General features: G+C 42.8%; 1 protein-coding gene across 10 annotated transcripts; it reads left to right on the top strand.

Moving 5' to 3' along the window:
- The first annotated feature begins 1,485 nt into the window (after positions 1–1,485).
- On the top strand, positions 1,486–24,865 carry ZNF605 (zinc finger protein 605). 10 transcript variants are annotated; one of them, XM_069557355.1, is made up of 7 exons: positions 1,487–1,563; positions 4,632–4,650; positions 6,402–6,523; positions 7,553–7,715; positions 16,033–16,153; positions 16,391–16,483; positions 19,821–24,865. In XM_069557355.1, exons 4-7 carry the CDS (start codon positions 7,701–7,703, stop codon positions 21,614–21,616), a joined length of 2,025 nt encoding a protein of 674 aa, XP_069413456.1. In that variant the 5' UTR covers positions 1,487–1,563; positions 4,632–4,650; positions 6,402–6,523; positions 7,553–7,700; the 3' UTR covers positions 21,617–24,865. The 10 variants fall into 10 exon arrangements, with proteins under 10 accessions (XP_069413453.1, XP_069413456.1, XP_069413449.1 ...); XM_069557356.1 differs by lacking the exon at positions 1,487–1,563 and adding an exon at positions 1,721–1,775; XM_069557352.1 differs by lacking the exon at positions 4,632–4,650 and having other exon boundaries at positions 1,486–1,563.
- The last annotated feature ends 36,378 nt before the right edge of the window (positions 24,866–61,243 follow it).

Below are 61,243 nucleotides of genomic sequence, written 5' to 3'. Positions count from 1 at the left end.
GGTTTTGAAATGGAACAGGACCCTATGGTCCTTACCCACCATGTCCTCTGCCTGCCTTTTGTCTGCAGAAAACTTTAGTCAAAGAATAAGTTTAATTGGAGAAATGAGAAATGCAGAAACAAAGGAAAACAGTCAAAGGAGATCAAATAATATAGTCATTAAGCATAGTCAGGGACCTTCAGTTCTTTCTCAAGGGCTATAGATAATATTCTGAGTCACATCTTGAGAGCAGTCTTATAGATACCAAAAACACTAGGGTGAAGAAGTTAACTAAGTTATGACCAGACTGTACCCATAACATAATGGATCCTGTTGCCACAGTGCTGAGAACTGGCCTCAAAGAAATGGGAACAAATGTACCCTGGAACTGAAGATTCAGTTCAGTTCAGTTCAGTTCAGTCACTCAGTCGTGTCCAACTCTTTGCGACCCCATGAATTGCAGCACGCCAGGCCTCCCTGTCCAACACCAACTCCCAGAGTTCACTCAGACTCGCGTCCATCGAGTCCGTGATGCCATCCAGCCATCTCATCCTCTGTCGTCCCCTTCTCCTGCCCCCAATCCCTCCCAGCATCAGAGTCTTTTCCAATGAGTCAACTCTTTGCATGAGGTGGCCAAAGTACTGGAGCTTCAGCTTTAGCATCATTCCTTCCAAAGAAATCCCAGGGCTGATCTCCTTCAGAATGGACTGGTTGGATCTCCTTGCAGTCCAAGGGACTCTCAAGAGTCTTCTCCAACACCACACTTCAAAAGCATCAATTCTTCGGCGCTCAGCCTTCTTCACAGTCCAACTCTCACATCCATACATGACCACTGGAAAAACCATAGTTTTGACTAGGCGGACCTTAGTCGGCAAAGTAATGTTTCTGCTTTTGAATATGCTATCTAGGTTGGTCATAACTTTTTTTCCAAGGAGTAAGCATCTTTTAATTTCATGGCTGCAGTCACCATCTGCAGTGATTTTTCGAGCCCCCCAAAATAAAGTCTGACACTGTTTCTAGTGTTTCCCCATCTATTTCCCATGAAGTGATGAACTGTACCTACCTACAACAACCAATGGAGAATACAATGGCAACCCACTCCAGTACTCTTGCCTGGAAAATCCCATGGACAGAGGAGCCTGGTAGGCTGCGGTCCATGGGGTCGCTAAGAGTCGGACACGACTGAGCGACTTCACTTTCCCTTTTCACTTTCATGCATTGGCGAAAGAAATGGCAACCAACTCCAGTGTTCTTGGCTGGAGAATTCCATGGACGGAGGAGCCTGGTAGGCTAAAGACCATGGGGTCACAAAGAGGCAGACATGACTGAAGCGTCTTAACACTCACGCTTGATCATAAATGAAAAGGATGGTTCGCAGTTTACGAACAAAGTGGCCCCCGTATCCTAGAGCGCAGCCACAAAGCGTTTTGCAACAGGAAACGGCACACCTGTTCCTCAGGGAGGCGCGCCGCAAGCCCCTCTGGGAAATGTAGTTCTAAAGCGAGTGGGACTCTGGGAAATGTAGTTCGGTATGGACACTTCCGAGGCCCAGCCGCCTCCGCCTCGGCGCCGAGGACTGGAGGGGTAAGGCTGTGGGGGGCGGGGGCGGGGGCGGGGGCAGGAGTGCGGGGTGGTGGTGGCCTCTGCGTCCAACTGGGGCCGTGTGGTGACCCTGGCGCGGACCTGGCTTGGGGCGACGCTGGCGTGTGTACGAACCAGCTCCGGAGCCGGGTACGGGGGGAGGTTCGGAAGGACTTTCCTGCTGCGGTGGCGTCGATTCCGGTCCAAGTGTGGGGGTACGTTGGGGGTGAGGCTGTGGGGGAGGGGCATAGGGCGGCACGGCGGGGTGGGGCGGCGCGGGGTAAGGGCTAGAGGCGGCAGAGCAGCGCGGAGGCGGGAGGGAGCGGGACGGGGGCCAGTGTTTGGAGGACTGGGGTTTGTAGGGTTGGATGTAGGTGGCGGTGGTGTGGGAGTCTGGAGGGAGATTTGGGGGTCCGGGCGAGGCCTCCGGTGGTGGTGGGCGATGAAGGGACTGTGAAGTATACCGTGAAGCTGATTAATTTGGGAGTCACTTGAGGGTTGAGATATTGGAATGTCTGTGGAAGTCAATAATTTGGGGTTAGGGAGGGATGAATTGTTGTGAAACCAATGGAGGGAAGGATTTTTTTGGGGGGCGGGGGAGTGTTTAGCCTTGGGAGGTGGCGACAGCAGGCGCTGGGAGAGAGGGACCCCAGAGGTCACCCTCCAGAGTGAATGAAGGGCTGCATGGGGTCATTGTGCACTGGGGAAGTGGATTGAGGGTTTGTAGGACTAGTTAAGGCTCTAGTGATCCATGATTTGGGTGCCTTGGACTGGGGACTGGACCCAAAGGGATGAATGATAAGGCCCTTGAGGGGAGTCTGTTTGGGCAGTGTTTAGCGGGCTCCGAGTGGTTGAACTGAGGATTTGGTTGACAGGCCTGTTGGTTGCTGCAGTGTTAGACTTTGTTCCCTGTGCTCCTGGAAAACAGGAAGGTTAAGAGGTGTCCCCTTCTCCAGGGTTCAAGGAAACACCTTCTTGCAAAGAACCCTGTTACCCCCATAGGACTCCCTTGTTTACCTGTGACAAGGCCATAGATAAATATGACACCATATTTATATCCTCTCATCTCAACTCCTCTCATCCTTTACCTCATCAATGATTCGCTGAACTGTTAGTCCTCACACATCAAAGCACTTATTAACCAAACTTCTTTGGTTCAGCTTCTCTTCTTCTTGCAGTTTCCTGAACTTTGGTGCACTGCAGCTTGAGCAGCCTTACAGCCCTGACCACCAACCACCTCCCCCCACCCCCTCATCGAGAAATGGCCAGCCTCTGGTGAAATGTCCTGTCATCTGCCATCTGGTCATCCTGCCCTTTGATCCAGCATCCTAACACCTTGCCGAGATGCTTCTACCTCTTAGGGCCACAGCGTTCTCCCTACTTCAGCACCCCGCACCACCCACAATAATAAATTCTTGGAGTGAAATATTTCTTTGCCAAGTCTGCATTTTTTAGAAGATTCACTTATTTTATTTTGGCTGTGCTGGGTCTTCTTTGCTGCATGCAGGCTTTCTCTAGTTGTGGTGAGATTCATTTATTTATTTTGGCTGTGCTGGGTCTTCGTTGCTGCATGCAGGCTTTCTCTAGTTGTGAGATTCATTTATTTTGGCTGTGCTGGGTCTTTGTTGCTGCTGCATGCAGGCTTTCTCTAGTTGTGGCAAATGGGAGCTGCTCTTCAGTTGTGCTCAGGCTTTTCCTTGTGGTGGCTTGTCCTGTTGTGGAGCCTGGGCTCTAGAGCACATGCTTCATTAGTTACAGTGTGTGGGCTTAGTTGCCCTGGGGCATGTGGGATTTTCCCCGACCAGGGATTGAGCTGGTGTCCCCTAAATTGCAAGGCAGACTCTTAACGACTGGATCCCCAGGGAAGCCGTGCATTTGTTTTGGCCTGACAGTTTAGTGGTAGCTTTTTCAGTGGAGGAGAGTGACTAGGGTGGCCCGGGCTAGTGAGTGATCTGGGTCCGTGTTTGGGGATCTGGTGACCGAGATGTCAGGTTGGAGGCTGTGTATCAGTGTTGGGGGTCTGTGCTTAAGTTGATGGGTGGCCTGCTGGGGGTTATGAGTGAGTGGAAAGCGGGGGTGGTATTTCAGATTGTTGGAGGGGCTGGGGGTGTTGGTGTTTATGTGGCGCTGGAGGCCCTTGCAGAGTGATGCGCTGTCGGGGTGTCAGCAAGTGGTGGGTGGGCACAGGGTGAACTAAAGAGTGGATATCAAGGAGGTGAGTGGCTGGCAGCCTTATGTGATGAGGGGCTGGGGACCACTGGGGGATTAGTGATGGGGGCTAGTTTAGGTGGTAGGTGGTGATGGGAGATAGCAAGCCTGCAGGGGACTCTGTGCAAGCACTAATGGGGCACCTGTGAACGTGAGTGGGTGGGTACCCATAGAAGGGAGTGATGGGAGGTCTGCAGGTGTCCTTTGGGACTCAGCATGTGAGATTCCAGTGACAGTTTCTAGTCAGCGAGTAGACTGGAGATTGTTGAGTGTGGTTTGGAGGAGCCAGTGATGGGGTTTCTTGGTGGCATTGAGAAACCTGTGGGAACCGGAGGTAAGGGGCTCTGGGGTTGTAGTCAGCTAATGGGTCTGTTGGGATTCCTGTGGCTATGCGCAGGGCTGAGTGAGGGAGAGCCTGCTGTGACCAGGAGCAAAGGGTTCTGTGTTGTCTGATTGGGGATCGAGCTGTGGTGAGAGACTTTGGGATTCATTGATTCACACACTTCTGTGGATTGGTTTTGTCACTGGTGCTTGGTGATTGGGAGCTTTGCTAGAAGAGTGTTGGGGACCCACAGTGTGTGTAACTGATGGCCCAGACACCCTGGAGGGATGGTGGACACGTGGGGGTCAGTGGTTGTGTGTTCAGTTATTGGGGCTGGGGAATTCTCAGGTGGTCAGTTAGTGTGATTGAGGTGGTCTTTGGAACCTGTGTTTGAGGGGCTGTGGATGTTGGTGATTGCAGGGCCTGTGAGCATGGTGTTTTGGGGTTTGGATGGATCATGTGTAGGCTCAGGGAAGACTCTCAGGTTGTGACTTCTATTCGATAACTATGTTGTTTTTGTTCTTTAACCCCTCTCATCCAGCACCTGTGTGGCCTTGTTGGTGAGTGATGGCTCCTTTTACCTGAATGTTTCCTTGTTTAAGAATTCTCAGTGACTACATTGACTCTGAATCCTCCCACTTGTGTCTGATGCACCTTCAAGGCTGTGGTTGGCCTATGGCCTTCCAAAGGGGGCTCTACCTCCTCAGGGCTCAGCTGAGAGTCATCTCCAAGGAGTATCCTTCATCTACCCATTTGTCTGTCACATTTGAAGTTTCTTCTGAGCACTCTGACCGTCAGAAATTTTTTTGATGTTTGTTTCCCACCTGAGAGAGCAGGGATCATCTGTCTTATTTTGTGGTCTCTCCCATGTGTCCAGAGCAGGGCCCAGTAGTAAGAGACCTTTAACAAATTATTGCTTTCCTGGGCCATAAATGAGACTGTGAGTGTGTGTGTGTGTGTGTGTGTGAGAGAGAGAGAGAGCATGAGTGTGTGTGAGAGAGAGATCTGATGTGGATGTGAGAGCAGAGTGCAAGAGTATGTTGGATCCTGGGGGAGAAACAGAGTGACTGCTTTGGGTATTAGTACAGTCAGCACGTCCCCTTTTCCAGAGAAGCTGCATGAGGGCTCCTGTGCTTCAATCCAAAAGGGGTCCAGATGAGATAGATGCTTCCAGGGCAGGTGGGCCTGCATCTCAAGGACCCCAGGTTTGGAAAGCATTGACTCTGGAGTCTCTTCCCTCAGCCTCCTAGACCACTGGGACCTGCCCTTGCCCAGGAGCCCCAAAGAGCTCCCTGCATGTCCCAGGAGGAGGTGCTTTTCCCTTGGGTGTCACTCTCTGCTCTCCCAGGATGTTTTTCTTGAGAGACCTGTTCTCAAGCACGACGCTTTTCACACTGGACTGAAGAGAGTCCAGTCTCATTGGGGGACGTTGATCTTTGTGTCCGCTGCACCCACACATGGGCAGAACCCATGGCATTACTCTCCCTTCCCACCAGTAGGAGTTCTTCCTGACCTGGATGCCCTTGCTCTGCCCTCTACCACTGTTTCAATCAAAATCCCAAATCCAGTCTGTCTTCCCAGCCTGCCTGGTTCTTGATTCACTGCAGGTCCTCTCTGCACCTGGTCCACACTGGGACTTTCCCTCCTTCCCTGGCCTGTGTCTTCTCTCGATTCTCTCAAGGCCCTCGATCGATGATGCTGGAAGCTGGTCTGTGGTCTGGCCGGCATTAAGCAGTGTTCCTGGGTTTCCTTTCTCTTTCCCCTGCCCACTGAGCAATCTGGGGCTCCTAAGCAGGTGGTGATGAAAGCAGACTTCCTCTGTCTGATTCCAGCCCTCAGCCCAACCCTGAGGGTGGCAGGAAGGGCCTCGAAGGGGTCAGTGTTCTCTCCACTCTTGTTAGTGGCCCTGGAGTAAAACCTGGCAGTGTGCTGACACCCAGGCATAACTTTCTGCCCTCACTTGTGGAGGACGAGTCCATACATCTCTCTCTGTTCAACTGGGACACTCAAGATGCCTCCTTCCCCTTCCAGGCTCCTGCTCTGGATCTCCTATAGGAATTACATTCTCTTCTTTCTCAGTTTACTTTCTGGAAAAGTGTCCATTGATTGTCCATCACGTCTGGTCTTCCTTGTAGCCTGTCAGCCTGTGGGGACCAAGCCAGGAGCACAAACAGCTAAGGGGGCGCCCAGCAGTCACTCCCAGACCACAGGTTTGGACCACAGCACTGGACAGATCTCAGTTAGGAGGTGGAGTTTGTCCCTCGTGTCCCCAGGTTTACCAGGAACTGTGTTTTTGGACACTTCCTTTCAGGGGTACCCTCATGAAGGAAGTCACATCCCTGTGTGACACTGCCCCCGTGGCATCCTTGGCTCTGATCCGGTGTCTGGCTGATGTCAGTGACCTGGCTCATGAGTGGTGGAGAAATTGAAAGTGTAAGTATTTGTGTGCATGAAGATGTAGTATTTTATTTGTGATCATGCTGATCTTATCTGTTGGTCCATCTGTTCCGATAATTCTGCCTAAGGTGATCTCTGTTTTACAGTTTGTGATCTTTTAAAAAGTTTTTAAAGTAGTGGTTGTATTAATTTATGTGGTTATTTGACTCTTAGTGGATATAGTTTAACAAACCAATCCAGAAAACTTCTCCATAAAAATAGAAGAGAAGGAATAGTTTTATTATTGAATAAAAATTAAACCAGAATGTGATGCCCACTTTAGACAATCTGCTAAAAATATTGCAAGAGACAGGAAGAGATGGTGTTCTTTTCTATAGCCACGCAGGTACAACCTACTAGACAGACCTGCAACACAGTCTCAAGGGATCATTTGTCACGCAGAGTTCATCCTAAACTTACTTGGTAGTTGGAATGGCTACTATATTAGCTACTTGCTTTCACCCAAAGGAAAAACACACTTCTTATGGCTTTATGATGGGAGGTAATTTTCCAGCTTGGACCTGGGTGCTGCAGTCAGGCCAGTCAGGCTGCTATCCTCCCAGAGACCAGGAGATAGGGATGTGTCTTCCTGGATGATTTCAGAGACACCTCCCAGGTCCATAAGAAAGACATTGATGAGTTGTTAAACTTAGTTTTAGAAAAGATTTACATACATCCCAAAGGGGCAGAGAAAGATTTTGTAATTATACATTTTCTACAGTAAATGCTCTTGAAATAGTGATCTGAGGGGTCTTTTCCTTTTTGTTCTCCCTTGTTGGTTGAACCACCAAGGCAGGTGGCTCCCATCAGGCATTCCCAGGTGGGAGCTGGGCTGCAGAGCACAACGTGTGCTGCAGGCCTGGCCTGGCTGTGGTTGGCTCGATTGACATGTGCCAGAAGCTCACTCTCCATCTTGTTCCTTAGGGCTAGCAAACAGCCCATCTGAGTTCCCAGTTATAGAGAACGAAGATTGAGGTCCCCAAATGGATGACATCATCTCAAATAAGATTCCCATTGCATCTCTAGGCCATGGGTCTCAGGAACAAGACTTGTGTGAGGTAAGAAAGAAGAGGCCTTAGGACTTGGGGTGCATTCCCATCTTTGAACCAGAGGTTCAGAGCATCAGGACAGAGAGAAGTCACAGAGAGAGCAGATTTCCCAGGACTGGGGGAAGATGATCAAGTCACAGGTAAGTTGTTTGTCTTCCAGTCGTTTTTATCTGTGGGGAGATGAGGCTTCCAGGCATTTCTACAACCAACAGGAAAGGTTTAAATACACTCAAATTACAGCCAGAGAAAACGTAAACCTGGAAAGAAAGGTGGTCAAAAGAAACACAAGGTGGTCCCTAGAATCATACAAAAATCTTGAAGCTGGGACGCAGACCTGTGAGAAGTAAGGGCCTGCACTGTTGGAATTGAGCTGCAAGCTTCCTTAGGTGTCCCCAGAAGCTGCCATAGAAAGAGAAACAGGAATAGCTGTGTGGTTTCCTCTGTCAGAAAGCAGACCATTACTGATTTAGCAGAAGCAAATATTTCCTGATGATTACATGTAAAGAAAATGCTTGGAGAACTGTTTATGTAGATGGCGTGGTGAATGACGTCCCGGAATGGGTGAACATATTTCCGAGGGCTATTCCTTGCAGGGATCCTCAGTGTAGGTGGAGGACGTGGGAGCGGGCAGCGGGCCTGGGCACACACCCTACTTTTGTTCTGCCTTTAGGGAAGAAAACCTGAAGCATCTTGCAGAATTGGTTGTTACAAAACCTTCAAACGGCCTCCATAAATAGTCTCTCAGTTGGAATTTCAGTACATTAAAAAAAATTATTTATTAATTTATTTTTGGCTGTGCTGGGTCTTCATTGCTGCACAGGCTTTTCTCTGGTTGTGGAGAGTGGGGGCTACTCTCCAGTTGTAATGCACAGGTCTCTCACTGCAGTAGCTTCTCTTGTTGAGGAGAAGTGGAGTGGCTACTGTATTAGCTTTTTGCCTTCACCTAAAGGAAAAATACACTTCTCATATCTTTATGATGGAAGGTAATTTTCCAGCTTGGAACCGGATGCCCCAGTCAGGCCAGTCAGGCTGCTGTTCTCCCAGAAAACAGGAGACAGGGATGTGTCTTCCTGGATTATTTCAGAGACACCTCCCAGGTCTATAAGAAAGACATTCTTGAGTTGTTAAACTTTGTTTTAGAAAAGATTTGGTTGTTAACAAAAAAAAAGATTTGGGGCATCCGGGCTTCAGTAGTTGCAGCACATGGACTCAGTAGTTGTGGCTCCCAGGCTCTAGAGCACAGGCTCAGTAGTTGGGGCATATGGGCTTAGCTGCTCCGCAGCATGTGGGATTTTCCCGGATCAGGGATCAAACCAATGTCTCTTGCATTGGCAGGTGGATTCTTTACCACTGGGCCACCAGGGAATCCCTCAATACATTTTAGCTAGGTGTTTTTTGGCTTCTGTTGGCAAAAGCTGGACCGGAAGATGTCTGTTTTTAGCTCCTTTTCCTGACTTTTTTTTGATCTATGTATAGGTGATTTACAGTGTTGTGTTAGTTTTTTCTGTACACCAAAGTGAGTCAGTTGCACTTTTATATATACGCGCGCGTGCGCGCGCGTGTGTGTGTGTGTGTGTATGTATGTATGTGTGCTAAGTCGCTTCAATTGTATCTGACTCTTGGTGACCCTGTGGACTATTGCTTGCAGTCTCTTTTGTCCATGGGATTCTCCAGGCAAGAATACTGGAGTAGGTTGCCATGCCCTCCTCCAGGGGATCTTCCTGATGCAGGGATAGAAACTGTGTCTCTTACATCTCCTACACTGGCAGGTGGATACTTTACCACCATTGCCACCTGGGAAGTGCATGCACACATGCACACACACACATATTTTTCATATTCTTTTCCATTATAGTTTATTACAGGATATTGAATATAGTTTCCTGTGCTATTCAGTAGGGCCTTGTGGTTTATCTATCCTATACATACATACATACATACATATATATATATATATATGTGTGTGTGTGTGTGTGTGTGTGTAATAGCTTGCATCTGCTAACCCCAAACTCTCAATTCATCCCTCCCTACCCCCTCTTCCTGACTTTGTTGACTCAAGAAACAGGACTGCAGTGTCCCTTCAAAGTGATTCCTATCCAGCTAGCTAACCTCCATGCTCTTTTCCTCCCTCCCTTTCTTTCTTTCTTTTAAAAATTCTGTTGTTTAAACCACTGTAGGCTTTTCCCTGTTCCTGCTGTGTTCTGAGTCAGGAGTTCAACAGAGCTGAGAGGGCTGAGCTGCTGATAACCGCAGCACCAGGGTGATTGTACCAAAGCCTCTAATTACTGTGATGGCACAGGTGAGAACCAGATGCCGACGAAGGTGCCAACTTCCCATTACCTTTTCCTGAGAAGTGAATGGTGCCTTGGCCATGCGTGGGTAGCTTAGCATGGTTGTGGAGGTGTCTTGCCCTCACTGCCTGGGGAGCCATGAACAAAACCTTCTGGCAGGTTTATGGACTTGGGGGTTAGAAGGAGGGGAAGAGGAGTTGGGAGTGGAAAGTACAAGATACTGGGTCAGAATAGGGACAGTGTCTTCAGGTTCCCTGACCCCATCCTACTCTGCCCTACCACCACAAGGGGATTTTAGAGAGGTACCCAAGAAAGGCTTGTGCCAAAGGCTCCAGGTAGACATAGTACACCCCTCACCCCTCGAGTCTGTGGGGAGAATACATGTTGTGCTTCAGGTCTGGGGGTGGAGGTGGGGGCAGCATCACCCAGGAGGCCTGGAGATAAACCCTTGTGACTTGTGGTGAGACCTGAAGATTCAGATGTAGGTTTTTAACCAGGATCCAGACTCTTCCATTCCACCGCTTGATTTTTTCAGGACCTGAGTGAGAAATAGGCTCCTCCATCGTGGACCTGAGCAGGTCAGACTTGGAGGGACTGAGACAGGAACCAGGGGATTAACCTGGGGCAGCAGCAGACAGCTGAGGAAGACCCTGGAGTGGGGTGATCAGGACTGCCTCCCCAGTGGTCTCAGCTGTTTCTGAATCAGGAAGGCTTGTCTCAGTCCATCAGGAGGCTTCTCAAGTTGCTTTGTGAGTCTTTTGTGATCTGGCACAGGACAGCGGTTCACTTAGCATAGCCCTGCAAGCAGGTGGAAGCTGGCTGGAATGCCTGTCTGCCGGGGCTGAGACAGTGGGGTTCCCATGGCTGGGGGTACACACCAGGAGTGCAATCCCAGAGTCCCCAAGCAGGATACATTTTCATCAGGCAGTGAGGTTAAACAGGGCCTTTCTGTGGGCCTCCCAGGACATCAGCCTGGTCTGAATAATTTAGTTCAGTCCTTGGTTTGTGAGGAACTGCCTGGGGTGCTTAGTTCTAAACCGTTTGTCCAGGACCTCCCACCTCATGGGGTGCCAACAGTGCCCAGGCTGTGGTGTCTGGGAAGTGTGGGGGCCAAGGCCACCCTGTGCTGCTGGCCAGCAGCCCCATCAGGACAGGAAGGCCAGAAAGTCTGCATCCAGACAGAGCAACACAGGAGTCATTTCTTTTGTTTCTTGTCTGCACCCCCCCCCCCCACCCCCACCAAGGAGGAAGGGAAAGCTCTAGGAGTAAGTCTGAAAAACAAAGATCATTAATATCCTTCTCCCTCCCCTGTGCCTCTCCTGGTGCTGGGCTTTATTTTCTTTCTTCTGTTATCATCAGTGTGTCCCATTTGATAATCAAAACTTTAAATCATCTTCTGTTTTTATCCAGACTCTGTCTGGAAAGACCCTTTGTCCCTACACAGAGGGGCAGATATTTTTACGTAATTTAACTGGAGCAATCATGTTTAAGAATTGATTAGCAGAAACTCCTGAGATTTTAAAAGATTTAAAAATGGTTTTACATGGGCGCTTCCCTGGCAATCCAGGGGTTAAGACTTCATGCTCCCAATGTAGGGGGCACAGGTTTGATGCCTGGTCAGGGAACTACTAAGATCCCACATACTGCACAGCATGGCATAATTTTTTAAAATAATGTAAAAATTTTTAAAAAATAAATGGTTTTACATGATCTCCCACTTGTTGAGTCTTCAGGACGGCGTGGTAGGGAGTGGAAGTCTCTCCCAGTGGCTCCCACAGAGTCTGAGGTATCAGTGACTGTGAAAGGAGGACTGTGATCGCAGACAGCCTTTCCAGGCATCCGGCACAGTGAGACGGGCCCTCATGGGAGCTGCTGCACTGGGTCCCAAGCTGCCTTTCTGAGCTCTGTGCTCCAAACTGGGGTTACCTTGACCTCTCTCATCAGCCCCTTAAGTCTCTCCTTAAACTGTTAATTAAGACACTCACTGAACCCCGCAGCAAATCTGGGGCTGCGATTAGATGCAGTGAATTCAATACCCAAAAAGGAAGTAAATGTGGTCAGGTGGAGCCTGAGAGTGTGACTCGCATTGGGGGAACCCACGAGGTTGGCCAGACCAGACCCCGAGAAAGTGTCAGAGTCCAGTGAATCCCTTTGGATGGGATGAGAAGCCCAGCAAGGTCCACCTGTTGAGTACATCCTGGCACAGGAGGCTGTCTTGGGGCAGTGTTTTCTACCTTGTCCAGCATCTGGAAGGTGGGACAGCTTTCCTGAATGTTTTGGCCCCTTCTGACAACGTGGCAGCACATGCATGAGGGCCCAGCCTGGGACAGTGTCGGTCTCCACAGCATCCTGTCCTGGATCCAGAAGGGGTTGAGCCATCTCTTGCTTCGGATGGGGGCAGTTCCAGACTCCCTTTGGTGAGCATCCACACAGCTGACATCAGTCTTGTTAGGAATAGAACTTGGTTTCGTCCAAATGTGTCACCCCCATGGGGGGTTTGTTTTATCTGGGTTTGAGGCTTGCTGTGGGGTCAACTGTAGCTCATGAGGCGAGAGACTCAGCGTCCCCAACATGCCTCTGTGTTGCAACCCTGACTGTGGCAGTCTCCACAGTCTTCATCACGGCTGTGGGTGGAGGCCAGCAGGGGCACACAGACACTATATCAGTGCCAGTTGCACACTCAGTAATGGGGCCCAGGATAGTTGTCTTTGGAGCTGGTGGCACCCTTAAGGCTGGGTGTCGGGTTTGGGGTGGGAGGGCAACTTCCCACCCTAAGGCCTGTCAGGTAGAGCCTTTGTAATTGCTTGTGGTTAATCCTGAAAAATTCTGAGCCAGAATTCTCATACGAGTTTTAAAACATGTATAAATTCATGTAATTAACTTCACAGTCAGGACAGAATAGTTCTCTCTCTCCCAAAAGACTCCTGGGTGTCACGTTCCTGCATCCCTAACCTCTGGCAATAACTGATCTGTTCTCTGTCTCCATAGTCTTGCCTTTGCCAGAATTTTAGATAAGGTAACCATGAGTGAATAACCTTTCATACTGACTTTTTGGCTCGTTCTTCAAAGTATTTGTCCTTTTTTCAAAAGGTGCAGACTCCCTGATGGATTTCAGGGAAGAGTTCTTTTTTCTTCTAGCTGTGCTGGGTCTTCATTGCTGCAAGGCTTTTCTATAGTCGTGGAAAGTGGGGGCTGCTCTCTAGTTGCAGTGCAAAGACTTCCCGTGGTGGTGGCTTCTCTTGTTGCAGAGCACAGGCACTAGGCGTGCAGGTTTCAGCAGTTGCAGCTTCCAGGCTCTAGAGCACAGGCTCTGTAGTTGTGGTGCATGGACTTAATTGCTCCTTGGCATATAGGATCTTCCTGGATAAGGGATCGAACCTGTGTCTCCTGCATTAGCAGGCGGATTCCTTATTACTGATCCACCAGGGAAGCCCCTGTTTGTCCCCTTTCATTACTGAATGGCTTCATACAGTAGTTCCCGTGTGTGGAGACACTGGTTTGCTTCTCTGTTCGCTGGTGCAGGATGTCCTGGTTGCCTCCAGTTCTTAATAGGCTGTGTTCATCTGCATATAGGTTTGAACATAAGCTTTTGGGTGAGCATAAGTTTTCAGTTTATTTGGGTAAATACCTACAAATGGTCTTTCTGGGTAGGTCTGTGTTCAACTTAATGAGAAGCTATGAAAGTGTCCAGAGTCCCTGCCCTGTGTTCCCGCAGCATGAACGGGAGTTGTTGTAGCTCTGCGTCCTCACTGTCATTTGTCAGTTCTGTTCTGTTACTTTTTCATTTTAGCCATTCTGATAGGGATGTAGTAGCAACTCAGTATTGTTTTAATTTGCATTTCCCCTATTGACAGATGATATTGAACATTTTTTCATATATTTTCCATCTTACATCTTTTTTGGTGAAGCATGTGGTAAGATCTTTTGCCCATTTTTTAAACGATGTTATAGTTTTAGTGTTGTTAAGTCCCATTAACATGCTTTCTCAGATTTGCAACTATTTTCACCTAGTATGTGCCTTGTCTTTTCTTTCTGTTAATGGTGCCTTTCATAGAGAAAAAAAATACTAATTTTGGACCAGTTCAGTTTTATTAATTATTTCTTAAATGGACCGTGTGTATTCAGTGTTGTATCTAAAAACTCATTGCCAAATCCAGTCACCCAGGTTGTCTCTTGTTTTCTTCTAGAAATTTCATTGTTTTGTGTTTCACATTTAGGTCTGTGTTCCTTTTTTAAAAAGATTGTTTATTTGTTTTGGGCTATGCTGGGTCTTTGTTGCCATGCGGGCTTTTTTCTAAATGTGGTAAGTCGGGGCTACTCTGTAGTTGTGGCGCATGTGCCTCTCATTGCGGTGGCTTCTCTTATTACTAAGCACAAGCCCTAGGGCTTGTAGGCTTCAGTAGTCTCAGTACGTGGGCTCAGTAGTTTCGGCTCCTGGGATCTAGAGTACAGGCTTTATATTTGTGGCACACAGGCTTAGCTGCCCCATGGCATGTGGAATCTTCCTGGATCAGGGATTAAACCTGTGTCTCCTGCATTGGCAGGCAGATTCTTTATCACTGAGCCACCAGGGAAGCCCTGTGATTCTTTTTGAGTTGATTTTTTGGTAAGGTGTAGTGTGTATCAAGGTTTGCTCTTTTGCTGTGGGTATCCAGTTGCTTTAGCTCATGTGCTGAAAACTCCCTGCTCTGAGGAATTGTATGGGCACCTCTCAAAAGCCAGGGAACTTGCCTGTGGGGGTCCACTTCTGGGCTTTCCATTCTTTTCTGGTTACCTACATCTGTAACCTCTCACTGATACCACCTTGTTATCGTGTGCATTTATAGGAAGTCCTGAAACAGGTAACATAAGTCCTGCAATGTTGCTGTTCTGTTTCCAAATTGTTTTGGATATTCTGGTTCCTTTGTCTTTTATCCCCATACCCTGAATATACTTGTATCATGGCCTCTGTAATGCCTTATTGCCTCTGGCCAGAAAAGACTGAAAAGTATATGAGAATATGATGTTTTTCTACTCATCTTTATATTTCTAGCACCTGGCATAGTTCCAGGCCCCTTAATTGCTGGAAAAAACATGTGTTCTAAAGGATAGCTAGTTCTAATTTAGACCAGAACTGCTCAAAGGGAGGAAGAGTGTTCTAGAAAGGTAGATGTGGTTTTAGTTCTGACAGTGACTGAGACCCATTCCTGTCACTTAGGCCTTGCACTGCATGGGGCACTTGTGCTCAGCTAAGTGGTTTAGTCGCTCAGTCTTCTCCAACTCTTTGTGACCCCATGGACTGTAGTCCACCAGGCTCCTCTGTCCACTGGAGTGGGTTGCCATTTCCTTCTCCAGGTAATCTTCTCGACCCAGGGATTGAACCCACATCTCGTGTCTTCTGCATTGCTGGTGGATTCTTTACCCACTGAGCTCCCAGGGAAGCCCTTGCTCAGCTAAGAATTGTTCCCAAATCCCAGTGGCACCTTGTTTGAGAAACACTGCTTGTTTAAAGACAGCCTATTCCAACTTCTTATCCTGTGGGTAGATGGGTGGATAAGTTTATGAATTCATAATGATGAATATTTTAATAACTCTTGTTTTTCTCTCAAAGTATAATAATGCAAGATTAGGATATCATTTTACAGTATAGAGAAAATTATCCCAAACCTCGGTGGCTGAAGTTTAAACATTTATCTCAGTTTCTGTGAGTTAGGAATCTGCCAGTGGCTCACCCATTTGGTTCTAGTGGAGAATCTCACATGACCCTGTCTTCAAAATGTTGAGAAGGGCTGTGATATGAAGGTCACACCCTTCAAGCTTACTCACATGGGTGTTGGCAGACCCCTGGTCCTTGCCATGTAGGCTTGTCCACAGAGCTGCCTCACCATGTGGCCCTTGGACTTCCCCAAAGAGAGCAGGAGAGGGTTCCCAAGGCAGAAGTCACGTTCTCTTATAACCTGGTCTTGGAAGGGAGATCCCTTACTTCTCCCCTATTCCATTCAGTGGAAGTGACTTGATAAATCCAGCCCATATTCAGGACATGGGGCAGTGAGGGTTAAACAAAAGAACATTTCCAGGAGCTGGAGATCATAGGTCCAGCTTTCTGGCCACCTGTTGCTGTAGAAAAGAAAGCCTACATTCAGCAAAGATAATGACTTCAGATTTAACAGGGATTATACTTTTTTAGATATCGTTTGAAGATGTGGCTGTGAATTTCACATTGGAGGAGTGGCAGCTGCTTAATCCTACTCAGAAGACCTTGTACAGAGACGTGATGTTGGAGAACTATAGCAATCTAGTTTTATTGGGTAAGAACATTCTCATGTAGTACAGTGTATACCTGGTAACTGGATATGCGCATACCTCTAAGATGTTACTGACTTTGGATTTAAATTTCAGATGTCAAAGAGTCTTTGATTTTGACACCGAAGTGAAAGGTTTTTATTTGCTTTCTTTGTTTTATAGCCTCTGAGGTGAAATAGTCTTCTTATTTAAGAGTCCCCTCAACCCAAGCGATTGGGACTCTCTGTGTTTCCAATTGACAGGTTATCAAGTTATCAAACCTGAGACCATCTTCAGGCTGGAGCAAGAAAAGCCATGGTTATTAGATGAAGAAATCCTAAGTCAAAACTTCTCAGGTGAGAAATAATCAGCTTAGTGGCAGACAGTGAAAATTAAATCTCAGGTTTTTGATGATAGATTGGTACTTTTGAAATGTTACTTGTGAAACTCCGGTTAAAGCTTCTCCATCTTTGGAGTTGACTCAGGACTCTGTGTCCTGGTCTCCACATCAGGATGTGTCCCCTTTGGTGGAGCAGGTGATGAAATGTGCCTCTAGTGGCACAGTCATGCAGGACCTTTCAATCTTAATCAGACCCTTCTTTGAGTTTCCCCAGTTGACTTTTTCTTCTCTCCTGCCCCAGTCCCACCTTCAGAAGTAGGCTTCTTTTCTCCTCTTTAAGAATTCATAATTTTTTCCTGTTTTAGGTGATGCTATTACCTTTGAATATCCTTTATTATTTTTCTTTTCTCTCCCTAATTTATCAAATTTCTGTTTCAAACCCACATAGAGTAGACTGTGCGTCCAGAGGATAGAAGTCTAATGCCTAAAAGCATTCTTCCTGCCTCCTTGCAGATAAGAACTTCAGGGTCAGCATCCAGGGCATCTTTCTGGTGCCTTTGATGTTTAGCTTCTAAAGCTTCTTGTTTATCCCTTCAAATAGTCTGTGGGGGTTTAAGACTTGCTGTGTGATATTTTACCTCCATTTGAGTTGAGGACCCTCACAGTATGGCAGCATCTTATCTGTGAGTTTTTTCCTGTGCCCAGAGGTCACTGTTGACTCCAGTTGAAGTAATTCCTTCCTTGTGTCTTTCACATATGTTTCTCTGCATGTGGGCTTTTGTGCACACTTTTTCAATTAGATATCCTCCCCCTCTTTAAGCTCTATTTTTTCACTTCCACAGTGTTTCCTGACTCCCAGCTTTTTCTGAAATCTCTACCTATTGAACAGTATTGTAGGAACCTGGGCCTGATCACATGTTATCTATAATTTCTTAACTAATTAGGTCTTGAGGTTTTTTTCCTACATAGAAAGATGGTAACTAACTTATTATTCTCTGTTCTCTATGACATTTATGCTGTATAATTACTAAATATTTCATTAATTGGTGATTGTGAGGCCAGGTAAAGCAGGATCTGTCTTATTTATCAAATAATTTCTTTAGTACAAAGGTTTTCCTCTAAGTAAATGTTTCAGCTTATTTGGGAAAATACTTCAAATTACAGATGTCTGGGCACCATTCACATGGATGATTAGGACTGGGTATGCGTAGTTTGAAAAGCTGTCAAGATAGACTTTATGTTCCTCTGTTAATGTAGAACCACCGCTGTTTTGTGAAATGAGAGGAGTTGAGATAAAGTATGAGTCATGAGATAACATTACAGGACCAGGGAATTTTAATTTAGAAGGTAATATGAAATAATTCATTGTTTGAACATAATACATTTGTGTCAAAATACAAAGTTAATTATCAGGATTAACTATATAGAAAGGAATTGCTTTAGAAGTTTAATGATAAGTGAATAGGGTTGTATTGAGGGCTTATTATGTACTATGTAGTGGGAGTACATCAGTGAAAAACTCAAACCTGTTCCCTACCTTCAGTACATTCCAGTGGGAGAGACAGAAGTAAGGTGATTACCTATCTGATAAGTGCTATGAAGAGAATAAATGGGGTGTTTGTTAGTGTGCCCTTAAAATGATATGAAATGGGCATACTGGAAGCTGGGCAGGGAGAGGCTTTTGGGGTCAGTGGGGGCAGGGAGGAGCCCCGTGTTGTGAGAGGAAATTGAGGGCTGGAAGGAGCCAGGCATGCAGGGGTGTGTATGCTGTTTTAAAAGCCCAGATTTATCAAAGGTTTTTAAGCAAGAGGTTTAAGCAAAAGGTCAGAGTACATTTTCTAAAGATTGCTGTGTGGAGACTAGAATTGGGAGGGCGTGAGCCTGGAAGTGAGAATATCAACTGAAAAATAGGATGAAATGAAGGCTGAATGGATCAGAGTGTAATGGAAACAGAGACGTGGGGAAACAGACCAGTACCCCTACCAAGGATGATACTAGTAAAACATGGTCTGTGTGTTTGCCAAAGTGCCAAGATTTTAAAAAAATTTCTTTAATATGTTATTGGTGTAGTTTAACCTCAGTATGGTTTTATATCATTTAACTTATTAATTTGGATATATATCTTAATCTTATTCCTTGATTTGAATTAAAATTTATTTTTCTTTACTCTTATATTTCATGAAACAATTTTTTATAAACTCTTAAAGAGTATAGAAATGGTATCTAACTTCCCTCTCTAGTCTTTAAAATGCCCATGATCAGTGTTATCTTGTACTCATTGAAGCTCAAAATGTTGAATCTTTTTTTCCCTCCTCCATATCTACAGCTCTAGGTAGCTCTTCCTCTGAAATTCTGATATATCTGAGAGTTGTTAGATGAGGCTTTTTCTCTTCCCAGATAAATTATCCTACAAAAAAGGAGTGATTGCTTTATATTTGAGATCTTGCCATATTTTTTTCATCTTGGGAGTATTATCTCACAATTCCTAGTAAAGAATATCATAAAGTAAACAAACTTAAAAGATCATTAATGGAGATCACAGATAACTGTACTTACAGGGTAAAAAAGAAAACTGTCCTAATGTTATGCAAAGCATAATTATGGTTTTGAGTAATTTGCATCATATACAGATGCAGTATATAGATGATGATTCAATTAAAGTATCAGAAACCTTAATAAAGGTGTTGATGCTGAGCTCTGGAGAACTCTTAGATAATTCCAAAAAAGTAGTTCTCATGATGGTGAAGTTACAGATATCAGTGATTTGGGTGATGATTTTGAATGAGGATGCCTTTTGAATGTACTAATAGTACAGAAAACTAACATATCTCACCTTTCAGACATGAAAGTTGATATCCTGCATTTGCTGCCATTATATTCAGTGTTTCTTCCTGTGTGACATTCAGCACTGTGTATTAATCTTGCTCTTCTCTATACTGTGATACTCAGTACTTCTGATACTGTAATACTCAGAAGTACTCAGTCTTCTCTCATGGGAGTACCTACTTGCCCTTTTCTGATTTCTGTTAATAATGTCTGGGCATATAGAAGATAATCAGTAGGTTATTGTGAAATGAGCACAGTGTTTGATTAGAAATTGCTTGTCTTTTTTATCTCATCATGATCACTTGACTATATTTCATCTTGCTTATTTTAAAGTTTGTGTTTATAAACATTTGTAATTTCAAAATCTGTTTTCACTTCTATTAAAAAGTTCAAAGCCTAATAAGTAGATATTGTATGTGGGAAAATTTTTTTTTTTATGGGCTGGGCTCATGCTCCATTTCCGATTTGTTCAATAAGCTTAATGATTAGGGAAATTTACACAGTATGGTTCATTTTTTCCTTTTTAGAAAAAGTCTGGCTAGATAATAATCTCAAAATGTGGCATCAGGATAATCAAGACAAGCTTAAAAGTTTGGAGAGAGGCCATGAATATGACATCTTTGAGAGAATGTTTCATTTAGGCATTAACTTTGATCATTTAGAAATGAGATCCCATAAATGTGGCACAGGTGAAAAAAGTCTGAAGCATCCTTTTGATTTTCTTATTCCAAAAAGTAACTGTGAAAGAAAGAAACTTGATGAGCTTAATAGGAAATTATTATTTTGTATTAAACCTGCCAGAACTTATGGTGGAATAAAATACTCTGATGGCAATACATGTAGAAAAGTCAGCAGTAAAGAGCCAGGACTCATTATGAGCCATATAGCACACACAGGAGTCTGTTTGTGCATGGAATGTGGCAAGGTTTTTAACAAAAAGTCACAGCTCATTATACATCAAAGAACTCATACAGGAGAGAAGCCCTATGGATGCCGGGACTGTGGGAAAGCTTTCTCCCAGAAGTCATTGCTCACTATTCATCAAAGGACTCATTCAGGAGAAAAACCATATGGGTGTGGGGAATGTCAGAAAGCTTTCAGTAGGAAGTCACTGCTCATTTTACATCAGAGAACTCACACAGGAGAGAAGCCCTATGGCTGCAGTGACTGCGGGAAAGCCTTCAGCAGGAAGTCACAGCTTAAAAGACATCAGATAACCCATACGAAAGAGAAGCCCTATGGCTGCAGTGACTGTGGGAAAGTCTTCTCCCAGAAATTAAAGCTCATTACACATCAGAGGACACACACAGGCGAGAAGCCCTACAGATGTAGTGATTGTGGAAAAGCCTTCTTTTGGAAGTCACAGCTTATTACTCATCAGAGGGTTCATACGGGGAAGAAGCCATATGCTTGTAGTGAGTGTAAAAAAGCCTTCAGCAGGAACTCACTCCTCATCAGGCATCAGAGGATCCATACAGGAGAGAAACCCTATGAATGCAGTGAATGTGGTGAAGCCTTCATCAGAAAACCACAACTTGTTAAACATCAAATGACTCATACAGGAGAGAAGAACTATCAGTGCAGTAATTGTGAGGAAGCCTTCTTTAAGAAGTCAGAACTAATTAAACATCAAAAGGTTCATTTAGGACAAAAACCCTATGGATGTGTTGAATGTGGAAAAACCTTCTTTGGAAAGTCACAGCTCCTGACACATCAAAGAACTCACACTGGAGAGAAACCTTATGAATGTAGTGCCTGTGGGAAAGCCTTCACTCAGAAGTCCAGCCTGGTGTCCCATCAGAGGACACATACAGGGGAGAAACCTTATGAATGCAGTGAATGTGGGAAAACCTTCAGTGAGAAGTCAAGTCTCATTCACCATCAGAGAACCCATACTGGAGAAAAACCCTTCGAATGTGGTGAGTGTAGGAAAGCTTTTGCCTGGAAGCCACAGCTTCTTAGGCATCAGAGAATTCATACAGGGGAGAAACCCTATGGATGCAGTGAATGTGGAAAGGCATTTGTTCAGAAAGTACAGCTCATTAAACATCAGAGAAATCATACAGGAGAGAAGACCTATGGATGCAATGACTGTGCAAAAGCTTTCTTTGAGAAGGCACAGCTCATTATACATCAGAGAATTCATACAGGAGAGAGACCCTATAAATGTGAGGAATGTGGGAAGTCTTTCACTAGGAAGTCGCACCTTATGAGGCATCAGAGGATCCATACAGGGGATAAGTACTGTGGATGCAGTGAATGTGGGACTGTCTTCCACAGGAAGGCGCAGCTCCTGGTTCATCAGAGAAGTCATATGCTGTAGACATGGGGTGAATGTGGTGAGTGTGGGGAGTCTGCCATCAGACGTCAGGCCCCTGACACTCCAAGGACATGTATGGGAGAGAAACTCTGTCACTGCAGTGACTGTCTCACCACATAGAATTTAGAAAGAGAACCTTTTTTTTTTTTTTTTTTTGTTAAGTAGATGATATAGGAAAGTCTTCTCCCAGGAAACACAACTTGTGACATATTGATGGCTCCTCAGTGTGGAAGTCTTATCAGTATTGTGATAAGTATAGACCTTTCAGTCAAAAGTGCCAGGCTATTAAATTTTAGAAGACCTAAACAGGGGAAAAACTCAATTGTTGTAACGAGTGAGTGAAAATTTCACTGGGAAATGGTAGCTCAGAGTACACTAGATAATACATTCCCAAAGGAAGTAACTTATATATTAGAGGTCTCATGCAGAGGAGTAGCCCTAGTACACTGAAGAATTTGATAAACATGATCCCTGTTGAAGTAATTCTTTAAGGAGGTTATGTTTACTGTATATAAATTATTGTGAGGAAATAGGCATTTAAAAGTGGTAGCTGTGTTTGAAGTGTGAAGACTTCTTTCTGCTTTCTGCTAGGGTGGTATAATAAGAACCACATAAACTCTCCTGCTTTAAACAGCTAGGAACTACCATTCATGAAATAGTGGTTTTTAGACATATGTCAAGTGCAGGTTTATGATCCCTGGCAGGAGGTGGACAAAGTGAGTACAGCCCCACAACTGCCCAGCCTACTCCCTGGGGGCATTGTCAAGGCTGCAGGTCAGGGAGTTGAATGAACATGGTCTTGCTGAACTGAAGAGGGTTTCTGAGTTGGCATTTGAGGAGCCTCTGTAGCTAGAATTTTCAGGTGAAGGGTGCTGGGTAAGAAGGAGCTTCCCAAAGAGAAAGCTGCATAAATCCTCAGTGAGTCCCTTTTGAGTATTTGGCTTTAGTCCTTATTTGCATGTGTGTTGAAGAAAACTGAGACTCTGAGAGCAGCTGGGCAGCAGGGAGCTGAACAAGCCCTGGAGCTTAGCACAGGCTGAGACAGTTTGTGTTCCCACCAGCCACTTGGAGGGGCATCAAGGGGAGTTCCCAGAACAGTGTTGTCTTGGGGAGGGTGGAGAGTCACTTAACCTAGATTCAAAGCTACTCTGGACCCACACTGTCTGACATCCAGAAACTTACCTGGCACATCAAGAGGCAGAAACATATGACTTGTAACTTCAAGAAAAATCAGTCAATAGAATGAGGAAAGACTGAATTGATGGGAATTAGTAGACAAGTATATTCAAATAGCTATTGTAAGTATAAAGTAGAAGAAAACATGAATTTGATGAAACCCGAAGTGTAAGATACACTTTTAAAAGCTCAAATGAAACTTCTCAGGTTGAGAACAACTCTGAAAAATAAAAAATAAAAAAACCCAACTGGAATTAAGAACATATTAGACATAGAAGAAGGAAAGAAATCAATGAATTTGAAGAATAAGAATGAAAATTATCAAATGATATACACAGAGAAGAACACTGTGGGTGGGGGGAAAGGAGGACAGGAAATTAGTTAAAAGTGGTGTAATATACATGTAATGGAAGGTCTAGAGGAGAGAAGTGAGAGGGGGCAGAAAAGGATTTGAATAAATGATGGCTGAAAAATACCCACATATGATGAAAAGTGTAAACACACATATTCAAGAAGTTCAAAGAACCCAACTCAGAAGAAACATAAAGATATGCCAATGGACATCACAGTCAGTTGATGAAAACTGGAGTTAAAGAGAACAATTGTTGGGAATTCCCTGGTGGCCCAGTGGCTGGGAGTCTGTCTTCCAGTTCAGGGAGTGAAGGTTCAATCCCTTGTTGGGAAACTGAGATCCCCCATGACGTGTGGCCCGGTCAAAAAAAATTTTTTTTTTAAATTGAGCAATTGTAAAATGCCTGGAGAAAAAAGGACAAGAGACACCCACAGAGCAAAGAATTACAATATACTTCTGGTCAGAAACTATACAAACTATAGGACACCAGAGTGACACTGTTAAATTACAAAAGAAAATAAAGAACCTCCCCTTTTGACAGTTCAATTGCCTGTCAAAAACATCTTTCAAAAATGAAAGCAAAAAGGACTTCAAAAAAGCAAAATCAGAGAGAGTTCCTGCCTTCAGGAACCATTGAAGGAAGTTTGGGGACAGCAGGAGAACACCACTCTGGAAATGAAAGGTTCTGGAAATGGTGAATGCATGGGTGAATATGAAAGATTTTTTTCTTTATTTTAAAATCCTTTAGAAAGGTAATGAACTGCTTTAAACCAAAGTAATGACAGCATACTTTGGGTTAAGATCTACTTAGAAGTAAAGTGCTACAGTAGTACTTAAGTATGAATCTATAAAGATAGTTGAAGAGACTTGTGTTGTCTGAGTCAGAGATGTGGGATGACTTGTATCTATAGCAGCTACATGATGAAAAGTGTCTGTGTTATAGATCTGTACATGTGCTCATGTTCTGAGTGTTCTCCATGTCCACACCATTTTCCTCCTTTCTCTGTATGCCCAGAGGGAGTGCACTGCTTCCTGGGATTCCTGCTTAGGTTTGGACAGGTGAGGTGTGTGTCACCCCTGCTTCTCTCCTGCTGGCACACATCTGGGGGTGTCTATCCATGTGGCTGAAGCTCCCATGTTCACCACAGACCCTCCCCCTGCTCATCAGACATAAGGGTGTTAACTGCTTCTGGGGACTTCACCATCCCTGGTTGATTTTCTTAATTCTGGACACACTTCTGTAAATAGTTTGTTTATTAAATATTCTTGAGTTAATGATTTTGAGTATAACGTTTGTTACAAATGATGAACGTTTGACCAAATTTTGAGTATCAGTTACTGGCCCATGGGGCATAGGCTGACATCTGTTGAGATTTCTCACACTCAAGATTGGTATTTTCTCTTTGTGTTTTAATAATTCAGTAAAAATTATACATTCTTTGTGTGTTTTGTTTTGCTGCGAACATAAATGACTCTGGAGATTGTTACCATCTGCTCCATATGCTGGTGGTCTTGCAGCAATAGACTGAAACATCATGAGGTCTTTGTGCTACCTCTGGGTTGGTTGACCTTACAAGAAAGCATTATTATTTTTGTTAAATATGTATGGACAAGAAAAAGGTAACTCACTACTGAGTGAAGAAAGAAAGGAATGATGTACTGTACTTCCCTGTATTCTTATTTTAAAAACTTGTTCTGTGCAATTAAAATACTCTTGTTCCATATTTGGCTTTTTTTTTTTTTTATTATGTATAATTCACACAGTCTGTCATCCATACACACAATTTCCCATTTCAGGATTCAGAATCACCCCCAGAGAACCTCTTCAAAGGCTCCCTACTAGGTTCCATCACAGACACCATGCCAAATTGAAAATCAACTTTTCTAAGATTAAAACAGAGGTTCTTCAGGTATAGATTCATGTGTGTGTGTGTGTCTGACTCTTTGTGGCCCCATGGACTGTAGCCTCCCCAGGCTCCTCTGTTTATGGGATTTCCCAGGCAAGAAAACTGGAGTGGGTTGCCATTTTTTTTTCCAGAGGATCTTACCAACCCAGGGATTGAACCAGCATCTCCTGCATAGGCAGATGGATTCTTTATCACTGAGCCACTTGGTAAACCCTACATGAAGCATAATAAGTTAGGCTGAAGTAGACTGTTAAAGAGGCCAACATAGGTCCAGTGTAGCACCCTCCCTGTCGTTTATCAGATATCCTTTTGCACCCAGTCATTCTCTGCTACTGCACACAAATGGCCTGTCTGTAATAGTGCTCTGTGATCTGTTTATGATAGTGAAATGGTTTCCCCCATTGAGATTCTCCCCTGACCCTTATTGGCCACATAGTGAAGGGAAAAGCCCTTCTCACTCTGGTTATCTTAGAAAATTCTGATAGTCTCCTGATGTCTGTCTGTAACTTAGAAGCCAGCAGTGTGACCTTGATATGTCGTGATTAGCTCAAAAGAATGAAATGTAAGTTAAAGGATGCTTTTCTTCCACATGGGATAGATTCCTCTCAACACTGCAAGCTAAATCTCCATATCAAGTCACCTTGGTAAGTAGTGGATTTGTTCCAGGGCCAAGTCTGCAGATTTGGTGATGCTATATGATTATTTATTTTCTCTGTGGGCTCTTTGTAGCTTTTTGTCACAATTACTACACAATTCATCCAGACAGTCTTGACATCTTGTTATCAAGACTCTTTTAAAATGCTAAGATGAAATATACTAGGAACAAATTTATTTAATGCCTGAATACCTACATCATTATATTTAAATATTTGTGTATGTGTGCTCAGTTGCTCCTTTGTGTCCGACTCTTTGTGACCTCATGGACTGTAGCCCTCCAGGCTCTTCTGTTCATGGGATTATCCAGGCAAGAACACTGGAGTATGTTTCCATTTCCTCCTCCAGGGCATCTTCCCCACACAGGGATAAAACCCATGTCTCCTGCATTGGCAGGTGGATTTTTTACCCGTGAGCCACCTGGGAAGCCCCCAAATCATTAAAGATGCCCAGCAAAGATAATGTAGCTGTGAAGCAGTCACTGGTGAGATGAAAAGGAGAGAGACACAATGAGGTGATGTTTGTAAACTGAGGGTCTCAATTAAAGCACTGCTGCTGCTGCTGCTAACTCGCTTCAGTCGTGTCCGACTCTGTATGACCCCATAGACAGTGGCCCACCAGGCTCCCCCGTCCCTGGGATTCTCCAGGCAAGAACACTGGAGTGGGTTGCCATTTCCTTCTCCAATGCATGAGAGTGAAAAGTGAAAGTGAAGTCGCTCAGTTGTGTCTGACTCAGTTGTGTCTGACTCTTTGCGACCGCATGGACTACAGCTCACCAGGCTCCTCCATCCATGGTATTTTCCAGGCAAGAGTACTGGAGTGGGGTGTCATCGCCTTCTCCGCAATTAAAGCACTACTCTCATTTAAATTGTTCATTAAAAAACACATGAAGCTCAGACTCACAAAAAGATGTGCAAAGTGGATTAACTTTCACGTGCTTGTTAGAGACTATGTGAAGGAAACAATGAAACCAGAGATGCCATCACTGCAGCCATCCAAAGTGGTATGGATATGTCCCCAAACCATGACGTCACCAGACAGCTCTGAGTGCAAAAGCAAATCGTATATTTTGTCCTCCTGGGTATAACAGATTAATAGAAAGCAGAGTGTATCCAGTGATGGCGATGTCTACAGTCAGGACCATGTGCTCTGGTGTGAGGGTGGGGTCAGTGGTTGAGGATGAAGCCAGGCTGCTGCCCCTTGTTGAGGAGCAGGCTCTGCCCTGACTTGGGGCATCCAAAGATCAGAACATGGCTGTGTCAAATCACGCCTGCTGCTGATACTTCCTCAGTGCTGCATTTGAAAGGAAAACATCTGTACCCATATATATATATACTGAGTAAACAGTTTGATGAATTAATATGTGTGAGTGTGATTATTAGGAACTGTAAACTCTAGTTTCCTTGCCAACGAGGTATTTTCCAAACAGTCTGAACTCACACCACTTTCCAACCTGTCATGATGCAGATACACTTGTCACAGAGAAAAAGCAGTTGGTAGTGATGGTACGAGTTCATACTCTGCCCAGAACTTAACTCACCTGCGTGGGACCTGGGGTCTGTACAGAGGAAAATAGTCTGTTTCTTTTACAAACTAATCTGGGGACTCCCCTAATCCTCTGAGTTTTAAAAGAGAAGGATAGGGCTTTCCTGGTTTCTTACGGTGAAGAATCTGTCTGCCAATGCAGGAAACAAGTGTTTGATCCCTGATCCTGGAAGATTCCACCTGCCATGGAGCAAAACCTGTGTGTCACAACTACTGAGCCTGTGTTAAAGACCTTGGGAACCATAACAAGAGAAGCAACTGAAAATGAGAAGCCCACACATCGCAACTAGAGAGTAGCCCCCACTTGCTGCAACTAGAGAAAAATTCAAGCAGCAGCAAAGATGCAGCCCAGCCAGAAATAAATAGTTTTTTAAACAAGCATAGGATACTTAGAGATTAGTCATGCCAAGAGCATAACTTTCAAGAAAAAAGAGATGAGACATATATAAGAAGGTTCACCCACACCTACCCTCCACCTTCTGAAGAGGAGGGTCTGGGTAGGGCCATAGACAATTCAAGGTGGGAACCCATCAGATGCTGAATCCACATCCCCACTGAATATAAGGTAGTATTACCAGAGATGTCACAGCTAGGCCCCCAGATCCCACATCCCACGTCTGGTGCTGTCCTGTCTTAATTTCCTTGCTAAATACAAAAAGGCAAAATGGTTGTCTGAGGAGACCTTACAAATAGCTGAGAAAAGAGAAGTGAAGGGCAAAGGAGAAAAGGAAAGATGTGTCCATCTGAATGCAGAGTTCCAAAAAATAGCAAGAAGAGATGAGAAGCCTTCCTAAGTGATCAATGCAAAGAAATAGAGGGAAACAATAGAATGGGAATGACTAGAGATCTTTTCAAGAAAATCAGAGATACCAAGGGAACATTTCATGCAAAGATGGGCTCGATAAAGGACAGAAATGTTATGGACCTAACAGAAGCAGAAGATATTAAGAAGAGGTGGCAAGAATACACAGAAGAACCGTACAAAAAAGATCTTCAGGACCCGGATAATCATGATGGTGTGATCACTCACCTAGAGCCAGACATCCTGGAATGTGAAGTCAAATGTGCCTTAGAAAGCATCACTCCAAACAAAGCTAGTGGAGGTGATGGAATCCCAGTAGAGCTATTTCAAATCCTAAAAGATGATGCTGTGAAAGTGCTGGACTCAATACGGCAGCAAATTTGGAAAACTCAGCAGTGGCCACAGGACTGGAAAGGGTCAGTTTTCATTCTAATCCCAAGGGAGGGCAATGCCAAAGAATGTTCAAACGACCACACAATTGCACTCATCTCACATGCTAGCAAAGTAATACTAAAAATTCTCCAAGACAGGCTTCAGCAGTATGTGAACCGTGAACTTCCAGGTGTTCAAACTGGATTTAGAAAAGGCAGAAGAACCAGAGATCAAATTGCTAACATAGAAAAAACAAGAGAATTTCAGAAAAACATCTGCTTCATTGACTACGCTAAAGCCTTTGACTGTATGGATCACAACAAACTGTGGAAAATTTTAAAGAGATGAGAATACCAGACCACTTTATCTGCCTCCTGTGAAACCTGTATGCAAGTCAAGAAGCACTTTTAGAATTGGACATGGAACAGCAGACTGGTTCCACATTGGGAAAGGAGTACGTCAAGGGTGTATATTGTCACCCTGCTTATTTAACTTACATGGTGAGTACATCATGCGAAATGCCAGGCTAGATGAAGCACAAGCTGGAATCAAGATTCCTGGGGTAAATGTCAATAAACTCAAATATGCAGATAACACCATCCTCATGGCATAAAGTGTAGAGGAACTAAAGAGCCTGTTGATGAAAGTGAAAGAGGAGAGTGAAAAAGCTGGCTTAAAACTCAACATTCAAAAAACTAATATCATGGCATCTGATCTCATCACTTCATGGCAAATAGATGGGGAAACAGTAGGAATAGTGACAGACTTTATTTTCTTGGGCTCCAAAATCACTGCAGTTGGTGACTGCAGCCATGAAATTAAAACGTTTCTTCCCTGGAGGAAAAGCTATGACCAACCTAGACAGCAGAGACATTAAAAAAGCATCAGAGACATTACTTTGCCAACAATGGTCCGTACAGTCAAAGCTATGGTTTTTCTAGTAGTCTTGTATGGATGTGAGAATTGGGCCATAAAGAGAGCTGAGCACCAAAGAATTGATGCTTTTGAACTATAGTGTTGGAGAAGATTCTTGAGAGTCCCTTGGACTGCAAGAAGATCAAAGCAGTCCATCCTAAAGGAAATCAGTCCTGAATATTCATTCGAAGGACTGAAGCTGAAGCTCCAATTCTTTGGCCACCTGATGTGAAGAATTGACTCATTGAAAAAGGGACTGATACTGGGAAAGACTGAAGACAGGAGAAAAAAGGGATGGTAGAGGATGAGATGGTTAGATGACATCACCGACTCGATGGACATGAGTTTGAGCAAGCTCCTGGAGTTGGTGATGGACAGGGAAGCCTGGTGTGCTGCAGTCCATGGGGTCACAAAGGCTAGAACACAACTGAGAGACTGAACTGAACTGAACATCAGGTCCCATCTTTGACTCATGGCTGAGTGTGGGTGTTATATGTCACTCTTTTGCCTTGTTGAGAGCTTTCCTGATGGAAGCAATGAGAAACCACCTGCTCTGGCTCAGTCAGTGCTGTGCTGGTGACAGGTGATTGTGTCTCCTACATCTATCTATTTAGCGCTCTAAGCTATTTTGAGACCACAGTCCCACCAGGTGGCAGGATTGGGCGTAAACTCCTCCATCTCCCTAGACATGAAGTGCTCTCTGTTATACTACTGTTAATTATGCTGTTTTCATCCCTGTATAAGTCAGCTAATTTATTCGGATACCTCAAAGTCCTGGGATTTGTCACAAACTAAAGCTGGAAAGATTGAGGGTCTGAAAAGATCACAAAAAGTGTATCTCATTTGGATTATTAGTCATTTTACTATTGCATAGTTTTTGACAAATAAAACTTTTTTGAGCTCTAGTTTCCTATCTGTAAATTAAAATGGGGTTGTGGAGTCTTGCAGTGTGTGTCCAGTCCATTCATCCTGTTCTGGGGCCTGGAATACTGGCACACTCTACTTAACCTTTGGGCAGCACTCTGGCCTGCCTAGCTGCAGCTGTATTCTATCCCAGTGGCGAGTGACTGCCCAGGTTTTGGGCAGGTGACTCAAGAAGTGTATTTACCAAAACCATATAAACAGGTGCTGAGAAGTGACCTCACTCAGGACAGAGCTGCTCTTATCCATCTCCCCTCCTTGCAGGGATAACCCAGCCATCAGCCAGGTTGGAGAGTTCTAAAACTTAAAATGAAGCAGAGGGCTTCCCTGGTGTCTTAGTGCTAAAGAATCTGCCTGCCAATGCAGGAAACACGGGTTAGATCCCTCATCCTGGAAGATCCCACAAGTCATGGAGCAGCTAAGCCCATGTGGCACAACTATTGAGCCTGTGCTCTAGAGCTAGTAAGCCACAACAAGAGAAGCTACTGCAGTAAGAAGCCCACACACTGAAACTAGAGAGTAGCCCCCACTCACTGCAGCTAGAGAAAAACCCACGCAGGAATGATGACCCAGCAAAGCCAAATAAATAAGTAAAATCATTAACAAGAATGAAGCAGAGATGTGACTCTAAGGAAAGTCCCTAGTGTCATTTGAAGTCTGGACCCACTTTTCCCTAAGGTAGCTACACTCAAATTCTGTTTCCTAAGTTTCTTTTCTGCTGTAGTTGCATTTTGTCTCTTGCAATCAAGAGAATTTTGACTAAAATAGGTATTACACCTGCTGGGCTTCCCTGGTGGCTCAGAGGTTAAAGCGCCTGCCTCCAATGCGGGAGACCCGGGTTTGATCCCTGGGTCGGGAAGATCCCCTGGAGAAGGAAATGGTAACCCACTCCAGTATTCTTGCCTGGAAAATCTCATGGACAGAGAAGCCTGGTAGGCTACAGTCCATGGGGTTGCAAAGAGTCGGATACGACTGAGCGACTTCACTTTCACTGTTTCTAAGATTCTTCATAAGACTGAAGTAAAAAATAAATAGTGTATAGGCCTCTTACTTTTTTATGTGTAAAAACTGTGCTAACATACATATAATATAAAATGTACCTCCCTAACTATTTTAAGTCTGAGTGTGGAAGAGCTGATGCTTTCAAATTGTGATGCTGGTGAAGACTCTTGAGAGTCTTTTGGATTGCAAGGAGATCACACCAATCAATCCTAAAGGAAATCAATTCTGAATATTCATTGGAAAGACTGATGCTGAAACTGAAGCTCCAATACTATGGTCACCTGATGCGAAGAGCCGACTCACTGGAAAAGACCCTGATGCTGGTAAAGACTGAGGGCAAGAAGAAAAGGAGGCGACAGAGGATGAGATGGTTAGATAGCATCACTGACTGAATGGACATGAATTTTAGCAAATTCCAGGAGATAGTGGAGGACAGGGAAGCTTTGCATGCTGCAGTCCATGGGATTGCAAAGAGTTGGACATGACTTAGTGATGGAACAACAACAATTCCAGTGTGTTAAGTATATTCATAACAGTATGAATATATTACCACCATACATCTCAATAGCTCTTATCGTCTTGCAAAACTAAACTTCTGTACCCATTAAATGCCCCAAGGCCCCTTCCACCAGCCTCTGGTTACCACCTCTCTACTTTCCACATTAGGTAACATGCAAGTGAAATGGTACAGTATTTGTCCTTATGTGACTGCCTTATTTCACTGAACACAGTGATAAACCTCAAGGTTTATCCATGTTATAGCAAATGTCAGAATTTCCTTTGTTTTAAGGTTGGATCATATTCAATTGTATATATACATCCCATATTGCTTATCCATTCATCCATTGATGGACACTTGGGCTGTTTACCCATTTTAGCTGTTGTGAATGATGTCAGTGTTAACATGGGTGTACAGATGTTGCTTTCAGGCCCTGCTTTTACTTATTAATTTTTTGGCTGTGCGGGGTCTTTGTTGCTGCGTGGGCTTTTCTTTAGTTGAGGCAAATGAGGACTACTTTCTAGTTGTGGTGCATGGGCTTCTCATTATGGTGGCTTTTCTTGTGGAACACAGACTCTAGGGCACATGGGCTTCAGTGGTTGAAGCTCCTGGGCTCTAGAACACAGGCTTAGTAGTTGCGGTGCATGGGCTTAGCTTCTCTGAGGCACGTGGTACCCTCCTGGATGAAGGATTGAACCAGTGTCTCCTGCATTGGCAGGTGGATTCTTTATCACTGAGCCACCAGGGAAGCCTCCTGAATGTTGAGTTTTAAGCCAGCTTTTTCACCCTTGTCTTTCACCCTCATCAAGAGATTCTTTAGTTCCTCTTCACCTTTTGCCATTAGAGTGATATCATCTGCATATCTGAGGTTGTTGATATTTCTCCAGGCAATCTTGGTTCCACCTTTTAATTCATCCAGCCCAGGATTTCAAATGGTATACTCTATGTAGTAAATAATCAGGGTGACAATATACATCATTGTCATGCTTCCTTCCCAATTTTGAACCAGTCTGTTGTTCCATGTCCAGTTCTAACTGTTGCTTCTTGACCTGTGTACAGGTTTCTCAGGAGACAGGTAAGGTGGTCTGGTATTCCTATCTCTAAGAATTTTCCACAGTGTGTTGTGATCCACACAGTCAAAGGCTTTCATGTAGTCAGTGAAGCAGAAGTAGATGGTTTTCTAAAACTTCCTTGGTTTATCCGTGATCCACTATATGTTGACAATTTGATCTCTGGTTCCTCTGTGTTTTCTGAACCCAGCTTGTACATCTGGAAATTCTTAGTTCATTTACTGCTGAAGCCTTGCTTGGAGAATTTTGAGCATAGTCTTGCTAATATGTGAAATGTGTGCAATTATATGGTAGTTTGAACAATCTTTGGCATTGCCCTACTTTGGGATTGGAATGAAAACTGACCTTTTCCAGTCCTGTGGCCACTGCTAAGTTTTCCAAACTTGCTGGCATATTGAGTGCAGCACTTTCACAGCATCATCTGTTAGGATTTGAAATAGCTCAACTGGAATTCCATCACCTCCACTAGCTTTGTTCATAGTAATGCTTCCTAAGGCCCACTTAACTTTACACTCCAGGATGTCTGGCTCTAGGTGATGATCACACTATCATGGTTATCTGGGTCATTCAGACTTTTTTGTATAGTTCTGTGTATTCTTGCCACCTCTTCTTAATATCTTCCGCTTCTGTTTCTGTTAGGTCCTTACTGTTTCTTCCCTTTATCATTCCCATCCTTACATGAAATGTTTCCTTGATAGCTCTAATTTTCTTGAAGAGATTTTTAGTCTTTCCCATTCTGTTTTTTCTTCTCTATTTCTTTGCATTGTTCACTTAAGAAGGCTGTCTTATCGCTCCTTGCTATTGTCTGGAACTCTGTATTCAGTTGGGTATATCTTTCCCTTTCTCCCTTGCTTTTTGCTTCTCTTTTTTTCTCAGCTATTTGTAAAGCCTCTTCAGATAACCACTTTGCCTTCTTGCATTTTTTTCCCCTTTGGGATAGTTTTGGTCACCACCTCCTGTGCAGTGTTATGAACCTCTGTCCATAGGTTCTGTGTCTACCAGATTTAATCCATTGAATCTATTTGTCACCTCCACTGCATAATTATAAGGGATTTGATTTAGGACATACCTCAATGGCCTACTGGTTTTCCCTCCTTTCTTCAACTTAAGCCTGCAAAAGAAAAAGAGTTAAGTCTGAATTTTGCAATAGGGAACTGTGGGCTTTAATAATAGTAATAATAATAAATATATCAATGTTAGTGCATCAAAGGTAACAAATATACCACAGTAATTGTTGACTGTTGTTGTGAGTTGTTTAGCCACTAAGGCGTGTCTGATTCTAAACGACCACATGGACTGTAATCCGCCAGACTGTTCTGTCCATGGGATTTCCCAGGCAAGAATATTGGAGTGGGGTGCCTTTCCTTCTCCAGGGGATCTTCTCTACCCAGGGATTGAACCCGCATCTCTTACATCTCTTGCATTGGCAGGCAGACTCTTACCCCTGAGCCACCAGGGAAGCCCTATATTTCAATAATTTAGAAGTGTAAATATAGGGGACACTGTCTGAAGATGGAGGGTGGAGGATATAAAGGAACTCTTTGTACTTTACAATCAATTTCTATGTAAAACTGACACTGCTATAAAAAATGGTCTAGTGATAAAAAAATACTACACATGGGCCTTAAAAAAAGAATTTTACAAGTTTGTTTTTGTCATAGATACAGATTTTTAAATGCTCAAATGTGAACAGAAATTGATCAGGCAATGCACATGTGATTTTATGTGTACACAATAGACATTTTTATGTACTTGCATAAATATATATTAAATAAATAACATATAAAGACTTTCTGAAAACCTATAAGCAAAAGTTCTTCACAGAATGTGTGAACATTGGACTAATGGGAGCTCTTATCCATTGTTGTGAATATACATCTTTATTTAATGTATTTAATATTAATATCCCTGGATACTAATTCTGTGTAATTATTGTAAATTCCTTCTGATTTGTTGCTAGTCTTTCCATTTTGCTTATGGTGATTTTTTGCTGGTGAATACACATTTATGGACTTCCCTGGTGGCTCAGATGGTTAAGGAACCTTCCTGCAATGCAGGAGACCAGGGTTCAATCCCTGGAGCAGGAAGATCTGCTGGAGAAGGGAATGGCTACCCACTCCAATATTCTTGCCTGGAGAATCCCAAGGACACAGTAGTCTGGAGGGCTACAGTCTATGGGGTTGCAAAGAATCAGACACGACTGAGTGACTAACTCAGACACACAGACACACACCCATCTACAGGAGGACAAGGAAATGTGTAAGATTGTTCCTGGAAACAGTGTTGAATCAGTTGCAAAAGTAAAATTTAGAACAAGGTGGCAGAGGAGTAGGTGGATGTGGAATACATCTCTCTCCATGGATACATCAGGAATACACCTTCAGACACAGAAGTGCATGCAGAACACCAGCTGAGAGTGAACAGGAGTACCTGACCAGTGGAAAAGAACATATAGAACCACGCTAAACTCGGTAGAACGAAGGAACTAGGGGGAAAAACAGGAGTGTTAGTAGGACTGGACCTACCTTTGGCAGGTGAGGGAACTGAAACAGGGGTCCAATCCCCACAGCAGGGCAGTTGTCTGAGTCAGAGGAGAAGTGTTTAAGGCTGAGAGTGAAACAGCTGATCTGTGGCAGCTAAATGGAATGGGAATCAGATAGTCCTTGCTAAAGCCATACAGATGCCGGGCAGGAACATGGGTCTCCTGGAAGGGGCAGTGGCTGGGAGCTGGAGTTTGGGATTGTGGTGCAATCCCAGGGCGAGGGCTGCTGTTGTCTCCAGAAAGACAGATTGAGGGGATGTGAGGGAAGAGATTGTGGTGGGAAATGCCTGTGGAGGAAAGCCAGGCAGCCATGGAAGCAAGGTGATACTCCTGAGTCACACATAGAGGATGGAGCCATCACCATGGCCTCTCTCCACATGCCAGCATCGGCAGCTGAACAGTAGAGAGGCTGGCCCATCAAATGCCTGATGCACTGAAATACAGAGTAGGACCCATCAGGGGGTCCTCTCTATGTGCTTGATGTGCCGAACAACAGAGAAGGACCCCAGAAAAGGGATCCCTCTAAGTGCCTGAACAGGCAGAGCTATGGAGAAAGACTGGCCAGAGAGGCCTGATGGCCAGCTACGAGAGGCTCGAAAAAAGACTGGTAGGGCCATAACTCCTGACATGGAGGCAGTCTGTGTCCCTGCACACTTGGCGCTACCAGGGTCCCTGCAAGCCAAGCAGCTGCTCCACCTTCATGCTCAACCCTCACTGGGGCAGAGCTGCCACAGGCCAAAAAAAAAAAAGTCTGGTATTTAGGCATGCAGTGTCACTTCCGTCCTGTCTGACTGTTTGCAACCCTGTAGACTGTGGCCTGCCAAGATTCTCTGTCAGAGATGGGGTTCTCCAGGCAAGAATACTGGAGTGTATTGGCCAATACTGGTTGTCATGCCCTTCTAGAACACTATATTTCCTACTACCCTAGCCACCAATCCTCCTGAGTACCTGGTGCTGCCAGCACCCCTGCAACCCAAGCAGTTGCACCACTTCCACACCTGGCCCTCACAGTGACAAACCCAAGCCCTCCAGGGAAGCTTCAGGAGCTAAACCCCAGTGGACGACCAACATGTAGAGGTGGAAATAAAACCACAATTGAATCCCAGGGGCAGTGTGGCTAAGGAAGAAGACTCAAAACCTTCCTACCAGCTGACAAGCTGCAGATTAAATCTACGTGATCTACTAAGCAGACTCTGTGTCTATAGAATATATAAAGGGCCATTGAGGGCTCCCACAAAAGAAAACACACTAGCTCTGATAGCTGTGGACATTGGAGGCAATAACACACAGGAATAGAACCAGATTAGAATCTGAGCAGCCCCTGCAGCAGGTCCAGAGATCAGTACAGTGTTGGAGGGCATCCTAGGGAGGTAAGGTGGACTGTGAATCCCAGCATGGGAAAGGACTCTGACAGCAGTGACTCAAGAAAAACATTTATTATTCTTATTTTTTGACTTGTTCTGCAGATTCTTTTTCTCCCCCCTCCTCCCCCCGCGCCCCCCCCCCCACCTCTGTTGTAGTTGTTGATTTTTTGGCACTAAGAAATCCAATTAAGCTTTTGAGCTTTTTTTTTTTTTTCTTTCTTCCTCAGTCACATATTTTATTGTTGTCATAAACCTCTGCCTCAACGTTGGGCCTTTGCAGTTCTGTGGAGTTTTCCTCTTCTTTTCTCTTTTTATAATTTTGATTTTTTAAACCTATTATTTTTTTCTACATCTATTCCTTTGTTTGCTTTTCCTAGTGTTCTTTCCCCCTTGCAGTTAATCTTTAATGTATATAAATCTTCTTTATCTACCTCTGTTTAACTTTGCATATCTATTCTTTCTTTTCTTTATCTCCTTTCCTCTCAACATATTTGTTAGTTTTATTTTCATTGCTTTATTCCCCAGTTGGCACCTTGTATTAGTTTTGTATTCCAGTTTGTGTTTTAATTAGTTTTGTTCTGGTAGATATAATTTTTGGTTTCCTTTGTTTGCTGGGTCAGTCTATTATACTTAATTTTTGTTGGACTGTTCTGATTTTGCTTATGGGTGTATATGTATATGTGTATATCCAGTCAGTTTCTATTGTTATAAACCTTTGCCTCTACATTGGGCTTTTGCAGGTCTGTGGAGTTTTACTTTTTTCTTTCTTTTTCTGTTTTTTTCCTCTTTTCTCTTTTTTATTATTTTAATTTTTTAAAACCTATTATTTTTTTCTACCTTCATTCCTTTGTTTGCCTTTCCTACTGTTCTTTTTCCCTTGCAGTTAACCTTTAATGTATATAAATCTTCATCTACCTCTATTTAACATTGCCTATCTATTCTTTCTTTCCTTTCCTCTCAACATGTTTGTTAGTTTTGTTTTCATTGCTTTATTCTCCACTTGGCACCTTGCTTTAGTTTTGTTTTCCAGTTTGTGATTAGGTTAGTTTTGTTCTTAACTGGTAAATATAATTTTTTATTTCCTTTGTTTACCAGATCAATCTACTGTACTTTATTTTTGTTGGACTGTTTTCACTTTGCTCATGGGTGCTTATGTATATGTGTATATTCCATTATTTTAATTATTATTTGCTTGATTCTGTAACTGCCATTTTTCTGGGGTTCATCTTTGGTTTCTTGTTTTTGGATATTTGTTTTACTCTTCCTTAATGTCATAGCAAACCACTTGTAGAATCTTCATTCCTGCCCAGAGATCAAACCCTGAGCCTTTGGAGTGGGAGCACCAATTCCAAGACCCTAGACTACCAGAGAACTAACCCTAGGAGATATCAAATAGTGAGAACTCACACAAAGGAAGCCCCTTGAATACAAGACCTGGCATTGCCCAACCACCAGTAGCACCCTGTGCAGGACACCTCATCTGAACAATAAACAAAACAAAAATACAAACCTAATCATCAGCAGACAGGAGTACCACTTCACTCAGCACTGCCCATCAGAGGGAAAACAAACAAAAACTCGGTACAAATCTTACCCTATATGAAGCTCATTAAAACCACTGGATCAACCTTAGGAGGGCAGAAATCAAAATGAAGAAAGAATTCAACATTCTTCAAGGAAAGGATTCAACTTTCCTTGAAGCCTTGGAAAAGGTGACCTCAAACACAGTAACATTAAAAAAAAAAAAAAGGGCAGAGAATTATTGGACAAATGAAGGAACAAAGTAGAAACACAGAAGTCCAAATAGATGAAGAGGAAATAGGAAAATTACCTTAAAAGAATTCAGCATAATGATAATAAAGATGATCAAAAACCTTGAAAACAAAATGGAGAAAATGCAAGAATCAATTAACAAAGACCTGAAAGAATTAAAGAATAAGCATACAGAGATAAACAACACAATTACTGAAATTAAAAATACTCAGTTCAGTTCAGTCACTCAGTCGTGTCTGACTCTTTGCAACCCCATGAATCGCAGCACACCAGGCCTCCCTGTCCATCACCAACTCCCGGAGTTCACTCAGACTCATGTCCATTGAATCAGTGATGCCATCCAGCCATCTCATCCTCTGTCGTCCCCTTCTCCTCCTGCCCCCAATCCCTCCCAGCATCAGAGTCTTTTCCAATGAGTCAGCTCTTCGCATGAGGTGGCCAAAGTACTGGCGTTTCAGCTTTAGCATCATTCCTTCCAAAGAAATCCCAGGGTTGATCTCCTTTAGAATGGACTGGTTGGATCTCCTTGCAGTCCAAGGGACTCTGAAGAGTCAAGAGAAGAAATCAGTGAGCTGGAAGATAAAATGGTGGAAATAACTTCTGAAGAGCAGAATAAAGTAAAAAGAATGAAAAGAGCTGATAATAGTCTCAGAGATCTCTGGGACTATATCAAATGCACCAACATTCAAATTACATGGCTCCCAGAAGAAGAAGAGAAAAAGAAAGGGTAAGAGAAATTTTTGAAGAGATTATAGTTAAAAATTTCCCCAACGTGAAAAAGGAAATAGCCAATCAAGTCCAAGAGGTGCAAAGAGTCCCTTACAGGATAAATCCAAGGAGAAACATGCCAAGACACACGCTAATCAAACTAACAAAGATTAAACACAAAGAAAGACTATTAAAAGCATCAAGGGAGAAGCAACAAGTAACATAGAAGGGAAACCACATACGCTTAACAGCTGATCTTTCAGCAGAAACTCTGCCAGCCAGAAGGGAATGGCAGGATATATTTGAAGTAATGAAAGGGGAAAATCTACAACGAAGATTACTGTATCCAGCAAGGATCTCATTCAAAATTGATGGAGAAATCAAAAGTTTTTCAGACAAGCAAAAGTTAATAGAATTCAGTACCACCAAACCAGCTTTACAACAAATGTTAAATGGACTTATATAGTCGAGAAATACAACAGAAGAAAAAAGATCTACAAAATCAACCCCAAACAGTTAGAAAATGGCAGTAGAAACATACATATCAATAATTACTTTAAATGTAAGTGGATTAAATGCTCCAAACAAAAGAGACTGGCTGAATGGATGCAAAAAGAAGACCCATTTATATGCTGTCTACAAGAAACCCACTTCAGACCTCAAGACACATATAGACTGAAAGTGAGAGGATGAAAAAATATATTCCATGCAATGGGAAGTGAAAGAAAGCTGGAGTAGCAATCCTCATATCAGGCAAAATAGACCTTAAAATAAGATTACAAGAGATAAGGAAGGACACTATGTAATGATCAAGGGGTCAATCCAAGAGGAAGCCATAACAATTGTAAATATCTTTGCACCCAACATAGGAGCACCTTAATATATAAGATGAACACTAACAGACATAAAAGGAGAAATTGACAGTAACACAATAATAGTAGGAGACTTTAACACCCCACTCACACCAATGGACAGATCATCAAAACAGAAAATAAGGAAACACAAGTCTTAAAATGATACATTAGATGAGATGGTTCTCATTGATATCTTCAGGACGTTCCATCCAAAAGCAGAAGAATACACCTTCTTTTCAAGTGCACATGGAACATTCTCCAGGATAGACCACATCTTGGGTCACAAATCAAACCTCAGTAAATTTAAGAAAATTGAAATCATATCAAGCATCTTTTCTGGCCACAATGCCATGAGAACAGATATCAATTACAAGAAAAAAACTGTAAAAAACACAGGCACATGGTGATTAAACAATATGTTTCTAAATAACGAACAGGTTACTGCAGAAATCAAAGGGGAAATTAAAAAATTTCTAGAAATGACAATGAAAACACGAGAACTGAAAACCTATGGGATGCAGCAAAAGCAGTTCTAAGAGGGAAGTTTATAGCAATACAATCTGACTTCAAAAAACAGAAAAACATCGAATAGACAACCTAACTATAATACCTAAAACAACTGGAAAAAGAAGAAAAACAAAAAAACCTCCAAAATTAGCACAAGGAAAGAAATAAAGGGCAGAGCAGAAACAATTGAAAAAGAAATGAAAGAAACAATAGTAAAGATTAATAAAACTAAAAGCTGGTTCTTTGAGAAGGCAAGCAAGATAGACAAACCTTTAGCCAGACTCATTAAGAAAAAAGAGATAAATCAACAAAATTAGAAGTGAAAAAGGAGAGGTTACAGTAGACAATGCAGAAATACAAATGATTATAAGAGACTATTATGAACAACTGTATGGCAATAAAATAGATAACCTGGAAGAAATGGGCATATTCTTAGAAAAGTTCAATCTTCTAACACTAAACCAGGTAGAAATAGAAATTAACAACAACCCAATTACAGGCACTGAAATTGAAGCTGTGACCAAAAATCTCGCAAAAAGCAAAAGCCCAGGACCAGATGGCTTCACAGGAGAATTCTGTTATTTAGAGAAGAGCTAATGCCCATCCTTCTAAAACTCTTTCAAAAAATTGCAGAGGAAGGAACACTTCCAAATTCATTCTACGAGGCCACCATCACCCTGATACCAAAACCGGACAAAGACAACACACAAAAAAGAAAACTTCAAGCCAATATCACTGGTGAACATAGATGCAAAAATCCTCAACAAAATTTTAGCAGACAGAATTCAGCAACATATCAAAAAGCTCATACACCATGATCAAGTTGGGTTTATTCTAGGGATGCAAGGATTCTTCAGTATACAGAAATCAACACGATACACCATATTAACAAATTGAAAGGTAAAAACCATATCGTCTCAATAGATGCAGAAAAAGCCTTTGACAAAATTCACCTATTTATGATTAAAACTTCAAAAAATGGGCATGGAAGGAACCTATCTCAACATAGTAAAGGTCACATATGATAAGCTCACAGCAAACATTATTCTCAATGGTGCAAAACTGAAAGCATTCCCTCTAAGATCAGGAACAAGACAAAGGTGTCCACTTTCACCACTGTTATTCAACATAGTTCTGGAAGTCCTAGCTACAGCAATCAGAGAAGAAAGAGAAAAGGAATCCAGAGCGGAAAAGAAGTTAAGCTCTCACTGTTTGGAGATGACATGATACTGTACATAGAAAACCCTAAAGATAGTATCAGAAAATTACTAGAGCTAATCAGTGAATTTAGCAAAGTTTCAGGATACAAAATCAATACACAGAAATCACTTGCATTCCTATATATTAACAATGAAAAGTCAGAAAGAAATTAAGGAATCAATCCCATTCACCGTTGCAACAAAAAGAATTAAATATCTAGTAATAAACTTACATAAGGAGATGAAAGAACTGTACACAGAAAATTATAAGACAGTAATGAAGGAAATCAAAGATGACATAAACAATTGGAGAGATATTCCATGTTCCAGGGTAGGAAGAATCAATATTGTGAAAATGACTATACTACCAAATGCAATCTACACATTTGATGCAATCCCTATCAAATTACCAATGGCATTTTCCACAGAACTAGAAGGAAAATTTCACAATTCATATGGAAATACAAAAGACCCCAAACAGCCAAAGCAGTCTTGAGAAAGAAGAAGGGAGCTGGAGGAATCAATCTTCCTGAATTCACATTATACTACTGTCATCAAGACAGTATGGTACTGGCACAAAAACAGAAATACAGACCAATGGAACAAGATAGAAAGCCCAGAAATAAACCCATGCACCTATGGGTACCTTTTTTTTTGACAAAGGAGGCAAGAATATACAATGGGGCAAAGACAGCTTCTTCAATAAATGGTGGTGGGAAAACTGGACAGCTACATGTAAAAAAATGAAATTAGGACACTTCCTAACACCATACACAAAGATAAACTCAAAGTGGATTAAAGACCTAAATGTAAGACCAGAAACTATAAAACTCTTAGAGGAGAACATAGGCAGAACACTCGATGACATAAATGAAAGCAAGACCCTCTATGACCCACCTCCTAGAGTAATGGAAATAAAAACAAAGGTAAACAAGTGGGACCTGATTAAACTTAAAAGCTTTTGCACAGCAAAGGAAACTATAAGCAAGGTGAAAAGACACCCCTCAGAGAGGGATAAAATAATAGCAAATGAAACAACTGACAAAGGATTAATTTCCAAAATATACAAGCAGTTCATACAACTGAATGCCAGAAAAACAAACAACCCAATCAAAAAGTGGGAAAAAGACCTAAACAGACATTTCTCCAAAGAAGACATACAGATGGCTAACAAACACATGAAAAGATGCTCAACATTACTCATTATTAAAAATCAAAACTACAATGAGCTATCACCTCACACTGGTCAGAATGTCCCTTATCAAAAAGTCTACAAACAATAAATGCTGGAGAGGGTGTGGAGAAAAGGGAACACTCTTGCACTGTTGGTGGGAATGTAAATTGATACAGCCACTATGGAAGACGGTATGGAGATTCCTTAAAAAACTAGGAATAAAATCACTGTTCAGTTTTAGTTCAGTTCAGTCGCTCAGTCATGTTCGACTCTTTGCGACCCCATGAATTGCAGCACTCCAAGCCTCCCTGTCCATCACCATCTCCTGGAGTTCACTCAGACTCACGTCCATCGAGTCAGTAATGCCATCCAGCCATCTCATCCTCTGTCATCACCTCCTCCTGCCCCCAATCCCTCCCAGCATCAGAATCTTTTCCAATGAGTCAACTCTTCGCATGAGGTGGCCAAAGTACTGGAGTTTTAGCTTTAGCATCATTCCTTCCAAAGAAATCCCAGGGTTGTTCTCCTTCAGAATGGACTGGTTGGATCTCCTTGCAGTCCAAGGGACTCTCAAGAGTCTTCTCCAACACCACACTTCAAAAGCATCAATTCCTCGGCACTCAGCCTTCTTCACAGTCCAACTCTCACATCCATACATGACCACAGGAAAAACCATAGCCTTGACTAGATGGACCTTAGTCGGCAAAGTAATGTCTCTGCTTTTGAATATGCTATCTAGGTTGGTCATAACTTTCCTTCCAAGTAGTAAGCGTCTTTTAATTTCATGGCTGCAGTCAGCATCTGCAGTGATTTTGGAGCCCCCCAAAATAAAGTCTGACACTGTTTGCACTGTTTCCCCATCTATTTCCCATGAAGTGATGGGACCGGATGCCATGATCTTCATTTTCTGAATGTTGAGCTTTAAGCCAATTTTTTCACTCTCCTCTTTCACTTTCATCAAGAGGCTTTTTAGGTCCTCTTCACTTTCTGCCATAAGGGTGGTGTCATCTGCATATCTAAGGTTATTGATATTTCTCCCAGCAATCTTGATTCCAGCTTGTCTTTCTTCCAGTCCAGCATTTCTCATGATATACTCTGCATAGAAGTTAAATAAGCAGGGTGACAATATACAGCCTTGACGCACTCCTTTTCCTATTTGGAACCAGTCTGTTGTTCCACGTCCAGTTCTAACTGTTGCTTCCTGACCTGCATACAGATTTCTCAAGAGGCAGGTCAGGTGGTCTGGTATTCCCATCTCTTTCAGAATTTTCCACAGTTTGTTGTGATCCACACAGTCAAAGGCTTTGGCATAGTCAATAAAGCAGACATAGATGTGTTTCTGGAACTCTCTTGCTTTTTCCATGATCCAGCGGATGTTGGCAATTTGATCTCTGGTTCCTCTGCCCCTTCTAAAACCAGCCTGAACATCAGGAAGTTCACGGTTCACCTATTGTTGAAGCCTGGCTTGGAGAATTTTGAGCATTATTTTACTAGGGTGTGAGATGAGTGCAATTGTGCAGTAGTTTGAGCATTCTTTGGCATTGCCTTTGTTTGGGATTGGAATGAAAACTGACCTTTTCCAGTCCTGTGGCTTGTATGACCCAGCAATCCCAATCCTAGGTATATACCCTGAGGAAACCAAAATTGAAAGAGACACATGTATCCTATTGTTCATTGCAGTGCTATTTACAATAGCTAGAACATGGACGCAACCTAGATGTCCATTGATAGATGAATGGTAACGAAGTTGTGGTACATATACACAATGGAATATTACTCAGCCATAAAAAATGCATTTGAGTCAGTTCTAATGAGGTGGATGAACCTAGAACCTATTATACAGAGTGAAGTGAGCAAGAAAGAGAAAGATAAATACCAGATTCTAACACATACATATGGAATCTAGAAAAATGGTACTGAAGAATTTATTTACAGGGCAAATTTATTTATTTCTATTTACAATGGAGAAACAGACATAGAGAACAGACTTATGGACATGGGGAGAGTGTAGGAGAGGGTGAGATGTATGGACAGTAACATGGAAACTGACATTACCATATGTAAAGTAGATAGCCAACGGGAACTTGCTGTATGGCTCAGCAAACTCAAACAGGGGTTCGGTATCAACCTAGAGGGGTGGGATGAGGGAGGGAGTTTCACAAGGGAAGGGATATATGTATACCGTGGCTCAGAGATTAAAGCATCTGCCTCCAATGCGGGAGACCTGGGTTCAGTCCCTGGGTTGGGAAGATCCCCTGGAGAAGGAAGTGGCAACCCACTCCAGCACTCTTGCCTGGAGAATCCCATAGATGAAGGAGCCTGGTAGGCTACAGTCCACGGGGTCGCAAATAGTCTGATTGACTTCACTTTCACTTTCATGGCTGATTCATGTTGAGATTTGACAGAAAACAGCAAAATTCTATAAAGCAATTATCCTTCAATAAAAAGTAAATTAATTTAAAAAACTAAAAAAAGAGTAAAAATTACTTTGAGACTTTTATGGTGTCTCAATGGAAAAGAATTTGTCTGCCAGTGCAAGAGATGGGTTTGATCCCTGATCCAGGAAGACCCCACATGCTGTGGAGCAACAAAAAGCCCATGAGTCACAACTATTGAGCCTGTGCTCTAGAGCCCTCAAGCTGCATTTGCTGAACCTAGGAGTTCACATTAATCGTTTTTACAGTGCTGGTTTATCTTGCTAGTTATAGGATTTTATTAAATCCCAGAATGGCTGGCCAGACCTCCTCCAGGGGCTCAGGAATCCCAAGACCCATTCCCTATTTTATCTATTTTGACTCTTGGCTTGCACTCACTAGCTTATGTAGTCAGGGCAGTGTCCAGGCAGGTGAGAAGCAAGAGTAGAGGCCTTCTCTGCTTTCCTGTCTCTGTAGACTGAACAAGATTGCTTCTACTTAATTTCCCTTACAGTGGCCCTCAACCTGTATGCATGCTGGCCCTCTTCTGCCCAGATGACTGCTCAAAGTACTGATAGGATTGAAATAACCTCAGCCTGTGTGTCATCCCCAGCTGTCATGGTTGGAGGGTCCCTCAGATTGAGAGCTCTTGGACCTAATGCAGGTTCAGCAGCAAGTATGTGTGGGAGTATCCATCTGCTAGAGCCATGTGACAGTGAGACCTGGTGTTGTGCCCTGGTATCTGACTTGGATCCATGTTTTGTTGACAATCCCACACCCCTTGTAGCAGCATTCAGTCCGTTTCCCCTACTGCTTTTCCAGTGCCTATCCTCTTTCCCAGCCTTATCACCTCTCTCCATCAGGTCTGCTAACTTCAGTGCCATGACCTTCAGTGCCTTGTTTCCTGGGCCCACCAAGACCTTGCTCCATGTCCATTGCTGCCTCCAGACTGCTGGAAGCATTGTGTGGGAGATGGACTGCCCACCCTTGACTTGCCTGGCTCTGGTGAGCTCTCCTGTGTGTGAGTTCAAGATGGGTTCCAGATAGTTTGTGATTGGTCACACTGCCCACTGTCCACCCAAGAGCAGTTGATATGCTGGCTAGACTTGAGCAAATGGCCTGGTGCCCCAGTCCCACTCCCATGCCATAAAGAGGCTGAGCCTGGGGATGGCACTACGGGATTCTTTTTTTCTTCTGAGTAGTTAGCCATTCTTGCCCTGGGCAGGGTATTTATTTGGTTGGGCCACAATGTTTCCCTTCCCGTTCTCTCACCTTGAGGTGAGTGCTGCCACCCACTGCTGCATTCCCAATGGCCTGTGTTCCATATACCTGGGATGTTTTTGAGCTGATTCTCTGGGTCCTTGCAATGCACACGACCTGGTTGTTTCTGCTGCTAGTGTATACTGGTCTCAAAGATTAAAGCATGTATAAGTATGCATGGGACTGAAACAGTATATGGCTCACTAAATCAGTTATGATTCTTTTGGTCACTCACTTGTCTCCTACTTGGATAATAGGCAATGCTAGAGTTGACTACACACCAGAGTAATGCATGCGTTTATCAGATCCAACAACACTCTCCCCATAGCTATGACTGGGGGATGTGTACCATTGGCTGTGGTGATTCATTCAAGTGTTTGCCTAATCAGCCTTTGATGGTAGTTCTCATACCTACTTATGAGTGATGGGGAATCAGGGTTTGAGTCAGGAGAGGGAGCCTGATTAATGGCTCCCACATTCAAGGAAGGCAGCAGGTATGCAAGTGACAGATGCCTGGCCCAGAAAAGTAGTGATGAAAGGACCCTCTTTGATTTTCCAAGTCCTATAAATGACTGCTTTAAATCATTCCATAAAAAAAGAGAGATAAATTATTCCACAAGAATCGACTGAAGGGCAGTCAGGAATTCCATCTACAATAGGGCATATTAGAGATGTTGCAGTTAAAACACATCTGGTATGATTTTGGGAATGGGCGGCCAGTCCATCATGAAAGAGAGTCATTGCCCATGCCTGCCTCTTGGTACTTCTCAAACTGTTAGCCAAATGTCTGTGGGCCCAGAAGCATTTGCATTGAAAAAGCTAGGATGTTCAAAGCAGGTCTGAGCCACTGGGATATCACAGCTAGGAATAATGGAATGCAAGTGTGGTCCTATTTTGTTCATTTTCAAAACAGGCCACAGTTAAGAGATACTGGAGTATTCTTATTACACACTGTAGGTGAAATTCTTGAACTGGTGCGAGATGGACCAGAGAGCTGTGCCAAGAATGTTTTTATTAATCATGAATGAAAGTTGGAGGTTCAAAGAAGATCAGACACTATCATGATTCTGACCATAGCTGATGGTGACTGACAATGTGGCTGTGTTGTTCTTCCCATATCCTGCTGGACAGCTGAAGGGAAATGAAAGTTTTTGGTTTCTTGGGGGGTATGGTTGCAAAGCTGAAACTTAAAAGAATTGGTGAAAGGGCATCACTAGGAGTGGAGTGGAGGTGGAGTTAATGTCTTAACTTGACTTAGCAGAGGAAATCTGACATGGACAGGATTGTCAGATAGCTCTTTAGCGATTTTGTGGGTGGTGCTGCATGGCCACTGGTTGAGTGATTTCTCTGATTAATTCCAATAATGAAAGATACTCTGGTATGCCAATTCGTTATATGATCCCTGAGCAGTGTCTTCTAAAGTTTTTAGGGATACAGGTGGCATTCAGCCACCCCAATTTGAAGAAAAACAGGTCTGTGATGGTTTCAGATCGCTAGGGCTATACACATGATACACTGAATGGCTGAACATGTGCCTACACTCCTATCAGCAGGTGGAGGTAACCCAATGAACCCTTTTTGTGATGGAGATTGCAGTTATTCATGATTGAGGAGTTCCCAGGCCCACGCTGCTGAGTTCTCTAAGTGCAGGTTTTAAGCTTGTGTTGAGTCCCTGTTTTCTGGTTCTTACCACCCATCACTACTACTGATAAGAATGTTTTGGTGAGGCCCTCCAAATGGCCCCTCTGGGGTTGGCCAATGGCCCTGATGTAGTGCCAGGTGGTGAAGGTTGAACTTTAGAGGAAGTAAAAATAACAAGGTTTCCATATTTCCATAGCTTGTTTCCACAGGTCAACCTGTGAAAGGATCATTAGCAAGAGCATAGCAGTATCAGTGCTATCTTGGGCCACTGTGGAGCTCCACCAGTGTTGCATAGAAAGGAGGGAATAATGTGTGGAGACTGTCCTTCCACCTTTGTGGTGTTGTTGTTAAGGGCAGGAAGAGATGGGGTGGTGGGGAAGGGACTGGTGGGGAGAGGCTTCCTGCCGTCTCCCTGCTGGTTTCCTCAATGTTCCTCCTCGATTCCCATCTTAGATGTTCAGGGCAACCATGTCCACGAGGCCTTTGGTATGTCTTCTGCCAGGTCACCCCACCTACTGGGAGGTGGGTTGAGGGTTTGGGGACTGTGTCTCTTGTAACTTTGTTTCTGGCCTGGTCACCCCTGATTTTTGACTGCCCACATGTTGAGTTTGGGCTTCCTAGGTGATGCTAGTGGTAAAGAACCCACTTGCCAATGCAGGAGACCTAAGAGACCTAGGTTTGATACCGGGGTCGAGAAGATCCCCTGGAGGAGGAAATGGCAACCTACTCCATTATCCTTGCCTGTAGAATCCCATGGACAGAGGAACCTGGTGGGCTGTAGTCCATGGGGTCGCAAAGAGTCAGATACAACTGAAGTGACTTAGAGCCAGCAGCACCAGCAATTTGACTTCAGTACTTCTTGGGATGTGTGGTGCAATCACTGAGGGCTTTGACATCCATGTGGCTACTACTGCCTGCTGCTGTCTACCTTATACTGGTTCATCAGCTCTAATCCTGCCATCCTTACGTTTCTCCTCACCCTCTAAACTTCAAGACTGACCCTGTCTGACTGTATTTCCCATTGTGCTCTGCTGACTTGTGACCCACTTCCTGTTTCAGTCCCCACTCTCTGTTATAAGACTTGGGGGTAGGTACAGGGAGGGCTGAGAGTTAAGTGTGAAAGAGCATAGGAGCACTTGCATTTTGGGGTAGGACTGGACAGCAGCAGGACTGAGAATGTAGTGTGATGGTGCCTCTTGGGCCCCAGTCAGAGGCCCAGAGTGCTGAGGTCTGCTTCCTTTGGGTGGCCACAGAAGCAGTGTGGTTGTCAGTGGTGAGACAGAGGTTGTGGGGTGTTCCATACCTGCCTTGCCTGACTTACTCTAATTACCTGGCACTACACAGGTGTGGAGGTTTAAAGTCTCAAAAGAGTTACCCTTCTTGGGTGTCAGGGAAGTTTCACCAAAGGGCAGTGGGGAGGCCTTTTCCTTTTCCCACAGCCCATGTGCCCAGGCTGGGGCACCACACTGTACCATGGTGTGCACACATGCTCTCTATCTGGGGAGATGGGCCCCTGTGGAGTTTGTGGGGCATCTGAGGTTTACCTGTGTGAGCAATCCTTGTTCAATTATCACTTACGTTGTGTGCCTTCATGGGGTTGTGGATTTGGTGGTGACTTTGCAGGGCCCATGGGCCCTCAGTCTGCATAAGTGCAGACATGGTGCCCCAAATCACAGCACACCAAATTTTCCTTTGACTGACTACTGCTTGCTTGAGGTACTTTTGACAGGGAAAGCAGTGGTGCTGCTTTCAATAAGAGAACAGTCATACACATTGTCAGCCATGATCAGGGCTTTTTGCGCATCTAGGGTCCCTACCTTGACCTCACCTGGGTGAGTAATGTTTGGGCAGGAGGTTTGCTGCTATGTGAATGGCTGTGCCCCAGGGCTCTGTGCCTAGCAGTGAGATGTGAGATAAACCTGTTTTTCACCTTACCATACTTTTTGCATGCCAGTTTGGGGCTGGGAGTAACTGGTGTCCATCGCTCGGTGGGACTTTTCTGAGATCCTAAAAGATGATGCTGTTAATGTGCTGCACTCAATATGCCAGCAAGTTTGGAAAACTCAACAGTGGCCGCAGGACTGGAAAGGGTCAGTTTTCATTCCAATCCCAAAGAAACACAATGCCAAAGAATGTTCAAACTACCGCACAATTGCACTCATCTCACATGCTAGCAAAGTAATGCTCAAAATTCTCCAAGCCAGGCTTCAACAGTATGTGAACCCAGAACTTACAGATCTTCAAGCTGGATTTAGAAAAGGCAGAGGAACTGGAGATCAAATTACCAACATCCATTGGATCATAGACAAATCAAGAGAGTTCCAGAAAAACATTTATTTCTGCTTTATTGATTATGCCAAAGCCTTTGACTGTGTGGATCACAACCAACTATGGAAAATTTTAAAGAGATGGGACTACTAGATCACCTTACCTGCCTCCTGAGAAACTGTATGCAGGTCAAGAAGCAACTGTTAGAACCGGACATGGAACAGTAGTTCCATGGTTCCAAATTGGGAAAGGAGTACATCAGGGCTATATATCATCATCCTGCTTCTTTAACTTATATGCGGAGGAAATCATGAGAAATGCCAGGCTAGATGAAACACAAGCTGGAATCAAGATTGCCAGGAGAAATATCAATAACCTGAGATATGCAGATAACACTACCCTTGTGGCAGAAAGCGAAGAACTGAAGAGCCTCTAGATGAAAGTGAAAGGAGAGAGTGAAAGGGTGGCTTAAAACTCAACATTCAAAAAACTAAGATCATGGCATCCGGTCCCATCAGTTCAGTTCAGTTGCTCAGTTGTGTCCGACTCTTTGCAACTCCATGAACCACAGCACGCCAGGCCTCCTTGTCCATCACCAACTCCTGGAGTCCACCCAAACCCATGTCCATTGAGTCGGTGATGCCATCCAACCATCTCATCCTCTGTCGTCCCCTTCTCCTCCTGCCCTCAATCTTTCCCAGCATCAGGGTCTTTTCAAATGAGTCAGCTCTTTGCATCAGGTGGCCAAAGGAGTTTCAGCTTCAGCATCAGTCCTTCCAATGAATATTCAGAACTGCCTTTAGAATGGACTGGTTGGATCTCCTTGCAGTCCAAGAGACTCTCAAGAGTCTTCTCTAACACCACAGTTCAAAAGCATCCATTCTTCAGCGCTCAGCTTTCTTTATAGTCAAATCAATATAATTAATATTGTCACAATCTCATTTATCATTTATCAAATTCAAATTTATCCTGTTTATTATTCTATTTAAAATATCTTATAAATTAAGTATATATATAATATATATTATATATATTATTTATATGTATATTATATATATTATATATATATAAAGTCCCCTCTTAAGAACATCTAAGTTAATCAACAACTCTTACACAGTTTCAGGTTTTCATTCTTTCATTCTTTTATTGATTTTTGGCTGCATCTGGTCTTAGTTGCAGCATGCAGTCTCTTAGTTGTGATGCATGGGCTTCTCTAGTTGTGGTGCACTGCTTGCTGAGCATGTGGACTGTGTAGTTGTAGTGTGTAGGCTTAGTTGGCCCATGGCATTCAGGATCTTAGTTCCCCGACCAGGGATTGAACCCATGTATCCTGTATTGGAAGGTGGATTCTTAACCACTGAACCTCAGGAAGGCCCCTGCAGTTTCAGTTTTTACATTTATGTTTCAAATCATGCTGATGCCAAGTGATTTCTTGAAGTAATACCCAGTAACTTAAATTTTAGAATTTCATAATCTAAGTCTGGCACGACCTGTCAAATGTACCTGGAAAAGATGATGCCCCCTTATTTCAGAGCTTTGTGTAGTTAGTACAACAGCCTCCCACGTAACAACTAAGTTTTGTTTTACTTGTAGTCCTAGGAATTTCTAAAACAGTGAAAGCAAGACCCTGGTTTTATTTAATACCTGTAGAAACTAGAAACCAACGTTGTGATTCCAGCAGCACCAAGCCTGTAAAGTGATGTTCTGATTTCTGCTCCAGGGCTTAACTGTGGACCACACTGTCCGGGGGGTGGCGGCTGCTGTGATTACCTGCCACTTCATGAACCATGCAGGAAAGGCCTTCTGCTTTCACCCTTCATGCCTCCATCACATCCTTCAATCCCTGCTGTCACAGTAAATACAAAACTGCCTTTCTACTCTATCATTGGCTTGCAGATGTACTTCCTGTGATGTGATTTGGATCATCACAATTCTATTGACATCCCAAAGGAACCCACACAGCTACAGCATTGTTAAATGTTTCAGTTTGTCATTCTGTTACCCAAGATCCCTTTTACCACAGGCTCCAAATAATTGTGATCCAGGCATCTCAAACAAGATAAAATGGAGCAGGAATCTTGATAGACATCAAGATACTTTGCCATATGAAACAAAGCTTGCCCTGAAGTAGGTGAACTTATTAAGAGAGAAATATATAAAACCAAAGACTGAAAAATAATCTTTTATCTGAAGATAACGTCTTTCATTTGGAAATATCTCAAGTTGCTTTTCTCAAGTACAGGCATTCCAAATTACTGCCCTAAAAGAAAATATGGGAACAGGATGATTAATTTCCCTGTAACTGAAGTATGTATTTCTATAAGAACAACTTTTAAAAATTTCCTGCTCCTTTAGGGTAATTTTATCCTCCATGTCCCATGGCCCATATTTTCTTCTTTATGATGGCTTGCATGAAGTCCATATGACCAGTTGGAAACATATGGCCATCAATCTACCACCCATGTTATTTTGTTTATAAAGAGTAGAAACTCTCAAGATCCCAAATGGGTGGATTGCTTTAAGAACAGATAGAAAGCATCAAGGAGATGGTCATGTTCCTCAAAGCCTTGGGGAGAATCCAGAACAGAGCAGAGTCTATATATAAGTGTATATGAATATTTTTATGTATATAGATATTTACATCTGTATGTGTAGAAATATTTATGCCTATATGTATAGAAACATTTATACCTAAATATAGAGAGATATTTATATCTATATGTATGCGTATGTATGTGCTAGGTCAGTCATGTCCAACCCTTTGCCACCCTATGGACTGTAGCCTGCCAGGCTCCCCTTTCCATAGGATTCTTCTGGCAAGGATGCTGGAGTGGGTTGCCATGCCCTACTCCAGGGGATCTTCCTGAAACAGGGATCGAATCTGCATCTCTTAGGTCTCCTACATTGGTTCAGTTCAGTCGCTCAGTCGTGTCCGACTCTTTGCAAACCCATGAATCACAGCACGCCAGGCCTCCCTGTCCTTCACCATCTCCCGGAGTTCACTCAGACTCATGTCCATTGAGTCCGCGATGCCATCCAGCCATCTCATCCTCGGTCATCCCCTTCTCCTCCTGCCCCCAATCCCTCCCAGCATCACAGTCTTTTCCAATGAGTCAACTCTTCGCATGAGGTGGCCAAAGTACTGGAGCTTCAGCTTTAGCAGTATTCCTTCCAAAGAAATTCCAGGGCTGATCTCCTTCAGAATGGACTGGTTGGATCTCCTTGCAGTCCAAGGGACTCTCAAGAGTCTTCTCCAACACCACACTTCAGAAGCATCAATTTTTCGGTGCTCTGCCTTCTTCACAGTCCAACTCTCACATCCATACGTGACCACAGGAAAAACCATAGCCTTGACTAGATGGACCTTAGTCGGCAAAGTAATGTCTCTGCTTTTGAATATGCTATCTAGGTTGGTTATAACTTTTCTTCCAAGGAGTAAGCGTCTTAATTTCATGGCTGCAGTCACCATCTGCAGTGATTTTGGAGCCCCCCAAAATAAAGTCTGACACTGTTTCCCCATCTATTTCCCATGGAGTGATGGGACCGGATGCCATGATCTTCGTTTTCTGAATGTTGAGCTTTAAGCCAACTTTTTCACTTTCCACTTTCACTTTCATTAAGAGGCTTTCTAGTTCCTCTTCACTTTCTGCCATAAGGGTGGTGTCATCTGCATATCTGGGGTTATTGATATTTCTCCCAGCAATCTTGATTCCAGCTTGTCTTTCTTCCAGTCCAGCGTTTCTCATGATGTACTCTGCATTTAAGTTAAATAAGCAGGGTGACAATATACAGCCTTGACGTACTCATTTTCCTATTTGGAACCAGTCTGTTGTTCCATGTCTAGTTCTAACTGTTGCTTTCTGACCTGCATACAGATTTCTCAAGAGGCAGGTCAGGTGGTCTGGTATTTCCATCTCTCTCAGAATTTTCCACAGTTAGTAAATTCAATTTAAAATGTTTAATTAAAACTCTACATGAAATATTGCTAAATATGGTGAATTGTTAGCAATATGAAAATAAAAACTACAATGAGTTATTACCTCAGAAAAGACAATTAGGCCACTAACAAAAAATCTAGAGACAAGAAACTCCTGAGTGGAGTTAAAAAAGAAGACCCTTTAATGATGTTTGTGGGATGTAATTGGTAACAGTCATTATAAGGACCACTAAAGAAAAGCCTTTTAAAAGTGAGTTATCATATACTCACTTAGAGTATAGAGTTATCATATAGAGTTATCATATGATCTGGGAGTTCCATTCCTAGGAATATATACAGAGAAAACCTGATTTTGAAAAACGTACACACCCAAGCATGCACTGCAGCAGCATTTAAAACAGCCAAGACATGAAAATAAACAAATTGTACCTGGACAGATAAGTGGACATAGAAAAAGTGATGCAGGTATAAATGGACTATTTCTCAGCAATGAAAAAATGAAATAATGTCATTTTGAAAGACATAGATAAATCTAGAGATAATCATAGTATGTGAAGTAAGTCAGAAAAACAAATACCATATAGTACCACTTATAGGTGAGATGGAAAAAAGTTCATACGAATGAGTTAACTTACGATAGACAGTCTTAGAAAACAAACATGGTTCCCCAAAAAGAATGATGTGTAAAAGGGGTGAATTAGGAGGTTGAGATTAATTTATACCCACAAATATCTATAAAATACCTAATCAACATTCACCTACTTTAGAACTGGTTATATACTAAGCACTGTGTAATAACTGATATGTGAAATAAAACCAAGATGATTAGATATATGTATGGGTAATACTGAAAAAAGTTTCTGTACACAAAAAGCACGATATTGTAAGTCAGCTTTGCCTCAATAAAAATAAACATTAATGTAAATTAACACAAAAACAAAAGAAATAATGAAACACAAGTTTTAGTGGCTTTTTGTGCCATATTCCACACTGATGTTCAATCAGAAACTAGGACCAAACTTAAGACTCCGGTTACCATAGTAACAAGAGAAGTACATGAAGCAACTCTGCCACCTTGTGGCCATTTCTACCAACAGCAACCTTAAAAGTATTACCAATACGACCGTGTTATAGTCACAAGGAATGCTGCACTCTAAATGATTCCTGCACTTAAAAAATTTCCAAGGATAACTAAATAGAGAAAAATTTAAAACTGGATACTATCAAGAAGAAAAAATCAACAGTAACTTTTACTCACACTGTTTGAAAAGAAAAACCCATGGAAACATGCTGAATATTGTGAATTATTAGAGATATGCAAGCAAAACTACCATGAGAGATCACTCAAAACTATAATGAGAGATCACTCTGCACCAGTGTGAAAGGCCATCTTCAAAACTCTATAAAGAATAAATCATAGAAAGGGCATGGAGGACAGATAACTCATTTATGGTACTTGAGGCATATAAATGGTAAAAGTCACTAAAGACAGTAGTATGGAACTGCCCTAAAATGTAAAAATAAAGCTACCATGAGATCCTGCAAATCCACTCCGAAGAGCATAGGAAGAGAAAACCTGACTTTGAAAAGACATATACAGCCATGTGCCCACTGGACTATAGTTTACAATAATCAAAAATGGAAGCAAAGAAAATATTTATAGTGAGATGAATGGATAAAGAAGTGATACATGTAAACAAAGCTATATGACTCAGTAATGAAAAAGACTGAAATAATGTGATTTTCAGTAACCTAGATAAGTTTGAGATAATCAAACTAAGTTAAAAAAGTCCAAATCAAAAAACAAATATCATAAGATACCACTTATAGTTGGAACCTAAAAATATACACCAAGGAATGAAATGAGAATACATAAAGTCTCAGAGATGTAAAATCATACTTCTGGTTATGCAAGAGAGAGAAGGGGGCAGGTTAAAGTTGGAGGTTGGAATTAACATATACCAACTATTACATATAAAATAGACAATCAACAAAAACATTTATTTCAAGTGAGGCCTATCAACACTCTGTAATAAGCTATATAAGAAAATTCCAAAGATGAAAAGACATATGTATAAGTGGAAAACCATTCTGTATTCCAGTAACACACATGACCATGTATATCAATATTGCTACAATAAGAAATACAAGTGTGTTCAATTTTAAAAGGGAGAATTAGACACAAACTTCCAGGTGTTACTTCTGGCACATTCCACTCTAAATCACAACACCAAATCAGCACTTTCACTAAAGCTCTGGTTGCCTAATAAGCAGAGCTAGCAGGAGGAAATCCTGGCATCTTGTAACCATCTCCCATATCAACAACTTTTACACCAGAGTTGAGTGGCACTTAGTCTTCACAAGGCCTTCAGGGCTCTATATGAAACCTGACCTCAAGAAATGCCATGGGGTAAATCATTGATAAAAAAAATTTCAACAGAACTGATGTTCAAGAAGTCAATTGCAAGAAGTATATTTTACTCACATTTTATAAATTATAAACACATGGAAAGATACGAAACATCACTAATTATTAAAGAAATGCTCATCAAAATTACAATGAAATACCACTTCCACTGGTCAGAATGCAGTCAACAGAAATCTACAAAGAATTAATGCTAGATAGGGTGTGTGGACAGAATCCTCCATTGTTAGTGGTGATGTAATTTGGTGCAGCCACCATGAAAAATAGTATGAAAATTTCTTAAAATCTAAACATAGAGAAACCCTATGATCAGCCAATGCCACTTCTGGGCTGAGCTCCAAAGAAAATAAAAATTCAAAAAATTCAAAGGAACCACCCTGTTTTCAGGGTGGCATTATTTATAATCACTAAGATATACAATCAACCAAAATGTCCACGGACAGAAAAAATGATGACAAAGTAGTACATCTATACAATATAATTCTACTCAGCCATAACACAGAATGAAATAATACCACTGGCAGTAGCATGCAGGGACAGAGAGGTCATCATAAGGTTCAAAGTAAGTCAGAAAGAGAAGGACAAATATCTTATATATTAAGACATCACTTGCAGGTGGAATGTATAAATTCATACAAATGAACTAATTTACAAAATAGAAACAGACTTAAACTTAGAGAAACAACTTATTCATCTGAAGACAATCTTAGGGAAGAGGGATAGATTAAGATTTTGGAATTAACATACTCACATAATATATATCAAATGGATAATCAGGTATGACCTAAATCAAATCCCTTATGATTATACAGTGGAAGTGAGAAATAGATTTAAGGGCCTAGATCTGATAGATAGAGTGCCTGATGAACTATGGAATGAGGTTTGTGACGTTGTACAGGAGACAGGGATCAAGACCACCCCCATGGAAAAGAAATGCAAAAAAGCAAAATGGCTGTCTGGGGAGGCCTTACAAATAGCTGTGAAAAGAAGGGAGGTGAAAAGCAAAGGAGAAAAGGAAAGATATAAGGATCTGAATGCAGAGTTCCAGAGAATAGCAAGAAGAGATAAGAAAGCCTTCTTCAGCGATCAATGCAAAGAAATAGAGGAAAACAACAGAATGGGAAAGACTAGAGATCTCTTCAAGAAAATTAGAGATACCAAGGGAATATTTCATGCAAAGATGGGCTCGATAAATGACAGAAATGGTATGGACCTAACAGAAGCAGAAGCTATTAAGAAGAAGTGGCAAAAATACACAGAAGAACTGTACAAAAAAGATCTTCATGACCCAGATAATCATGATGGTGTGATCACTCATCTAGAGCCAGACATCCTGGAATGTGAAGTCAAGTGGGCCTTAGAAATAGAAAGCATCACTAAGAACAAAGCTAGTGGAGGTGATGGAATTCCAGTTGAGCTGTTTCAAATTCTGAAAGATGATGCTGTGAAAGTGCTGCACTCAATATGGCAGCAAATTTGGAAAACTCAGCAGTGGCCACAGGACTGGAAAAGGTCAGTTTTCATTCCAATCCCAAACAAAGGCAATGCCAAAGAATGCTCAAACTACTGCACAATTGCACTCATCTCACATGCTAGTAAAGTAATGCTCAAAATTCTCCAAGCCAGGCTTCAGCAATACGTGAAGCATGAACTCCCTGATGTTCAAGCTGGTTTTAGAAAAGGCAGAGGAACCAGAGATCAAATTGCCAACATCTGCTGAATCATGGAGAAAGCAAGAGAGTTCCAGAAACACATCTATGTCTGCTTTATTGACTACACCAAAGCCTTTGACTGTGTGGATCACAACAAACTGTGGAAAATTTTGAAAGAGACGGGAATACCAGACCACCTGACCTGCCTCTTGAGAAATCTGTATGCAGGTCAGGAAGCAACAGTTAGAACTGGACATGGAACAACAGACTGGTTCCAAATAGGAAAAGGAGTATGTCAAGGCTGTATATTGGCACCCTGCTTATTTAACTTATATGCAGAGTACATCATGAGAAGCGCTGGACTGGAAGAAGCACAAGCTGGAATCAAGATTGCTGGGAGAAATATCAATCACCTCAGATATGCAGATGACACCACCCTTATGGCAGAAAGTGAAGAGGAACTAAAAAGCCTCTTGATGAAAGTGAAAGAGGAGAGTGAAAAAGTTGGCTTAAAACTCAACATTCAGAAAACAAAGATCATGGCATCCGGTCCCATCACTTCATGGGAAATAGATGGGGAAGCAGTGGAAACAGTGTCAGACTTTATGTTTTTGGGCTCCAAAATCACTGCAGATGGTGACTGCAGCCATGATATTAAAAGACGCTTACTCCTTGGAAGAAAAGTTATGACCAACCTAGATAGTATATTCAAAAGCAGAGACATTACTTTGCCGACTAAGGTCCATCTAGTCAAGGCTATGGTTTTTCCTGTGGTCATGTATGGATGTGAGAGTTGGACTGTGAAGAAGGAAGAGCGCTGAAGAATTGATGCTTCTGAAGTGTGGTGTTGGAGAAGACTCTTGAGAGTCCCTTGGACTGCAAGGAGATCCAACCAGTCCATTCTGAAGGAGATCAGCCCTGGGCTTTCTTTGGAAGGAATGATGCTAAAGCTGAAGCTCCAGTCCTTTGGCCACCTCATGAGAAGAGTTGACTCATTGGAAAAGACTCTGATGCTGGGAGGGATTGGGGGGCAGGAGGAGAAGGGGACGACAGAGGATGAGATGGTTGGATGGCATCGCTGACTCGATGGATGTGAGTCTGAATGAACTCTGGGAGTTGCTGATGGACAGGGAGGCCTGGTGTGCTGCGATTCATGGGGTTGCGAGGAGTCGGACACGACTGAGCGACTGAACTGAACTGAACTGAATCAAAAAGTAACTATTGAATAGCAAAGGGACCTCTACTGGACAGACTTTAATGATCTCTATGGGAAAAAAGCATGAAAAATATACATATGTTTTTTATGTATACTGAATCAAGCACCTTCACACCTTAATCAATTCCAACTCCACCCCAATATGAAATACAAATGAAACTGCCAAAAAAAAAAAAAAACCAAAACAAACAAAAACCAACTTATGTCTAAAGCCTTTGACTGTGTGGATCATGACTAATTGTGGAAAGCTCTTAGAGAGATGGGAATACCAGACCATCTTACCTGTTTCTTGAGAAACCTGTATGTGGCTAAGAAGAAACAGTTAAAATGGAATAACTGATTGGTTCAAGATCAAAAAGGAGTATAACAGGGCTGTCTGCTGTCCCTCTATTTGTTTAACCTATATGCTGAGTACATAATGAGAAATGCCAGGCTGGATGAATTACAAGCTGGAATCAAGATAGATAGGAGAAACATCAAAAACCTCAGGAATGTGGATGATACCACTCTAATGGCAGAAAGTGAAGAAGAACTAAGGAGCCTCTTGATGAGGGTGAAGGAGGAGAGTGAAAGAGCCAGCTTAAGACTAAATTTTAAAAAAGACTAAGATCATGGCATCTGGTCCCATTACTTCATGGCAAATAGAAGGGGAAAAGTTGGAAGTAGTGATAGATTTCCTTTTCTTGGGCTCCAAAATCACTGCAGACATGAAATCAGAAGACAATTGCTTCTTGGCAGGAAAGTGATGACAAACCTAGACAGTATGTTGAAAAGTAGAGCGATTACTCTGCTGACATAGGTCCATATAATCAAGGCTCTGGTCTTCCCAGTGGTCATGTACAGTTGTGAGAGCTGGACCACAAAGAAGGCAGAACGCCAAAGAATTGATGCCTTTGAACTGTGTTGCTTGAGAAGACTCCTGAAAGTCCCTTGGACAGCAAGGAGATCAAACCAGTTAATCTTAAGGGAAATCAACACTGAATATTCACTGGAAGGACTGATGCTGAAGATGAAGCTCCAGTATTTTGGTCATCTGATATACTAACTAATGACTCATTGCAAAAACTGAGGGCAGAAGGAGAAGAGGGTGTCAGAGGATAAGATGGATGGATGGCATCACTGATGCAGTGAACATGAACCTGGGCAAACTCCGGGAGATGGTGAGGGACAAGAAGGCCTGGCATGCTGTAGTCCGTGGGGTTGCAAAGAGCTGGACATGACTGGGCGACTGAACAATGGCACATGGAGAAATGCTGCCACCATGTGGCTATTTCCCATAAAACCAACTTCAAAAGCTGTACAGATGGGCTGTTAACATTCACAAGGCCTGTGGGACTGTAAGAAAAAAAAAATCACCTGCACTCAATAAATGTCCAAGGGGTGGTCATCGAAAAGACATTCCAAACAGGGCAGACTTCAAGAAGCCAATTTCAAGAGGTAAGTTTGACCCACACCTTTGACAAAAAAATCACATGAAAAGA

The sequence above is a fragment of the Ovis canadensis genome, chromosome 17 (genome assembly GCF_042477335.2).
Source record: "Ovis canadensis isolate MfBH-ARS-UI-01 breed Bighorn chromosome 17, ARS-UI_OviCan_v2, whole genome shotgun sequence".
NCBI lineage: Eukaryota > Metazoa > Chordata > Mammalia > Artiodactyla > Bovidae > Ovis > Ovis canadensis.
Note: the sequence above shows the minus strand (reverse complement) of the source record. Positions and strands in the feature narration are given on the sequence as shown.

Bases quoted from the DNA above. Each gene is read 5' to 3' on its own strand.
- ZNF605 (XM_069557348.1), top strand. From the start codon at position 7,510: ATGGATGACATCATCTCAAATAAGATTCCCATTGCATCTCTAGGCCAT. The intron at 7,585-16,032 runs GTAAGAAAGAAG...ATACTTTTTTAG, and splicing joins AGGAACAAGACTTGTGTGAG to ATATCGTTTGAAGATGTGGC. The intron at 16,484-19,820 runs GTGAGAAATAAT...TTTCCTTTTTAG, and splicing joins CCTAAGTCAAAACTTCTCAG to AAAAAGTCTGGCTAGATAAT.